Source organism: Megascapheus bottae, chromosome 2 (genome assembly GCF_031878675.1).
Source record: "Megascapheus bottae isolate mThoBot1 chromosome 2, mThoBot2.hap1, whole genome shotgun sequence".
In the NCBI taxonomy this organism is placed as follows: Eukaryota; Metazoa; Chordata; class Mammalia; order Rodentia; family Geomyidae; genus Megascapheus; species Megascapheus bottae.
The window spans coordinates 80,243,747-80,312,387 of record NC_143510.1 but is presented as its reverse complement, the minus strand read 5'-3'; the positions used below and the strand labels follow the sequence as shown (position 1 = coordinate 80,312,387).

The 68,641-nt window shown below is 41.2% G+C and overlaps 1 protein-coding gene and 2 non-coding genes across 8 annotated transcripts; 1 reads left to right on the top strand and 2 right to left on the bottom strand.

The window, feature by feature from the left end:
- Nucleotides 1-10,346: 10,346 nt before the first annotated feature.
- Nucleotides 10,347-40,700, bottom strand: Tmpo (thymopoietin). Of its 6 annotated transcripts, XM_090328451.1 has the most exons (10): nucleotides 40,582-40,652; nucleotides 40,079-40,484; nucleotides 32,524-32,650; nucleotides 29,808-29,966; nucleotides 23,196-23,293; nucleotides 15,882-16,001; nucleotides 15,687-15,782; nucleotides 15,152-15,262; nucleotides 14,153-14,241; nucleotides 10,347-12,531 (listed from the first exon to the last, which is right to left on the bottom strand). In XM_090328451.1, the coding sequence occupies exons 1-10, from the start codon at nucleotides 40,644-40,646 to the stop codon at nucleotides 12,246-12,248; spliced, it is 1,557 nt and encodes a 518-aa protein (XP_090184577.1). In that variant the 5' UTR covers nucleotides 40,647-40,652; the 3' UTR covers nucleotides 10,347-12,245. The 6 variants fall into 6 exon arrangements, with proteins under 6 accessions (XP_090184577.1, XP_090184578.1, XP_090184579.1 ...); XM_090328452.1 differs by lacking the exon at nucleotides 15,882-16,001; XM_090328453.1 differs by lacking the exons at nucleotides 15,687-15,782; nucleotides 15,882-16,001.
- Nucleotides 32,269-32,401, top strand: LOC150067395 (small nucleolar RNA SNORA42/SNORA80 family). The gene has a single exon (XR_016534653.1). It is a non-coding gene; the product is annotated as a small nucleolar RNA SNORA42/SNORA80 family (small nucleolar RNA).
- A 7,653-nt stretch (nucleotides 40,701-48,353) lies between the features above and the next one.
- Nucleotides 48,354-48,425, bottom strand: Trnaw-cca (transfer RNA tryptophan (anticodon CCA)). Its single transcript has one exon. It is a non-coding gene; the product is annotated as a tRNA-Trp (tRNA).
- Nucleotides 48,426-68,641: the final 20,216 nt, after the last annotated feature.

Sequence of the window (68,641 nt, the reverse complement as noted above, 5' to 3'; positions counted from 1 at the left end):
GCGCACGTACACACAGGTATTCATGCATACCTTTCTCTCTCTCTCTCTCTCTCTCTCTCTCTCTCTCTCTCTCTCTCTCTCTCTCTCTCTTTTGTGAGTCATGAGTCATGGGGCTTGAACTCAGCCTTGGGTGCTGTCCCTGAGCTCAGCATCTCAAGGCTACCACCCTAACCCTGGGCCTGGGTGTTGTCCCTGAGCTCTTTAGCTCAAGACTACCATCCTACCCCTGGGCCTGGGCATTGTTCCTGAGCTCTTTAGCTCAAGGCTACCACCCTACCCCTGGGCCTGGGCATTGTTCCTGAGCTCTTTAGCTCAAGGCTACCGCCCTACCCTTGAGCCAAGCCCCACTTCCCATTTTCTAGAGGTTAAATAGAGAGCCTCAGCACCTTTTGTGCCAGGGCTGGCTTTGGACCTTGATCCTCAGATCTCAGCCTCCAGAGTAGCTAGGATTACAGGAGCCACCATGCCTGGTTTCATTTCTGGCTTTTTCTATGTATGTAGCACTGAGGAGTTGAACCCGGATCTTCGTGCATGCTAGGCAAGCACTCTACCACTAGGCCAAACTTCTAGCTTTTTGCTGGGTAATTGGAAATAAATGTCTTAGACTTTTCTGCCTAAGCTGGCCTGGAACCATGATGCTCAAATCTCAGCTTCCTGAGGAGCTAGGATTACAGATGTCATTTTCTGATCTAAGCTATTCCTTTTTTTGTTGTTGTTTTAGTCAGTGGTGGGGCTTGAACTCAAAGCCTAGATAACAGTCCCTAAGCTATTTTGCTAAAGGCTACCACTCTACCACTTTGAGCCATAGCTCCACATTTGGTTTTTGAGTAGTTAATTAGAGATAGGAGTCTCATGGAGACTTTTCTTCAGGGGATGGCTTTGGATTGTGATCTCCAGATCTCAGCCTCCCTATTAGCTCGAATTATAGTCATGAGCCATCAGGACCTGGTGATTGTACTTTTCATGTTTTAGCCCTGGAAGTAGTAATCTTGGTAACCCTTTTCAAGGAAATAGTATTTAGGAACAAAAGCTTGAGCACCTATTAACCTTTTAAGGCAGAATCTAACATGCTTTTGGCATTCTGAACCACACATATGGATGAGGGCTCACTTGCTCAGGCTGAGCAGGCATTTAACTCTTCTATACTCTGTAAGATGGTAGTGATGGGACTCTATAAGGTCAAAATGTGAAAGCACACTCCCCAAAATCTCCCGGTGACAGGGGCCTGAGTTCCTTGCAGCAGGCCACAACTGATTGGGGTGCTCAAAACAGTAGGTGCCCAGATCCAGGCCTGTGTAATCAACTTCAGGCTCAGATAACAAACTTGCAAAGCCACCTTCAACCCTGTCCCCAACTGAGACTGCACCCTTGTCCCATTACATCTCCTGTGTCCTGACTCTCCTCAGGTCACCCTGGCATTCCTCCTCAGCTTCCATTAAAGTTGAACTGGTCTGTTGAGCTGGGTGTCTCTGTTCTTTCTTTTCTGTAACTGGCAGGTTCTATCAGGGCCAGTTTTGCTTATCAATGGATTTTGGCACCTGGAGTGCAGGCCACATATAGAAAGCATTCTATAAATACTTTCAGAATGATTTCATGCTATCAAACATAGCTTTGAGAAATCTACTTGTGACACAGCCTCAGCTCAAAGCTCAAAGGTCACCACAAGAAGGTCTAGACTCTGCCTTCACTTATGTGTATCATAGTACAAACCCAGAACATAAAGCAGATATATTTCTCTACCCTTTTACCTTTCTGCTTTACTGTGTGCCTGTTTTATTGTGTTAAAATAGAAACAGTAGAAGTCAACAACTTAGCCTATAAAATTTTTTAATGTCTCTTTTTTCAAGGTGCCCTGTTTTCTAGATTTTCTAAACGGCTATGAAATGAAGTGTGTGTGTGTGTGTGTGTTGAAACTGGGGTTTGAACTCAGAACTGTGAGGTTGATTCTTTGTTGTTTTTTGTTTTTTTGTCAGTACTGGGCATTGTCCTTGGATACTTTTTGCTCAAAGTTAGTGCTCTGCCACTTGAGCTATAGTGCCACTTCTGGCTTTTTCTGTGTATGTGGAACCAAGGAATCCAACCCAGAGCTTCATGAATCCTAGGTGAGCACTCTACCACTGGGCTATGCTCCCAGCCTTTGAGTTTCTTAAACAAGTTCTCTTACCAGTATAGCCAATTAGCCAACCCAGAAAATGATTGAAATAAACGCAGTTTTTATTGACTGTAATGATCTCTATAAAGTGAAAGTACTAAAAATACATAGTTTAGTGGAGCATTTTAGGTGTATTTTCTTTGAAAAAAACAAGCAAACTGGGATTAAATCTATTCCATCAGGGAGAAAAAAACAAAGAAAAAGAGCCACATTAGTTGTTCATTTATTTTGCCAGTCCTGGGGCTTGAATTCAGGGCCAGGGCACTGACCCTGAGCTGCTTTTTGCTCAAGGCTAGCACTTTACCACTTGAGCCATATCACCACTTCTGGCCTTTTCTATTTCTGTGGTACTGAGGAATTGAACCCAGGACTTCAAGCAAGCTAGACAAGTACTCTACCATTCACTCACCTTCCCAGCCCACATTAGTTATTTGAACAAAATGTTTCATATGCAAAGTGTTTGAACAGCCACTAGAGAACAGAAAAGGCTCAAGACAAGGTCACCCAGGCACCTGCAGACAGCAGAGGCACTGAGGAAAGTATATGCTGGGGAAAGGGGTCTTACAATTCAACAGCAGGCAGAAGAGCCTTGTAGATGTAGACCTGTGTCTGCCTGGCTGGTGCTGTTTCTCTAAGAACTCACTGAGAGACTGATTCTGGAAATAATAGAAAAAGTGGAAGACTGGAACCAACTGTTGGTATCAAAGGGAAGGGAATGGGGAGGGGAGGGACATGTAAAGAATTCTGGAAAAAGCAGCTAAGTTCCATCTTCCTCATCCACTTCTTCTCTGGACCCTCCAAAGAGTGGGACCTCCTGTAGGCTTTGCATCATCACTGCCCTATAATTAGAGTGTGGAGGGATGACTTTGGAGCTGGCAGAGGATGATTTGGGCTGGGAATGTGGCACAGATGCAAGTGGTAAAGTGCCTGCCTAGCAAGCATAAGATCCTGAGTTCAAATTCCAGTAACACCCATGTGTGTTCATGCACACCCACAAAGACAATAACTTAATGACTAGCACAACACTTAACAGAAGTCCTGGTTCAAAGTAATATGCTATAGTGACACATCTAAGCCTGATATACTACACTACATACAGAATACCTGAATGCCAGAGTCTACAGGAAGGATTTAATGAATAAAAACCACTACTGTTTGCTTTGTTAAAGTCACCTTATGGTAAAATTTGTTTATTTGTTTATTTCTTTTGCCAGTTCTGGGGCTTGAACTCAGAGCCTGAGCACTGTGTTGGGGTTTTATCATGGCTAGAGTTCTTTTTTTTTTTTTTTTTTTGCCAGTCCTGGGCTTGAGCTCAGGGCCTGAGCACTGTCCTTGGACTTTCTCAAGGCTAGAACTCTACCACTTGAGCCTCAGCACCACTTCCAGCTTTTTGTTTTTCTATATATGTGGTACCAAGGAATCGAACCTGGGTCTTCATGCATGCTAGGCAAGCACTTTAACCACTAGGCCAAACTCCCGGCCACTCATGGCTAGAGTTCTACCACTTGAGTCTCAGCACCACTTCCGGCTTTTTTCTATGTATGTGGTACCAAGGAATTGAACCTGGGTCTTCATGCACGTTAGGCAAGCACTCTACCACTAGGTCAAACTCCCGGCCCTTATGGCAAAATTTATATGGTAATTTCAGAGTAAATAACACCAAAAAGAATAATATATTGTTATCTATACATGCATAGAACTACCTCTTATTTTAGAGCAAATAAAGACTACTGAAAACCACAGATTTCAAATTTGATACATGTTTAACCACACTACTGGTCCTTTTCCTTTTAGCTTTTCCAACAGGGAGTTATGCTTTGACTCTGCCATTGTGAGACGACCATCATCCTACTCTAGCCTCCCTTCCAAGTGGCTGAGAGCAGTCAGGCAACCACTACGTCCTGCTTGAGATCTTGCTTTTCAAAGCACTTGCTAAATCAGCAAAAATTAAGGTTTCCTACTTTTTATTTATTATGTTTCTACCACTCTACATAGGAGGTCACTTTAGTGTAATTACATAAAAATAATGAAGTGGGGGCAGGGAGTTTGGCCTAATGGTAGAGTGCTTGCCTAGCATGCACGAAGACCCGGGTTCAATTCCTCAGTACCACATATATAGTAAAAGCCGGAAATGGTGCTGAGGCTCAAGTGGTAGAGCTCTAGCCTTAAGAAAGTCCAAGGACAGTGCTGAGGCCCTGAGCTCAAGTCCAGGACCGGCAAAAAAATAAATAAATAAAAATAAAGTCTAATTATATCAATGATATTCCTTCTTATTTTTGAGAATCTCACTTATGAACCGCCTGATTCCTAAGTTCTGGAATTACAAATATGAACAAGTTACTACACCTTGGTTCGAGCATGCAAAAAAAAAAACAAACCAAAAGTAATAGTAACTTGGCATGATTATTTATGAATGGCACACTTTTGGCAAGGCTCTTTTACAGCAAGCAGAAATAACAGCTAGAGTCTCACAGCGACACCTAGTGTACCTTTTTGTAAAACCCTTTCAGGTGATCTGGGACGATCAGGTGCCATTTTTTTTGTGCATTAGTTTTTTGTCGGTTGTGGGGCTGGGACTTGGCCTGGGTGCTGTCCCTGAGCTCTTCAGCTTAAGGCTATTGCCCTACTTCTTGAGCCACAGACCCATTTCTAGTTTTCTAGTGGTTAATTGGAGATAAGCGTCTCAAGGTCTTTAATATCCAGGCTGGCTTTGAACTGTAATCTTCAGATCTCAGCCTCTTGAGTAGCTCGGATGACAGGCATAAGCCACTGCGCCTGGCTCAGGTGCCACTTTTTAAATTCTCAAGTGGACAGACAGCCTAATTGAAATGTGTTGGTTTGTTTTGCAGAATTGAGATTTGAACTCAGAGCTTTACAATGGTTAGGCATGTTATCTACCACTTGAGCCACATCACCAACCACATTTGTTCTTTTGGCTAGTCCTGGGGCTTGAACTCAGGACCTGAGCACTGTTGTTGAGCTTTCTCAAGGCTGGCTAGCACTCTACCACTTGAGCCACAGCACCACTTCCAGCTTTTTCTATGTACGTGGTATTGAGGAATTAAACCCAGGTATTTGTGCATGCTAGACAAGCACTCTAACACCAGGCCACATTCCTGACCCTATTTTTAGTTTTTAAATAGTAGTTGATAGGCCAGGAGTAGAGCGCTAGCCAGCCTTGAGAAAGCTCAAGGACAGTGCTCAGATCCTGAGTTCAAGCTCCAGGACTGGCAAAAACCGACAAAACAACAAAAACTAAACAGGCATGGTTGGAAGAACAAAGCAGGAACCCTTTGGATTCTCAAGTGGTTTATGGAGCTTCTTGCTCAAGGCTAACTCCCAGACAAAAGGTGTAACTGAGCTTTCACTCTGGAAAGGCCTGGATCAGAGTACTAGAGCATACCACCTCTGAGGCCTGGGTGAACTTACATGTGTACCTACTGGAACTTGTCTTTTTGGTAGCAGTGCTGGGGCTTGAACTCAGGTCCTGGGCGCTCCCCTCACCTTTTGCTAAAAGCTAGTGTTCTACCACTTGAGCAACAGCTCCACTTCCAGCTTTTTGGTGATAAGGCTCAAGAACTTTCCTGTCTGGGTTGGCTTTGAACCACAATCTTCCGATCTCAGTTTCCTGAGCAACCAGGATTGCAGGTGTGAGTCACTGGCACCTCTTATATTTGGCATTTCATTTTCTCAAATGCTTATTGCCTTTTTTTTTTTTTGGTAGAAATTCAAATCTCTCCTAGGCTGAAGTCAACTTCCTGTTGCCTCAGTCTCCTGAGTATCTGGGACTGGAACTACTGGCACATACCATGGAGTCCCTGGATTCTCTCTAGCCCAGGTTGGCCTAGAACTTGCTGTATAGCCACACTGGCCAAAAAATCATCCCCCTGACCTTCACCTCCAAGTACTAGAGCTTCAGATGTGTCACCATTTCTGGTTTGTTTTAGTACTAAGGCTTTAAAGTTGCCCTAGCTAGGCCGGCATTCTACAATATGAGCCACATTAATCACTCGTAGGCTTATTTATTTTTCCCGTTTTGAATTCACTCCTTGTGTGGGACTGACTCAGACCATTATTTTTGAGATTATACTCACACCACCACATCCTATTTGAGATAGGGGTTCACTCACATTGTCTAGGTTGGGGTTGAGTTGAAATCTTTCTGATCTCTGCCCCCCAAAATAGCTGGGACTACAAGCATTATCTTATGAACCTGGCAGTTTTTTTTTTCTTTTGTTTGGTTTAACAGTTTGAACTTAGGGCCTGGGTGCAATATCTAAGCACTACCATTTAAACCATAGTGCCACTTCTGGTTCTCAAGTGATTAGAGATGAGTCTCGTGGGGACTTTTCTGCTGGGGCTGGCTTACAACCTCTGTTCTCAGATCTCCCATTTCTTTTTTTTCTTGGCCAGTCCTGGGGCTTGAATTCAGAGCCTAGGCACTGTCCTCAAGCTTCCTCAAGGCTAGCGATCTATCACTTGAGTCACAGCACCACTTCCAGCCTTTCCTGTGTATGTGGTACTCAAGACCTGAGTCCAGGGCTTTGAGCATGCTAGGTAAGCACTCTACCACTAGGCCATACTCCCAGCCCTAGATCTCCCCTTCTTGAGTAGCTAGGATTATAGGTGTGAGTAAATGGTGCCTGGCTACACCCCCAACCCCCAGGAACCTCAATTTTACAACAGTTGTTTTTATTGTAGGATTGTGAGCCCTTCTTTTAGGAGAGGGGTTGGTACTGGTACTAGGATTTGAGCTTAGGACTTTGCATTTGTTTAGGCGAGTAGTATAAAAGTTCTAAAGACTGGGCTCTGGTGGTTTATGCCTATAATCCTAGCTACTCAGGAGCCTGAGATCTGAGGATCCTGGTTCAAAGCCAGCCTGGGCCCAAAAGGAACTGAGACTTTTATCTCCAATTAACCACTGGAAAACTGGAAGTGGTGCTGTGGCTCAAGGGGTAATGAAATCCTTGAGCTGAAGACCTCAGGGACAGTGCCCAGGCCAAGTTCAAGTCCCACCAAAAAAAAAAAAAAAAGCTCTACAAATATTTTGGACATGATCTCCAATAACAGATGGATTTTTTTTTTGTTTCACAGATAAAACACTATCTTTCCTCCATGTTTTCCTGTGTCCCTATGACTGAATGTATGAAGGCTTATTTCCAGTCCTGGTTATTCAATTTTAATTTGGTTATATGGGTGGTTTTTCCATTTGAAAAACACTTATTCTGCATTTACTTTTTTCTGTGTCAGTACATTCTGACTACTACAACTTTAAGATAAAAGTAAGGCCATCACTTTGTTCTTTTGTTGGTGTGTGCATGCATACCAGGGTTTGTGCTCTACCACTCACTCAAGCCATGCCCCTCAACCATTTAACTATAAAAGTGCTTTGGCTATTTGGGTGAGGTACTTTTCCCTCTGTTCTTTTTTTTTTTTTTTTGCCAGTCCTGGGCTTGAGCTCAGGGCCTGAGCGCTGTCCTTGGACTTTCTCAAGGCTAGAGCTCTACCACTTGAGCCTCAGTACCACTTCCGGCTTTTTTGTATGTATGTGGTACCAAGGAATCAAACCCGGGTCTTTGTGCATGGGCATGCTAGGCAAGCACTTTAACCACTAGGCCAAACTCCTGGCCCTCCCTCTGTTCTTAAAAAGGTTTTCTGTTGCCAGGTTAGCCTGAAACTTCTTATCTTCCGGCCTCAAGATTACAGACATATACCATACCCAATTCCTTCCTGCTCATTTGCTGCAAATATACCTCAGGCAATTTTTCTACTATTCCTGTTAAAAAGGTGGGTGAGCATCTACTGAGTTAACTCAAACATACAGCCACTCACAAAATGTATGATTTTAATTACAAAGACCAGGACAAAATCAGGTTCTGCACTGGTTACCCTTGGTGTGGGAGTAGAAACTACATCAGTTTTGGAGTTAAAAGTTTTTTGTAGGTGGGTGTAGTGGCTCATGTCTGTAATCCTAGCTACACAGGAGGCTGAGATATGAGGATCACAGTTCAAAGCCAGCTTGGGCACTAAAGTCCATGAGATTCTTACCTCCAATTAACCACCTGAAAAAAAGCAAAACGAAAGTGGCACTGTGGCTCAAGTGGTAGAGTGCTAGCCTTGGCAGAAGAGCCCAGGCCGAGGTCAAGTCCCATGACCGACCAAAAAAAGTTTTTGTTTTTGTTTTTGAAGACAGGTTTACTTACGGAGCCCACGCTGACAATGAACTTAAGAATTGCACTACCCCAACCTGGGATTATAATTATATGCCACAACACTTAGGCCTGGTAGTTTGATCTGTGTGCTCTTACTACCTAATATAGACCCAAAGCTTCAGCCCTGGAGTTGTCTACACTTCAGCATTCTGCTGTGAACAGATTATTCTCACCAAAGTCATTAGTCAATGAACACTCTACTCACTGGTATCATCAAACAAAACTATTGATCACTCTGCTTCAAATACTCCTTTCAACTCCAACAAACCCAGTATCTAATATGACACTACAGTTTCCTGGCATCAATTCACAGCCCTTATTCACTCTTCCCAGTTGCTAGGGATAGTATTGAACTTTTTAAACCATTACTGACAATCATGCATCCCCAGCACTTTGAGGGTACTTGTTAAAGTCTTCCAAGTATCGGTTAGTGTTTCAAGCTTCAGTTTCCTAACTGCCAAGAGAGGATCTCAATGTGGACTTGCTGACAGGTTGAAAGGTTAGGCCCCAATAGGTCTCAGGGCTATTAAATACTGTTTCCAAAGTATCCTCTAATTCAGGTTTTCCTCTATTCTTCCTGTGACAGGCACCATATTCCAATAGGCCAGTCAAGTAAAACTCTAGTTCTACTTAACACTGGTTCCTTATCAAGCCTGCTGACACCTTAATCCCATATAATCCCATTGTATTTGCCAACATATGGCCCAAAGAAACTGCAATAATTACATTAGGCTGCTGGATTTTCAGATAATTTGCTACACACTAATAACTAAGAGGATAATTTCTACCATGTGAGTGATAAAATACACATTTCCCCCCATTTCAAAGTACTCAGTTACAAGATAAGAATATCAGAGTTTGAACAATGCACGATGGCTAATAGAATAGCATCTTGCTATAATTAAATGAATTTAATCAGTTTTGACCTATTCAAAATTAAAATTTGACAAACTTTTGGCTTTACTATTGCTGTTTTTACATTTTCTTACCCTCCCATATCAGCCTCCCATGTAGCTAGGATTACAGGTGTGAGCCACTGGTGTCTGCTTAAATACTCATTTTGTTACTAGGAATAAATAGAACTATTTAAACTGTTTAGCCTATATCTCTATTAGTCAATGCTTTTTTTTTTTTTTGTCTCGGGACTTGATCTCTGGGCCTGGGTGCTGTCCCTGAGCTCTTCCAGCTCAAGGCTAGTGCTCTTCCCCTAGAGCCCTAGCCCTACTTCCTGTTTTCTAGTGGTTAATTGGAAATAAGAGTCTCACATTTTTTGGTGCCTGGGCTGGCTTTAAATCGTGATCCTCAAATCTGAGCCTCCAGAGTACAGGATTACAGGTGTGAGCCACCATGCTTGGCTTATTATACATTTTAAATCTTTAAATCAATATATATATAATATAATATAATATATATATATATTACTTTGAGAAACGGCAGTTTAAATAAGATCTGTCCAGATCACACAAAAGAGAGAGAACTTAGTGTTTTCATCTTGGCATTCCATGATGAATGCCACAATGGGCCTTGGCTTAGTTTCAAAGCAAGGCTAACAATTCTGAGGGATATATATATGTATATATATATATATATTATAGATAATATATATGTCTATATCTAATCTCTCTCTCTCTGTGCGTGTGTGTGTGCGTGTGTATCTGACTATAATAGAGCAACTACTTTTCTTCAGTCCCCACTTCTTTCACAGCCCCAACCCCAGTTTTCCTGGCTGTGAAAGTGGCGACTTAAGAAAAGTAGTCACTCTATTACAGTCAGAGACAATGTGTCTTTCAGAGTGTTCTAATGCCTTTCTACAAGTACAATTGGCTATACCCTGCTTAAGGAGGAACAAGTGAGGAGGACCAGCCTATGATTAGAAGGGGAGCACAGAGACTGAAATGATCCATACATACCATGTGAGAAGTGTTAACTAGAAACAGTTGTGTTATCTGAAAATCATTTACTACAACAACAAAAACTAGGGGTTAATGACTCCTTTATTATTGAATTATACTGTAAAGTCTACATCTACGATTAGTCAGGAAAAAATGTTTTGCATTTACATCAAGAACACATTTACTCTAATGAAATAAAACAGACACCGACAAAAGACCAAGAACATGTTTTAAAAAAGTGACTACATGTTTACCTGGTCCTACTTTGCTATTTTGGACCATACTCTTCCTATTAGAGAACTGACTTTACATACATGTTAAGTCTGATGATTTATGTCCTCACATTTTAAAGATTAAATGGAGTATTTATTTTTTTTTACAATTTCTAATTATAAGCAAAGACTGAAAACAATATCAAAGAAAAAGTTTGAAAACAAAGTAAGAGCAGATAGCTTTGATCTAAGATTAGAGTAAAACATGGCCCCTCTGTGGCTCATCTCAAAGAGACACTGTTACTCAGAGAGGTAGCACTTCAGACCAGGACTGAGATTTCCGCTGTCTGAAGGACTAGACCCTACAAGTACTTCTGGTCTCAACTGCAAAAGATAAGTGCATCTGTCTACAAAATATCTAAAAAGCTAAGTATCAGATAATACTAATTCAAATAAAATTAATATGCTAATCTGAATATATATCTTCAAGCTCCCTTTTAAAAATTTTCCTTTTTTTTTGGGATGACATTAAAAAATAGCTTACATTTTTAGTGTGCTGTATGGTCAATAACTGTAAAGTTAAGTTTAAATTTGTATGTTTCCTTTGATTCTACTGAAATTATAATTACATAAGACTCTTATTTACCTAATCAACATACATGAGGTAAGTTTAAGCTAAAAAACAAACAAAAAAAAACAACCACAAAGATAACCACTTGAAGATTACATAAAATCAAAATGCCCACACCACATATTCAAAGTTTACAGCTTTAAGTATTAATGTAATTATATGTAATTTAAAAGCAAAATTTTTGTGACTTAAAATCAAATTATATTAAAAAAGAGGAAAAATAACATGGCAGAATTTGGTTTTGGTAATAGAAGACAATGAAACAATACATTCAAATGAACAGGAGAGCAATGTTTCAAATTATAACTTCTAAACAAACACACCCACACACTTATTTGTCTAAAAAAATATTTTGGTAATAAATTGACTGAATAAATGTTTTGCTGTAAATAAAAAGTAAAAAATTCCAATCAGGTTATAGCTAGCTTTCACCCTTCTAAATCATGTACAGCCAGCTAATAGTTCTCTGAGACACCTATATATTGTTGCCTTAAAGATTCTTGTTAAAATCAAACTGTGTTAATGGGTCTTACTGAAGTAGGACTTCCATGATACTAGAAATCATTTAGAAAGTAAAATAGGGCTACACCACCACCATTACTATTAATAAAAGTCACAGAAGAGGTTATTGCTGTGCTTTTCTTTATCAATACCATCAAATTTTGCCGCAGTTATAAAAAGTACAACCAAGTTACCTTTTCTCTTACTGAATTTTATGTTTTACATGTCTGTAATATTTTTTATTCAGTAGAGAATTTTAAAATCTTTTCTGTAGGAGTTACAAGAATTTAAATGTGTAGCTTCATACTGCACTCTCATATTTTGCGCCCTTGTTTTTCAAATACACAAAGAAATTTATTTTCCCAAAAATGAAATAGGATGTCCACATTAAAAAAATAAAGCCTACAAAAAAGTTTCAGAGCTAAAAAAAAAGAGTATTCATATGGCACAATGTGATCTCCTACTAGTCCAAAGGTTTAAGTTGAAGTCCATTTATATATCTTGTTTACTTTTCAATGGAAAACTAAACTTATTGAGGTGAAATCACATTATTTTTAGTTCTTCAGTCAACAAGTATACACAAATGTTTTTCTATATAGTTATTAAAAATAGGAGACCAAGTTGAATGTGCCAAAATGATACCATTCAATTAGATGTTTTAGACCCATCACGAAGAAAATTAGAGAAGGGATTTCCTTGGTTGGTTTCCATAGCTTGATAGACCAAAAACAAAAAAACTGCCACAGTAACAAACAGCAAAATTTTTATCCACATGGGAATGGAGCGTCCCTTTTTTGTCTTTTCTGATTTGACATCTGCCAAGGGAACATACTTAGGAACATATTTGGATGAGAAAGATTCTTCCATCCTGAAATCGCTGAGTTCTAATGGCCGGCCTGCAGCCCCTTTTATTGGTCTGCGACAACTAGCACTGTTGAAAGTGAAAAAAAAAAATGAGAAAAAAAAATTAGGTAAAGTCATGATTTAGATAAATAACAAAATGTCAATGCTACTTCTAAACACATTCCATGAGGTGATAGTTGAAAATTGGTACACAAAGCAGTGAAGTTAACTTAGTTAAAATTTCTCTATATTTTTCACCTTAAAAGAGAGGTGTAAGAGCTGGAAATGAAGTTCTGGGTTTGATTCCTGAGTACCACATTAACAGAAAAAGTTGGATGTGGCACTGTGGTAAGTGGTAAGTGGTGGAATGCTAGTAAAAGAAACTCTGAGACAGTGTCCAGCCCCTGAGATCAGGCCCCAGGACTGGCCAAAAAAAAAAAAAAAAAAGAAAAAAAAAGAAAGGAAAGGAGAAAAAAAAAATTACATGCAGTAGTTCTTGCCTATCTCAGTTATTTGGGAGGCTTGGACCCAGGGCCAAGGCATTATCCCTGAGCTTTTCTGCTCAAGGCTCTACCAAAGCACCACTTCTGGTTTTCTGGTTGTTAATTGGAAATAAGGGGCTACAAATCTGGCCTAGTGGTAGAGTGCTTGGCTAGCATGTATGAAGTCCCGGGTTTGATTCCTCAGTACAACATACACAGAAAAAGCTAGAAGTGGTGTTGTGGCTCAAGTGTAGAGCTCTAGCCTTGAGAAAGCCCAACGACAGTGCTTGGGCCCTGAGTTCAAGCCCTAGGACTGGCAAAAAAAAAAAAGTCTCAGGACTTTCTTGCTTGCCCAGCCTTCTGAGTATCAAGGATTACAGGCATCAGTCAGTGGTACTTGGCATTGTAAATATTCAAAACACTGAAATGCTCAGTAAACCTGCTTTTTAAAAATTTTTCAGGGGCTGGGAATGTGGGTTGGTGGTAGAATGCCTGCCTAGAATGCATGAAGTCTTGGATTCGATTCCCCAGCACCACATAAACAGAAAAAGCCAAAAGTGGCACTGTGGCCCAAGTGGCAGAGTGCTAGCCTTGAGTAAAAAGAAGCTCAGGGACAGAAAAGAAAAAACAGGGAAAACAATTCCTTCAGACCTGGGAATCTATCATACTAGTAGAGCACCTCTTTTTTTTTTTGTTATTGTTGCCATCCTAGCTTGAACTGAGGGCCTGGGCACTGTCCTTGAGCACTTTTTGTTCCAGGCTAGCACTCTGCTACCTGAGCTATAGCGCTACTTCTGGCTTTTTCTGTGTATGTGGTACTGAGGAATGGAATTCAAGGCTTTGTGCACACTAGGTGAGCACTCCACCACTAGGGGACAATCCTGGCCTAGAGCATCTGTTTTAACATGTATCTGGCTCCAGTTTTAATCACAGCACTAGAGGAAAGAAGAGAAAAGAAAAGGAAAGAAAGGAGGGAAAGAAAAAAAGGGAGAAAGAAAAAAATTAGTTTCAAGGAAGGAAGGAAGGATTGATTTTCTTACTAGGTTTTTTTGTTCAGATTTCAAAGTATAGGGTCTGGGTATATAGCTCAGCATACCACATTTGCCTACCATGAATGAATCCTTGGATCTGACTACCAATATTGTTTACCCATCCTTAAAAAAAAACCCCAAAACCAAAAAACAAAACCTCCAAATCCCTTGTACTTGATTCAGAATACTCAAGTACCTAATTCCTGTTGGTGTAGATGCTTCATAGGGGAACATTTCCTTAAGAATATCCCTTTCTATTCTTCTTTCCTCTGTTTTTTCTCCCACCTATTAGGAAACAAACAACCAGAAGTTAAAATTTAGTGAAAACATGCAGTAATTAAAACAATTCTACACATAAGTTTTAGAGAACAAAATGTCCTCTAAATCCATCCTAGCCTTTGACTGCCACGTTCACCTAAATGCCCACACACTACCAAGGCTCCTTTCAAATTTCTTCACTATACAGGTATCTTAATGGAATTATTAAAGAGGAAACTGACATACACTAAGAATCTAGTAATCTAATAAAATATGGCAGTGCAGATTCTCTCACTGACTTTCCTTGTTTTTCATTAATAAAACATTGAGAATGAAAAAATTCCGCTTACTAATTCTGCAACAAATGCTCAAACACACAAGGTGCTTAATCACCACAAACGTTTACTAGAATTTTAGTATGCTTTAAACTAGTGTCAGCGCACCTTCAAACTCAAAATTGTTTCCTCAAAGTTTGTTTTGTTTTGTAAGTTTACAAAATATTTAACCTGCTTTAGTAAAGATTCATTCGCGTTACAATGCACCATGCAGTTAATAGTTTAAAGCTGAGTTATGCAGTTAATTAATCAAGCACCATACAGACACCCTTGGAAATCCAATCATTTGACCCTTTTGACAAAAGAAAAGTAGAGCCTCCCTCACAGTCCTAGTAGTACTTTTAGGCGTGGATCCATGACAACAGAGAATACTATAAGCAGCATACACATGACCACTCCTTAGAAAACTGCAGGACAGCAAAAGGACAGTACTATTAGTACATCATAGTATCGTAGTAGTTAATTTTCATTTTCAATAGTACCTCTAAAATATTTGTGCATATATACACAGGTACACACCACCCAGCAAAGTTAAAATTCTGCTCCCCTCCCCACTCTTTGAAAGATCAATGATAGCATCGATCTAAGTTTTATTCATTTACTTCAGCTCTGGTCAATGGTTTCTTTGGTGTTCTTCTGGGTATGTCTGAGAATTCACTGATTGGCAGAATAGGAGTTGCATGCTTGAAATTTCCAGTCACCCTATTGACAACCTGCCAAGATTCAAATTATTCAGACTCAGAATTAACCAAACATAACAAAGATACTTAAAAAAAAAAATCTGCATCTGTAATGTTTGACATTATCTTAAATAAAAATTTAGACAGTCCCTTGAAACACATTCAGTGCTTCACAAATTGAAACCTTGAAATTCTTCAAATATTTAGTAAAAATTAGTTTCATAATGAGGACATTTGTGTAATGAACTAAACTTATTTTGTATACAGTAGCTATATTGAAAATTCTAAAATTCAGAATATAATTTCTAAGCTCAGAACAATATCATGGAAATCTTTCTAAAAAATAATGAATAGACCATGTAAAGTTGAGATTTGCCACAATTCACCACCTCCCCATTTCCACGTATGAGATAATTTAGGAAGAATACCACTTGTATAGTTTGTGAAACATATTTACTAAAGATTCGTTGCTTGAAGCCATTATAGTTTCAGCTATAGGAGTACTCTCTGAAATTACTGCACCATCTATACGAAAATGTTGTGAAGTTTCCACCTGTTAGTTTGAAAACAAAACAAAAACAATAAATACACAATAATCACTAAAACCCTACCAATCTGAAAACCCAATTCTAAGCAATAAGCCTTGCATCACCCTTTTCCTTGGAGTTCTTCTTGACCCTCTTGTAGATTCCCTAGTTAATGCCTGCAGAGGTCCGACTTTTGAAGATCCACTTGTCCATTCAGTCTCAGTTACTCCAGCTTGAGAATAGCTCTATTCAAGCATTGACACATTAAAAAAGTCATATTCTAACATCAAACACCTTAATAGCCACATTAGCAAAGAAGCCAGAAAAGTTGCTAAATGCCAGTAGTTACAAACAATGCTTTGCCCTCAAATAATTTCTAATGTATTGATGGCACTAACATGTAACCATCAGAAGACAAAGTATGGTAAAATACACTCAATCCACTGATAATAGCTCACAATAATAAAAGCAAGGGGAAAAGCACAACAATTATTACTGGCTTCTTTTGTGACTGTCGGCTATTATGTTTTAGAACTAAGCTGAATTTTTGTCTAATCATTTGCAGACTACCATGGTTTATATGCAAGTCAGTTGTTATTGCAAATCAGCTTTCTTTAAAAAAAAAAAAAAAAAAGGAAGCAAGTGCTGCTCTATATAATCCTAGCTACTTAGGAGGCCAAGATCAGAGGATCATAATTCAAAGCTACCCCACGAAGGAGATCTCTGTGTGATTATCTCCAACTAACCACTAAAAAGCCAGTAGAGGTATGGCTCAAGCTGTAGCATGCTAGTCTTCAGACAAAAAACTAAGGGATAGTGACCAGGCCATGAAACCAAGCACCACCCTGCTACAAACTTTTGGCTAGGGGTATACTAGTGGTAGATCACTTGCTATATAAGGAAACCTGTGGATTCAATCCCTAGCACTGCCTACTGAACTTATGACTCTCAGCATGCAGTAAACACTATTCTTTTCAAATGGTTAAGATTATTTTAACATGTTTTAATTTTAAATTATACACAGCTACCTGAACTCAAAATTTCCCAGATTATTAAACGTTGTGGAAAAAGAATCAAGGTTAGGCAATAAGAAAAACCTGGAAATAATTCTTTCATGAATATACAATCTTAATATGTCATAACTGCAATGTTACACTAGTCTCATTACAAAAAACGATAGGTACCAGCCATAAACAGTGGTTACCTTTTAAGGTAGCCACTAATTTCTTGGGACAGAGAAGGCAGCTTAGTGGTACAATGCTTGCCTAACATGCATAAAGCCCTGGGTTCAATTCCTCAATACCACATACACAGAAAAAGCTGAAAGTGGTGCTGTGGCTCAAATGGTAGAGCACTAGCTTTGAGAAAGCCCAAGGACAGTGCCTAGGCCCTGAGTTCAAGCCCTAGGACTGACAAAAAGAAAAGAAAAAAAAAAGTGGGGGATGGGAAATGGGGACAAAAACATGAGAAAGGGTAGCAATGTTTATGAAGTAATGCACCTTCTAACTGGTGAATATAATGTAATCCTTCTATTAATTACAATAATATATATATGCCAAGCACTACTGGCTCACGCCAAATCCTAGCTATTCAGGAGGCTGAGTGAGATCCGAGGATCCCCGGTCATGTCAGCCTGGACAGGAAACTCCCCAAGACTTTTATCTACAATAAACTACTCCAAAAGGCTGGAAGTGGAGCTGCTCTGGTGGATCACGCCTGTAATCCTAGCTACGCATGAGGCTGAGATCTGTGGATCATGGTTCAATGACAGCCCAGGAACTAAAGTCCATAAGACTCTTATCTCCAAATAACCATCAGAAAATCAGAAATGGTACTGTGGCTCAAGGGACAGGGAAGTAGCATGTTCTGCATTCTAGTTAAAATCCATTAGACCAATGTTTCTCAATACCAGAGTGAGATTAGGTTATCATTTTTACTTTTTTTTTTTGGTAGAAAGAGCTGAAAGTGGTGCTGTGGCTCAAGGGTAGAGCACTAGGTTTGAGAAAGCCCAAGGACAGTGCCCAGGCCCCAAATTCAAGCCCCAGGACTGGCAAAATAAAAAAAAAAAGACTTGAAAGTCTGAGACTCTTAACTACAATTAACCAATAAAACACCAGAAATAAAGTTATGGCTCAGCCAGGCACGGTGGCTCATGCCTGTAATCCTAGCTACTCAGTAGACCAATATATGAGGATCCTGCTTCAAAGCCAGTCAGGGCACTAAAGTCCGTGACACTCTTATCTCCAATTAACTATCAGAAAACCAGAAGTGGTGCTATGGCTCAAAGGGTAGGGTGGTAGCCTTGAGCTGAAGAGCTCAGGGACAATGCCCAGGCCAAGTTCCAGTCCCACAACCAACAGCAACAACAACAAAAAGTAATAGTGCTAGTACTGAGTGGAAAAGGCAAGATAATCCTAAGTGCAAATGCTATTACTGCTACAAATAAAATGAAATTAAATAAAGGTGGGAGCTAGTAGTTCACATCTATAATCCTTACTACTTAAAAAAAGATTGTGAGATCTGAGGATCATGGATTGAAGTTAGAGTAGAACAGTCCAAGAGACTTGTACTTTCTATTACCCAGCAAAACTCCAGAACTAGAGGTGTGGCTCAAGTGCAGCAGTGTCAGCCTTAAGAAAGAAAAAAAGCGAAGTGACAGTGCCCTGACCTTGAGTTGAAAGCAGTACTGCGCATATGCACACGCACGCGCACGCGCGCGCGCACACACACACACACACACACACACAATATAACACTGTAATCCAACACTATGTTATTTAGTTAATCTTACTGGGATTAACTAACTGCTATATAAAATTAGTAATATGATTGCTGTTTTGAGGCCAAAATAAGAATTGTAGTATCATCTGTTTAGCAATCATGTCTCACAGATCTAGGCATGACACATGTTTGTAACCACAGCACTTAGGAGGCTAAGGCAGATGGATCATAGGTTTGAGGCCAGCTTGGGCTAGACTAAAAACTAAACCTATCTTAAAAAAAAAAAAAAATCCCTTAAAATGTTATACAGATACCAAGGAGAAACAAAATATTTTCACAATTCCCTCTGATTAAGCTCTCAGGTAAAATCAGAAGACATCTGGATAGCTAGACTTCAGAATGTAGATAGAAAATGAGTTATTAAGGACTATATATTCCAACTAATAAAAACACTAAGTATAAATTGGGTGCTGGTGGCTCATGCCTGTAATTCTAGCTACTCAGGAAACTGAGATCTGAGGATTGTGGTTCAAACAAAAGTCTGAGATTTTTATCTCCAATTAGCCACTAGTAAACCAAAAGTGGTCAGGCCGGAAGTTTGGTCTAGTGGTAGAGTGCTGCTTAGCATGCACGAAGACCTGGGTTTGATTCCTCGGTACCACATATATAGAAAAAGCCAGAAACGGTGCTGTGGCTCAAGTGGTAGAACTCTAGCCTTGAACTGAAGAACTCGATTGGGGACAGTGTCCAGCCCCAGAATTCAAGCCCCACAACCAAAAGTTTGAGATAAATCAATTATTTTACTTTTTCATACTAACTTAAAAAACAGTTTAAAAATTCTCTTAACACAGAACGGTATTTTCATACAGTGCTCCTGGGACACAAAAACATCCAACTCACAAAGAATATTTGGTAATGTCTGGCAAAAACTACCTAGCTGAAGTTGGGTGTGGTGGCTCACATCTGTAATCGTAGCTACTCAGGAGGCTGAGGATCTTGGTTCAAAGTCAGCACAAAAGGACCTGAGACTTTTTTTTTTTTTTTTTTTTGCCAGTCATGGGGCTTGAGCTCAGGGCCTGAGCACTGTCCCTGGACTTTTCTCAAGGCCAGAGCTCTACCACTTGAGCCACAGCACCACTTCTAGCTTTTTCCTATGTATGTGGTACTGAGGAATAGAACCTGGGTCTTTGTGCATGTTAGGCAAGCACTCTACCACTAAGCCAAACTCCCAGCCCCGACCTAAGACTTTTATCTCTAATTAATCTCTAGAAAATGGGAAGTTGGGCTTGGATCAAGGGTCGGTCATTAGCCTTGAGCTGAAGAGCTCAGGGACAACACCCAGGCTGAGTTCAAGCCATATGACCTACAAAAAAGAAAAACAAACAACAACAACAACACAACACTTCCTAGCTGAGCTGGGACTGTAGCTTAATGGTAGAGTTGTGTATGCCTAGCATGCATGAAACAAAAACTCAGCAACAATGAAGATGTCTATATTCTTCTTAGGAACAATTTGTAGGCTATAACAGAGAAGAATGTACAAAGTAAGGTCCCTTTTATAAAAGCATAAAACTTAAAAAGAGTTTTTTTCCTCTGCCAGTCTGGAGGCTTAAATTCTGGGCCTGGGTGATGTCCCTGAGGTTCTTTCTTGTTGAAGGATGGCAGCTTACCACTGAAGTCAACTTCCACTTTTGGTTTTTTTCTGAGTAGTTGATTGAAGATTAGTTTCACAGACATCCTTGCCATGGCTGATTTTAAAGCATGAGCCTCAGATCACATCCTCCTTAGTAGCTATGATTACAGGCATGAGCTACCAGTGCCAGGCTTAAAAAAAGGTTTTCATGGCCTGTGGCTCAGGCCTGTAATCCTAGCTACTCAGGAGGCTGAAATCTGAAGATCATGATTCAAAGCCAGCAAGGGCACTAAAGAACCCAGACTCTTATCTCCAATTAATCTCTAGAAAGCAGGAAGTGTGGGCTGTGGCTCAAAGGATAGGGTGGTAGCCTTGACAGTGCCCATGCCCAGAGTTCAAGCCCCACAACCAACTTTTTTTTTTCTTTTTTTTTGGGGGGGGGGGTCAGTCATGGAGCTTGAACTCTGGGCATGGGTGGTGTCTCTGTGCTTTTCAGCTCAGGGCTACTGCCCTACCCCTTGGGCCACAGCCTCACTTCCCGTTTTCTAGTGGTTAACCGGAGATACAAGTCTCAACGGTTTTAAGTGCCTGGACTGGTTTTGAAATGCTATCCTCAGGTCTCAGCTTCCTGAGTAGCTAAGATTACAGGGGTGAACCACCACACCCAGCTAAAAATTTAACTTTTTAAAAGGAAAAACCAGCCCTATAGGAAATAAAAGCCCTTAAATCCATTAAACCATAACACAAAGAAGAAATTACACCCAATATTTTACACTTATATCCTAGTATATCTTAAATGGAGGAGGGATTCCAAGCTGCATGTAGCAACATTATCAATAGTAATGCAGCATTTCAAAACAAACATGATGTAATAGTTATATAACAGTATCAGTGGAAGAACCAAGATAACAGCATTAGAAAAAAATACCAAGTTTAATATCCAAAGTTATATTCAGATTCATAAATTTGAAATATCATGTTTTTATAATAGTCTTTTCTCTTTCCAGAGGGATAGAAAGAGGTAGAAATAAAAAGAAGAAGGGAAGGAACAGGAGAGAAAGGGGGTCAAGGGAGGGAAGACATGAAGGAAAGGAAGAAATTGAAAACTGAGGTAACCTCTGGCTGGGTATATACCTCAGTGATAAGAGTGCTTATCTAGCATGTATATAAAATACAGTGAAAACCCTTGCAACTGATCATAAATCATACACATACACACACACACACACACCAAGCATTGGGCTGGGAATGTGGGTTGTCGGTAGAGTGTCTAGCATGTATGAAGCTGTGGGTTCAATTCCTCAGTATCACATAAACAGAAAAGGCCGGAAGTGGTGTGGTGACTCAAGTGGTAGAATGCTAATCTTGAGCAAAAAGAAGTTCAGGGATAGTATCTAAGCCCTGGATTCAAGCCCTAGGACTGACAAAATAAAAATAAAAAGAAAAGAAAAAAAATAAGATTCAATTATTAAAAATAATTACTGCCAGGCCAGGAGTTTGGCCTAGTGGTAGAGTGCTTGCCTTGCATATGCGAAGACCCAGGTTCAATTCCTTGGTACTACATACATAGAAAAAAGCTGGAAGTGGGGCTGGGAGTTTGGCCTAGTGGTTAAAGTGCTTGCCTAGCATGCATGAAGACCCGGGTTCGATTCCTGTGGTACCACATACATAGAAAAAAGCCGGAAGTTGTGCTAAGGCTCAAGTGGTAGCGCTCTAGCCTTGAGAAAGTCCAAGGACAGTGCTCAGCCCTGAGCTCAAGCCCAGGACTGGCCAAAAAAAAAAAAAAAAATTACTGCCAGATGCTTGTGGTTCACATCTATAGAACAAGTCTGAGCAGGCAAATCTCCCTAATTATCTAGCAAAATGCAGACGGAAGTGTGGCTCAAGTGAGAGTACAATTAGTGAGCAGAAAAAAGTGAGTACAAGGAGGCCAGCTAATCACAAAGATAACGAACATGATTTTACAGTTCACTGTCTGTCTATATTACTAGCCAAACTAATGCTACCTTAAGTCTGTTCTTGGTAAACTAGTTCATTCATACCTGTTTATTTTCCTCCTAATTTCCTACACTTTTGGGGGGGGTGGACTGGAGGGGGAAACTACACATTGCTTCTTCCACAATTTAAAATAAAGGCAAATTTCTATTCATAATAAAGAAACAATGCATGTAGTTTTAGGATCAAACTAGGTTCAGAGTTTAGGGAAAAAACTACAAATGTTAAGATAGTCAAAAGTAAACAAAGTAAACACCAGTAGCTCATGCTTATAATCTTAGCTATTCAGGAGGCTGAGATCTAACAATTACAGTTCAAAGTTAGTCTCAGGAGAATAATCCCTGAGATTCTCATTTCCAATTAACCATATGAAAATAGGAGTGGAGCTGAGGCTTAAAAGTATTAAGAGTGCTAGTCTTGAGCAAATGCCCATGCCCCTGATGGCCAAGGGGGGTAGGGGAGGCGGCAAGAATTACTCCTACTTTCAAGTAGATACACTAAAAGTGCCTTGGGCGCGGGGAGTTTGGCCTAGTGGTAGAGTGCTTACCTAGCATACACAAAGACCCAGGTTCAATACACAGAAAAAAGCTGGAAGTGGTGTTGTGGCTCAAGTGGTAGAGCTCTAGCCTTAAGAAAGCCCAAGGACAGTGCTCAGGCCGAGTTCAAACCCCAGGACTGGGAAAGGGAAGAAAGGGAAGAGAGGGAAGAGAGGGAAGAGAGGGAAGAGAGGGAAGAGAGGGAAGGAAGAATTTCTCTCAGAAAGCAGCATGATCATACAGCACTTACCTAACCTGGGCGAGATGCTGGGATCCCTAGCCTATGTTGGTATGTCAAAGGTAGAAATGTAATGACTAGTTTTGAATCATGATTAGCATAGAGACACAAACGAGATATTCATCCAACATCTAATTTTGCAGGATATACTCTGGACAAACTCCATAAAATTTACATTCTCATATTTAACAATGAAACTAAGTTTACTGGGTAAGTTGGGTATGTAGGTGTCAACTATTAATCAAAGGCCAAAACACAAGACAGACATAATTGTTGGTCAGATCAGATCTGTACCCAGTTGTGAAAGTAAAGATACCTGATTGTGCTCAATTCTTCGTTGCTTGAGTGTTACTGGTGTCTTCGCTCTGCCCTTTAGTGGTTCTCTCTTCTCAAGCTTGAGTTCTATTTTAGAGTCTGGAAATAATATTGGAGAAATCATTACTCTCTGAAACACACAATTATGTTTTCCTAATATTAATGTGGAACCCTGCTTTTAGGCACTTTAATACACAAAAGTGTGTCTACTGGTAACATAAAAATTGTTTCTTACATTGCCTTACCAAAAAAAAGCCTTTTGCTATTTTACTCATTTTTAGTGTAATACTGCTTTTTTCCCTGTTCTTTCCTTTTACTAAACCTAATAGCTTTAAACATAAAAGTGAATTCAAACTGCTCACAAGAAGGTTTTTCATTAAATCCAATTTCTAAAGCTACTATATTGGAGGATCGTGGGGGAAGCGGTCCATATGATACATTTTATCTTACTAAAATCTGGGCCAGGTGCTAGTTGCTCACACCTGTAATCCTAGCTGTGCAAGAGGCTAAAATCTGAGGATAGAGAAAGATAAAAAATCCCAGACTTTTAATTCTCTAATAAACTAGCAAAAGCTGGACGTGGTGGCTCACGCCTGTAATCCTAACCACTCCGGAGGCTGAGATTTGAGGATCAAGGTTCAAAGCCAGCCTGGGTACAAAAGGACTTGAGACTCTTATCTCTAATTAACCTCTAGGAAGTAGGGCTTGGCTCAAGGGTATGGGGTAGCCTTGAGCTGAAGAGCTCGGGGACAGCACCCAGAGTTCAAGCTTTATGACCAAAAAAAAAAAAGCAAAACAAAACACCTAGGAAAAAGCTGGAAGTGTATGGCAAAGTAAAGCTAAACTAGAGAATAAAGTCCTGAGTTCAAAACACACAAATTAAAATCTGCTGTATGGGCTGGATGGCAATCTGGGTCAAGTCTGCAATTCTAGCTACTTAGGAAGAAAGGTATAAAATTCATGGCTCAAAGCCAGCCCAGGCAGGAAAATCCTTGAGACCCTTATCTCTAATTAACTAAGTGGTAGTGCATTATTAGCCTTGAGCAAAAAAGTTCAGGATCAACACCTATGCCCTGAGTTCAAGCCCCAGGACTAGCTAGCTAGCTAAATAAATAAATAAATAAATAATAAGGTATGTGAAAAGGAGAGAGAGAAGTTTTAAGAGTGAAAAAGGCATGTATGGAGCCGGGTGCAGTGGCTCACTGCCTGCAATCCAAACTGCTCAGGAGGCTGAGATCTGAGGATTGTGGGTCAAAGACAGCCCAGAAGTGGTGCTGTGGCTCCAGGGGTAGGGTGATAGCCTTGAGCTGAAGAGCTCAAGGACAATGCCCAAGCCCAGTGTTCAAGTCCAATGACCACCCCCCCCCCGCCGAAAAAAAGGCCTGTATGGTATCAACCTTCAAGTAACAATGAATGTTAACCGCCAATAAGGTTAATATTTAAGTGAACCTATTATCTCTCTCCTACCAGAGTATATATATAGCTTATACATAAAATGTAAGGCCTTGAATTTAATCCCAAGCACCAAAAAAAAAAAAAAAAAAAACAACCCAACAACAAAAAAACCCCAGAAATAAGACCTTTTGCTATATCTACAGAACACAGAAATACAATAGAGGTAAAAAGAATTTTGTTTTCAGGTATAACCAATCAAAGGTTGTTTCACTTCCCTTTTTCATGATAAAACACTTATCTGAAAACAAGTACTACCACCACCTAAACAGCCATTAACCCAACAACACAAAGACAGATTTCAATGTCTTCATTCTTTACCACTTAAAAATGTACAAAGAGTAAGATAACAGCTTCCAGCTAAGTGGAGTGATACTTCTCCAATCCAGCACCTAGGTGGCTGAGGCAGGAGGATCCTGAGTTCAAGACCAGCCTGGGATACATATATAGTGAGGTTCTGTGGTAATAATGGTAACAATTTTCCTTTTCTTGTGGCCACTTATCATAGTGTAGGGCCGAGTGTGGCTCCAATGGTAGAGAGCTAGCGTAACAAGTGAGGAGTTCAAACTCCAGCATATCAAAAAGAAAAGGGTCAAATTTGTAAACAAAGCACAATTTTGCATGAACTTAATAATATGCTAAAAGGAAGCTGTGGTGTTTTGACCAGTTTTCCAGTCTGACACTAGTCAGAATCTACTTGCAAGTTTCCCCTCAGAAGCTGAATCTTGCTGGCTGCAGTAGCTCAAGCCTGTAATCCTAGCTACTCAGGAGGCTGAGATATGATGATCATAGTTCAAAGCCAGCCAGGGCACTAAAGACCAAGAGACCTATCTCCAATTAACTAGAAAACTGGAAGTGGCGCTGTGACTCAAGGAGTAGGGCAATAGCTTTGAGCTAAAGAGCTCAGTGCCCAGCCTAGAATCCAAGCCCCATGACTGACCCCCCCCAAAAAAAGTGAATCTTGCCAGATTAATTCAGATAGTTCAATTTAAAACTGAGCTATCAAATCCATTCCCATATCCCATCTATTAACAGATCGATGTGATACACTTAGCACTATGAAATCTACTTCATGCTTTAACTTAGAATTTACGAATTACATAACAAAATAAAAAATATATTAGCCAAGCAGAACTCATTAGACAAAGAATCTGGTTACAAATTCCTCTTGTAAATTTATGTCCAAACTACCAATAAAAATATGGTACAAACCACACAACAATAATTAGATCCGGGTGCTGGTGGCTTACAGCTATAATCCTAACTACTCAGGAGGCAGAGATCTGAAGATTATGATTCAAAGTTGGCCTAGGCAGAAAGGTCGGCAAGACTCATCACTACACAGAAGCTCAGGGACAACACTCAGGCTCTGAGTTCAGGGTTCTGGAACCACCCCACCAAAAACAAACCCCAACACTTTAAGTCAAGTTAGTTTTAATGATGATATAAGAAAAAAGGATGCTCATATACAAATGTTAAACTTGTTTTAACTTCATAATAAAATAGACATACAACATGTTTCTGGAGACCACACACACTGTTTGAATTTAACCAACTTTATTGAATTTGCAAAAGCATTCTATAGGATACATTTTTTTAAAGTCACACAGAACTTAGGCACATGTACACATGTACATTTCAGAAAACAGATAACAAAATTACTTTAGAGAACTGCAACGATGGAGTGTGTAGTCTAAGAACAAGGCAATGGCTAGATGAGTATCTATGGCACCACATTTTGTTATGCTACTTTCCACAATGCCTCCAGTTAAACACCCCTACCTTATAATCAGAGAAATGAAAACAAGATACACACATTGCTTTATACAGACACTGGAATAGAGTATGACTGCCCAGGCCTTCGTAAAAATGGAATGTGCTTTTTAAGCATCTAGATTGTAAAGCCATAACCATCCATGAAATACAAAACACATGAAAGAAATTATATATATTGGAAAAAAAAACACTAGCTTTCTAGTATTTCATTTATCTGACAAAATAGTGGTGGTGAATGAGCATGCACAATGGCAGAAACAGAGTTCCTCTAAGTGTGGTCCCGACTGGTATGACCCATGACCCATGACCCATGCATGAACCTGCACCTTTATTAGAAGGAACACTGAATACTGCTTTCATAGCAATAAAAGTTTCCTGCAAAAATAAATCCAGTGTTTGGCATAAAGCATTCCTACATTCAAATTCTCTCAGTTTACTAAAAGAATTTCTTTTGGTGCTGGGAACTGGACCCATAGCTCCCACATACTATGCATATGGCTCTTACTACTGAGCTATAGTCATGCTTATCTTGTCTGTTTATCAGCAAGGGTTATGGACTTACATTTTTGAGCTGCACTGATCTAGAATATTACAAACTGCTGCAGGCACAAGTAAACAAGCAAAAGAAAATAAGAACAAAGTGTGAAAAATGTTAGAAAGTGAAGATACTCAGAAATATCAATAATAAAATTGTTCTAAGTGTACAACCGTGTTTAATTCTATCCTAGGTATCAAGGGTCATTACTGCCAAAAACAGTGAAGACTTCACTTGTATTTGTTGCTGGAATTTTCTTACTTTTGAAGAGATACAAGAGTAAGTAAAATGGGAAACTGAATGATTTGAGGAAAATGTGTGATCTATAAAGCTTAAGAGTTTTTATCCAGCTCTCTGCAAATATTAAAAATAAAACGCAATTCCATATAGGGAATTATTTTTATATATTAAAATTTGATGATGCAAAAAACATTTTGATCCTACTAGCTCAATCTCGAATCCAGAAAGCCTTAAAAGAAAAATTTAGCATAAGAGTCTAGAAAAGCTCTAAGCTCTCTAAATCAAAGGTAAGACAGATGTTTTTATCCTTAATTTTATTAGTGTTTTTTGCCACGCTTTTTGATTACTTTGTGTACTTCTCCTCCAAATAATGTTCCACCTTTAAAGGGGGCAACTGTCAGCTTATTCTTAGAAGCTGAATTAATTTTACAATCCTTCAACCAAAGATAACGGCGACCAGCTGTAGAACAACCCATGGTACAGGCAGCCACCTTTACTTCATCAAATGAAGCTTCACAAAGAAAAGAGGCTGCATCGTATGTTTTGCTTAGAATGTTGAGTGCCTGGTGCGCACAACTAGGATCTGAACTAAGAATTTGTGCAACTTGACTAATGTCTGCCTGCATAGCCTTAGCTACAAAAGCAGTGTGGGTTGCAATCCGTAATGCCGATGCTGCAGCTTCATAAGTTTTACAGAGTACTAGGTCCAACTGTTTATTAGGAGACTCGGGGGAGGCTGCCTGATTACCTGATGGTGGGGTGGCTTCAGAAATCAGCCCTAGGATTTCATCATCTACTTTTGGAACTGACAGTATCTGTGTTGCCTCTCTGGAAGAAACTGGATACTTGCATGCCAGTGAAGGCAGCTGCTTGTCAATTTGCTGCCACTCCTCTTCAATTACTTTTAAAATAGATTCATGGAAGGGAAAGGATAGTTCTGAGGATAGTTCTATTTTATCACTCTGTGATTGCTTAGACATATCTATACCTAAGGTAGTAAGTGAATGAGACACAACAGTTTTAGCCAAAGAAGACATCTGTTCTGATTCAGGTATGTTCTGAAATGCCACAGAGGAACCCGAATCCTCTTTCTCTACTGACTTCTCATGGAGTCTAGCAAACTTCTGTGGAGGAGACAGAGTTTCAGTTTCTTCAAAATCAGGCTGGCCAATTCGTTTGCATATGCTTTCTAAATCCAGTGTGGGTACAGAGTTAGAGGTTCCAGGCAAATTACCTATCCCACTCTGGACTAGCAGAGAATTGACGTAATCTCTGATTGCTTGAGCAAGTGGTGGAGAAATCGCCTGTGACCTCTTTGACTCCTGTAGTACTTCCCTTTCACTGGAGAGAACTGAATGACTTGAAATATTTGACCTCTCAGTACATAATGGCTGAATTCTACCTTTCCCTCCATGGCAAATATTTTCTACTATGTCTTTAGAGTAAGTAGTAGTGGTTTCTCGAATCACTGAAGGAGAAGCTGTAGCTGAAACCAACATGGCAGCAAGATCGGGATGAGAAGATGATGGAGAACTTATTTCTAAGCATCTATCAGACTTGGAAGAAATCCCTCCAGAGGCTAATTTCTGCACCTGTGCCTTGTCAGGCAAGGTTGTAGCAACAAGAGACTCTCTAGGTGTACCTCCCTTTGTAGTATGTGCTCTCTTAGCTGCCTGTGGTTCAGTCCTACCCAAAGGAGGACGGGTGGTGATTTCAGGAAAAGATATATCCTGGAAAAAACCACCAGAGGGAGTAGTTGGAAGTTCAGAAAAAGGAACAAAACCCCTAGTGGACTTCACTTTCTTGTGTTCTTTCTTCTTTCCTGTAGAGGCAAAAGAGGCAGGAAGTATTACTTGTGTTTGAGCTGATTTTATTCTGTGTCGCCTTGCTAAAATAGTGCTGTTGAAGAAAGACTATATTTCAAATTCTTAGTAACCAATGTGGTAGACTATGCCTTGAAAGGCAGTGCTTATGGAGATATAAGCAATTTAGGTAAAATCAAATAATCACTAGAGTAATAAGTAAGTTATGAATTAAAAGCTCACAAATAAACTTATTCTTAAAAGGATATTTATCTTATGTACTATTCTCAAAAATATCTAAAATCTTGTTGAAATTTCCTTAAATTATAAAAAATGTGGTCAAAATACTATTTTAAAGTTGTTGTAAATCAGACTTACCAAAAACATCAATTTATCTATCAACAGAACTGAAATGTCATATTCAAGTGCTACTATCATAAATTAGAGATTATATATATATAAGGTAACATCTAAAAAAATGAAACTTAAATACTAAATGTGACTTATCATACCTCTTACAGAATTTTTAAAAGCACAAAACAGTAACATGTAATAATAGATGAGGAAGTACCAAAAACTAAATTGGAAAGAAAAACGCCAAAAATAATTATGGTATAGTAGTAATAGCAAAAAGGCAAGAGAAGGAACTGTCTTTACAAAAGTGAAATATTAAGTTTTTAATCTAATGATATAAATAGAAATTACATTATATTTTGCTAATATTTTAAATTTTATCTTCTTTGTGGCCACTGTATATTAGGAGTCTGAAAAAAATTACATACAGTTGAGTAACAAGTTTACATTTTACCTTCTTCGTTGTCACTGTATCTGTCAGAGTCATTACTTCCATTCTGTCTTGTGTTTTCTGCTGAAGAAGAGATTGTTGGAAGAGGAGTAGAAGATCTTGATTCTGGTCCTTGTTCCCTCAGTTTCAACAGCTTTTTTTCATATAGCTTTCTAGTTGTTCCTATATTAAGGCAAAACTTATTTTACTATTTACATAGAATTAGTGAGGAAACATTACATGCTTACTTTCATTCTAACTTTACTATACTTAATTGCTTCAAATAATATAATGTACTCTTTTCTAAAACATATTTCTGGGATGGTGATATTAATATGTTCCTTTCAATATCATGTAATTAAGTATAGACTGATAAAGATCTTGTTGGAAATAACCATGTGCCTTTTCTTGTTTGTTCCCTTTTCTTTTTGAGATGGGGTCTTGCTAACTCTGCCTAGGCTGGCCTTGAACTTGTAATCCTACTGAGTAGCAGTATGTGCCACCATGCCAAGCCTGTATGACTATTTCTTACTCCAAGCTTTGGATTTTATGCATTTTCTTTCAAGATACAGAGAATTACTTACCAACATGTGTGCATATTCGTGTAGAAACACAGACACAATACTCAGGACTGAGATCTGAGGACTGAGGTTCAAAGCCAGCCTAGGCACTAAAGTCCATGAGATTCTTACCTTCAATTAACCACTTGAAGACCGGAAGTGGTGCTGTGGCTCAAAGAGGTAGGGCAGTAGCCTTGAGCTGAAGAGCTTAGGGACAGAGCCTAGGCCTAGAGTTCAAGCCCCACTACCAACAACAAAAAACAAAACAACAACAAAAACCCAGACACAAATACAGAAGGTATACCTGAAGAATAACTCTGATTAAATCTCATGACACTATATGCCAGTCCTGAGGCTTGAACTCAGGGCTGCCCTTGAGCTTTCTCAAGGTAAGAGCTCTACCACTTGAGCCACAAAACCAATTCCGGCTTTTTCTGTGAGTGTGGTACTGAGGAATTGAACCCAGGGCTTTATGCTAGGCAAGCACTCTACCACTAGGCCATACTCCTGGCCCCAAGAGATTAATACTTTTGAGTAGCCATTTAATTATAAATAGCTTATCTCGTGTAGGTACCACATACATAGAAAAAAGCCAGAAGTGGTGCTGTGGCTCAAGTGGTAGAGCCCTAGCCTTGAGAAAATCGAGGGACAGTGCTCAGGCCCTGAGCCCAAGCCCAGGACTGGCATAAATAAATAAATAAATAAATAAATAGCTAGCTAGCTTATCTCTGCTTTACAACAACTACACAACATTTCTTAATGTCCATAAGGAAAATAAACAGTGGGTACGTTTCACAAAAACATATATTAAGTAACATTACCTAAGCAGCCTTTAACATGAACAGTATGTGACTTACTGCCTGATGACATCATGCACTGAACTGAAATTTAAACTTAGAATCTCATAGTGCTAGGCATATGCCTTAGCCATACCTCTTTTAGAGTTTTTAAAAAAATTAAAGCAGGTATCAAATGTCTACTGGCAATGTTAAACTTAATTATCTGGATGCTTTATGTCCGTGTTTGTACTGTAACCTAATGATAGAAACCTAGTGTATTTAGTCTAGTTCACTCTTTTTTTTTTTGGTCGGGCATAGGGCTTGAACTCTGGGCCTGGGCTCTGTCTCTGAGCTCTTCAGCTCAAGACTACCACCCTACCCCTTGAGTCACAGTGCCATTTCTGGTTTTCTGGGGGTTAAATGGAAATAAGAGTCTCAAGGACTTTTGTGCTGGGGATACCTTTGAAACTCAATCCTCAGACCTCAGTCTCCTGAGTAGCTAGGATTACAGGCATGAGCCACCATACTCAGCTAAGACAAGACTTCTTACAGGTATTAATTTACTTATTAATTTGTATGAGCTGGCCAATTATTTTAGTTTACATTTTCTTAAATTTGTTACACAAGACCCATATGGTCTTACCAGATAGTGGGACAATAATCATATAAAACAGTCAACACAGGTAATTTTTTATAGATTATCTAGTTCAATTCTCTCATTTTTATCTCCTATCTTACTAAGAAACCTAAAATCTTGACTGGACCTATAAATAATTCATAAAACTAGCTCTTAGGACCCAAATTCTCCCTGCCCCACTCACCCTTGTTGGTCATGGGGCTAACTCAGGGCCTGGCGCTGTCCAAGCCTCAATTCTACTTCCATTTTTTTTCTCCCGCCCTTGGGCTTTCTTAAGGTTAGAGCTCTGCCATTTGAGTCACAACATTACTTCCAACTTTTTCTATGTATGTGGTACTGGGTCTTCATGAATGCTAGGCAATTTTACTCTACCATTAGGTCTAACTCCCGGCCCATCCTTTTTTCTGCCCAGGTTGGCTTTGAACCATGATCCTCAGGTCTCTTAGTCTCCTGAGTAGCTACAATGACGGGTGTGAGCCATCTGCCCAGCTTTAGTACCCAAATTCTATACATGGATTGATTTATGGCAGGCCTGCCCCCCTGGGCCTCTCATAGTGTCCCATGCCAGAGCAAACTACAGCTCTGAACCATTGCCTGCCCTCTTACCTATGGGCTACTGGCACTGAAAGGGGTTTCATGTGATTGGGTGGTGGTGATGGTGGCAGTGTGTGCATGGAAAACCCAGATTCTAACTACTAGGCAAAAGGGAAAAAAAATTTAAGGCCAGGTTACACTAAGAAGAGTTTTCTATTTTATCAACTTACCCACAATAGGACCAGGATTTACTCCATATTTCACAAGTTGATCCAGAAGATCTTCATTAGAGAGCTCAGTTACATCAATATCATCTTTATCTTCTAGTCTGGATTTATCAGTTTTCTTCGTGGCTTTCTGTAAATAAAGTGGGGTTATTATCTCCATAGAATTGAAATGTTCATTTACTAAATACATTGTATACTCTGTAAACATAATATAATGAAAATATACCTACAACCACATAAGTAACTTAATAGCAAGTACTGATGGCTTGAATTCAAGGCCTGTTAAAATTTTGAACCCATCTAAAGAGGTAGTAAAATTAAAAAATCCAGGGGCCTGGAGTTTGGCCTAGTGGTAGAGTGCTTGCCTAACATGCATGATGACTGGGATTTGATTCCTCGATACCACATACACAGAAAAAGCCAGAAGTGGTGCTGTGGCTCAAGAGGTAGAGCTCTAGCCTTGAGAAAGCTCAGTGCTCAGGCCCTGAGTTCAAGCCAGGACTGGCAAAAAAAAAAAAAAAAAAAAAAAAGCAAAAGCCAAGTTAGGTACCAGTGGATCATGCCTGTATTCGCAGTCACTTGGAATCTGGGGACTGAAACCTGCCCATCCAAGAATGTTTCTCCAGTTAACCAGCAGTAAGCTAGAAATGAAAGTAAAGCACCAGCCATGTACAAAAACCCTAGTATTGACATAACAAATAAAATTCAAGATCATATGAAATGAAGTATAACTAATTGATTTGGGGTGCCATTTCTTATAATAATGAACATTTTCCCTTAATAAAAAATTCTGTGTGTGTACTGGAGCTTGAACTCCAGGCCTGTCCCTGAGCTCTTTTGTTCAAGGTTAGCCTTCTGCCACTTTGAACCATAGCTCCACTTCCAGTTTTTGAGTGGTTAACTGAGGATAAGAGTCTCATAAGGGCTTTTCTGCCTGGACTAGCTTCAAATGTGATCCTCAGCTCTCAGCCTTTCTGAGTATCCAGGCACGAGTCACTGCTATTGGGCTGGGACTCTTCACTCTTGCTTGGCTTTTTCACTCAGAGCTGGTATTCTAGCACCTGAGGCACACCTCCATTCTGGTATTTTTCTGGTTAACTGGCAATAAAAATCTTGTAGACTTTTTGTTGTTGTTGTTGTTGGTCATGGGATTTAAACTCTGGACTTGAGCTGTATCCCTAAGTTTTTCAACTCAAGGTTAGTGCCACTAGCTTTTGTTCTTTTCTACAAGTTATCCTTAAAAATCCTTATATTAAGCCGGCCCGGTGGCTCACACCTGTAACCCTAACTACTCAGAAGGCTGAGATCTGAGGATTGTAGTTCAAAGCCAGCCTGAGCACAAAACTCTGTGAGAATCATCTCCAATTAACCATCAGAAAAATGGAAGTTGTGCCGTGGTTCAAGTGGTAGAATTGTAGCCTTGAGCTGAAGAGCTCAGGGACAGCACTCAGACCCATACTTCGAGCCCCACAACACTAAAAAAAAAAAAAAAAAATTCTTACTCTTGCTGTGTATCAGTGGATCAAGGTTTGAAGCTACCAGCTTGGGTAGGAAAGTTAGTGAGCCACTAACTTTCTTTAGCCAGCAAAAAGTCACTAGCCAGCAAAAAGGCAGAAGTGAAGCTAACCTTGAGCAATAAAGTTCAGGAACAGTGCCCAGGAACTGAATTTTTAGTGTGCTGTCCAACTAATTTGAATGCAGTAATTAAGAAGGCATCAGAGCCAGGTGCCAGTGGCTCATATCTAAAACCCTAGGTACTCAGGAGGCTGAGATCTGAGGATCACAGTTCAAATCCAACAAGGAAACAAAAAGTCCACGAGACTCTTATCTCCAATAAACCACCAGAAAACCAGAAATAGCACTGTGGCTCAAAGTGGTAGAGTGGTAGCTTTGAGTTGAAGAGCTCAGGTACAGCACCCAGGCCCAGAGTTCAAGCCCCATGACCGACCCCCCCCCCCCAAAGGCATCAGAAAGCAAAATGTACCTTCATGTTTTTATCCCAACATAAAACAGAACCAATCATGAGACTAGGCTTTTGATGTTTTGTTAAATAAATAAATGAATACACAATCTGGAATGGGAAAAATTAATCATCTAAAACAGTCTTTCTTATTATATATGATATGGTCTGTAGAATAACAAAAAGTGTTTTTCCAAGTGTGTGAAGCCCTGCTTCAGTTCACTCCTCCTTCATAATTAAGAGCTCAGTTCTGGTGGTTCATTCATACCCTTAATCCTAGCTACTTAGGAGGCTGAGATCTGACAAGGCTCTAGCCTTGAGGAAAGTCCAAGGACAGTGCTCAGGCCCTTAGTTCAAGCTCCACAACTGGCCAAAAAAAACAAACAAACAAAAAGATACTAATATCTGCATATTATACAATGAGGAAACTGAAATCTAAGGTGAACTCAGTAAATGTGCACACTCTGCTATAAACATAGGAACAGACATATCACTTTCATGTATCTGTCCTTTCTGAAAACTGTATCATAGTAACTCTGCATGTAATTAAGATAAAAATTTCAGAAATCATACGTAGATCAAATGTAACTGAGCAATGGCACTTTCCCTTATATAACCTCATATATTCAATCTCAGAGCCTGGCCACTGTCCCTGAGCACTTTTGCTCAAGATTTGCTCTCTGAGCCATAGCTCCACTTCTGGTTTTTGGATGTTTAATTGGAGATAAGAGTCACACAGGGACTTTCCTGCCTTGGCTAGCTTCTAATGGCAATCCTCAGATCTCAGCCTCTTGAGTAGCTAAGATTCCTGGCATGATCCACCACTGCCAGGTTTAATTCTCTATTTTATCATTGGCTATCACCGATAAAAATGGAGAACCTCAAAGACATGTCTAAGAGACTTGGAATTTTAATCAATAAGTGATTTAGAAGGTGAACAGTTAACATCTTCTTTGGAGTATGGTGGCCTCATTATGACTTCACATTAAATGCCATGTTCCTTCCATATATACTATAAATAATATTGCTAACATTTCCTATCACTTTTTTGTTTCAAGTCTAAACACTTCCAATAGTTGGGAGGAAAAAAAAAAAGGATTGGGGATGTAACTCAGTGGTAAAACACTCACATAGCATGCACAGACCTTTAGGTTCAATCCATATACAACAATTTACAATCCACCTGACTGGGAGGGATCTTTCAAGAATAAGCCACAAGAAGCCCAATAGCTACACTTTCATGCTTTGTCACTTACAACAAACAAAAAAGCACATTGCCTAATTTGGTAAATGCTTAACCTTGTGTCCACAATCTAGATAATTTCAACACCTAAACACATGGATATCAAGAAGCATGAAATAAAAAAACATAAAAATAAGAAAAGAAACCATAAGATCTTAAGATTCTAGCATACAGTCCAACACGGTGGCTCATGCCCATAATTCTAGCTACTCAGAAGGCTGAGATCTGAAAAAAGGTTCAAAGCCAGCCCAGGCACAAAAGGAGAGGGACTCTTTATCTCCAATTAACCTCTAGAAAACAGGAAGTAGGGCTTGGCTTAAGGGTAGAGCGGGCAGTAGCCTTGAGCTGAAGCTCTCAGTCACAGCGCTCAGGCCCAGTTCAAGCCCTATGACCCACCAAAAAAAAAAAAAAAAAAAAAAAGCTGAAGTCAAGCCCAGGTAATAGTGGACACACATGCACTTGCACATGTGCGAGTAGCATACACACATTCTCAAGGCTGGGGATGGCAGCTCATTACTGTACTCCCAGAGACAGGAAAGACTGAGTTGGAGGCCAGGCTGGGCTACATAGGCAACATAGTTACAATGAAGGCCCCAGCAGTACAGCAAGACTGTCTCCAACAAATAACAAAAATTCCTCATGATTTAAACAGAATGTACATGCTATATAAAACACTGATTCTTGGCCAAATCCACATCAACATTTCTATTTTTCTTTCTTTCTTTCTTTTTGCCAGTCTTGGGGCTTGAACTCAGGGCCTGGGCACAGTCTTTGGGCTTTCTCAAGGCATGTGCTCTAGCACTAGGCCACACTCTCGGCCTCACAAACATTTCATTTGTTAAAAATTAGCCTCTTAAAAATCTGCCATAGGGGCCGGAAGCTTGGCCTGAGTTCAAGCCCCCTAACTGGCAAAAAAAAAAAAAAAATTGCCACAAGTGGGGTGATGGTGGTTCAAACTTCTAATCCTAGCTGTTCAGGAGGCTAAGATCTGAAGATGGAGGGACAAGAAGTCCATGTGCCTCTTTTAACGCCAATAAACTACTCAAAAAAAGCCAAAAGTGGAGCTGTGGCTCAAGTGGTAGAGTTACCCCAGAGCACAAAGAGGCTCAGGGATTGTGCCCTATGCTCAAGCCCTAGGACAAAACAAAAAACAAACAAAAATATTCTGCCATATCCCAGCACTGTTTAAAAAAAAAAAAGTGTGTGTGTGTGTGTGTGTGTGTGTGTGTGTGTGTGTGTGTGTGTGAGGTTACTATCTGGCATCTGTTATCTCAAACAATTTGCTTTTTCCTAGGTTGTATATTGTTTAAGAATTGTGACCATGTATTACTGTTCCATATGGGAATAGATGAATAACACGGAATGCAGACTTTTAAATACCAATTATGATAAATTACAGTACTTTTTTTTTCTTTTCCTTTTTTTGCCAGTTAGGGGGCTTGAACTCAGGGCCTGGGCACTGTCCTTGAGCACTTCTGCTTAAGGCTCGTGCTCTGCCACTTGAGCCACAGCACTACTTCTGGCCTTTTCTGTGTATATGGAACAGAGGAATTAAATTCAGGGCTTTGTGCATGCTAGGCAAGCACTCTACCATGAGGCCACACTTCCATCCTGTAGTACTTTTCTTATAAATCAAAAGACATGTTTGAAATAATGAAGTTTACTCAAAGATTGGTACCAGTGGCTCAGGGCTGTAATCCTACCTCCTCAGGAGGCAGAGCTCAGTGAGAATCTTACCTCCAATTAACTTAAGGGGAAAACAAAACTAAACAAATAAACAAAAATAACTCACTTGTAAGTGGAACTTTGGCTCAAGAAGTAGAGCATTAGCCTTGAGCAAATAAGCTCAGGGACAGTGTCTAGGCCTTAAGTTCAAGTCCCATAACAAGAACAAAAAAAGAGCTGGGCTGGTGGCTCATGACCAGGTACTCAGCTAATTCTGAATAGCTCTACTCAGGAGGCTGAGATCCAAGGATTGTGGTTCAACGCCAGTCCAGGGAGGAAAGTCTTAGAGACCTTTTTTTTTTTTTGCCAGTCCTAGGGCATGAACTCAGGGACTGAGTGCTGTCCTTGGGCTTTCTCAAGGCTAGAGCTCTACCATCTGAGTCACAGCCCCATTTCCGGCTTTTTCTATGTATGTAGTACCAAGGAATGAAACCCGGGTCTTTGTGCTTGTTAGGTAAGCACTCTACCACTAGGCCAAACTCCTGGCCCAAGTCTTTGAGACTGTTATCTCCAATTAACCCCCAGAAAATTGAAAGTGGCCCTGTGACTCAAAGTGGTAGAGTACTAGCTTTGAGCAAAAGAGGGACAGTGTCCAGACCCTAATGGGGCTTGGTGCCCTGCTTCATGCCCCACCACAAAAAACAAAAAAACCCCACCTCAGACTCCTAAGTTATACCTCTTACCTTATGGACTTCAACACAGAAAATGTTTACCAATCGGTGAACATTCAAATCATTGTATTCAGACTATTTATACACTATTTAATGTTCTAAATACTCCAGGTGACGACGACAAAGTGAAAACCAAGTAACAAGAGAAAAATGGAAGCCAGATGCCTGCAGTTCCAGCTAAAGAAGAGATGGAGGAGTGAGCAAGAAATTGAAGGCTGGGTTCCCATACTGGACATTGGTGGATACTAGTTGCTGCTGACCAATCAGGACCTAAAGCACACAAAGTAGCACGCGACTACTGAATTACACTCTGAAGCCCAAAGTTCAAAAATGTTAACTTATTTCAACCTCAAACTAATCTATGAGTAGCAACAGGATTTTTTTTTTAAATCTAAGAAATGATGAATCTTCAGTCCAGAGCCTACATTAGGAAATAAAAAACGAGGAATAACAACCCTGAGACTTAATTTTCATATACAACCAAAATCTTTATGGTTTGGTATATTTAGATTGAAGACCAATGGAGAGTTCTCCAAAACTGTTATTTTTGAAAATGTATGAGGGAGAGGAGTTTGGCCTAGTGGTAGAATGCTTGCCTAGCATACACGAAGAGCCAGGTTTGATTCCTTGGTATCACATACATAGAAAAGCCGGAACTGGCTCAAGTGGTGGAGTGCTATAGCCTTAAGGAAAAAGTCCAAGGATAGTGCTCAGACACAAAAGAAGGCATTAGGAACAGTAAGATGTTTCTGGTCTTTTACTGAACAAATACCTATTAGCCACTCCACACAGTTAAGACATTTAAGGTTTCAATTTCTCCAGTGGCTGGGGCTGTAGTAGTTTGGTGGCTGAGGACACTGAGCATAAATAAGATCGTTAGGTTCAAATCCTCAGAACCCAAAAGGGAAGCAGCAATAATTAAGTGATGCTGGTAATCATCAGCACCAACTCCAATGGCCATATCCTCTCCCCCACACACAAAAGCAACACTGTAGGGTCACACACTCATCAAGCTTTAAATTGTGCTAACTCAACAAACCAACAAGATCGCATTTAAAATTTACGGGGGGGGGCGGGAGGGGAAAGGAGGGAAAAGAACTCCTTGTTGGAGCCATCTGACCTTCAAATTATATACACCAGAATCTCAGATACATTTTCGACTCAGAATCTTTCAAGGAGGATTCAGCAAAAAAAAAAAAAAAAAGGGGGGGGGGAACACAACAAAAACAAAACAGACAAAAAAAAAAAACCCCTCATCACCAACCCTAACGAATTTGGATTTCCCAGCTCTGTCTATAGACACGATCATTTTAAATGTTGAGAACAAAGCTACCCTTCTTCAAAGATAGCCTGTTGCTCGAATGGCTAGAAAAACAAACCACCACCGCACCAAACGACACAGGAAAGATCAACGGTTCAAAAATGCCCTCGGTATGCAAAAAGAAAAAAAAAACAACCACCATATAGAAAGGCGGGAATTTCTTTATTTCAAATTCGGATCGCGGAGCTGTGGGTCGGCCCGCGGGCCTCCAGGGAGCGCTCGAGACCCGGCGGCGGAGCCGTTTCAGTTACTAAAGCGGGAAAACGCTGGAACTTCACCTATGGCGCTGGAGGGCTGACGGTGGCCCTGGGGGTGGGGGTCCCGGGCACTAAACATCGCACCCCCGGGGGGGCGGGGAGGGTGGGATCGGGACTGAGAAAAGGAGGGGAGGGGGTTCCCCATCGCGCGCAAAGTAACACTACCTTTACCACCACCACCACCACCACCTCCCGCCAGCGCACGCACCGACCCGGGACGCGCGCCTACGGCTCCAACTCCCGGCCTTCCATTCCCTCCGCGGCCCGCATCCGGACCTCGGCCGCGGCGCTCCGGGACCCGCGGGAGCGAGCGAGCGCGCGCGGTGGCCGCCAAACGCCCGCCTTTTCGTAGCTCGGGCCCCGGGCGTCCCATCCTCTTACCCTGCCGACGGTGGCGCGGCCGCGGCCCGCGGCGGCCCCGGCGCCGAGCACCGGGGTGGGCTCGCGCTCCTCGTCGCTGGAGAAGTCGGGCGGTCCCTTGTTGTTGGCGCCGCCGGCGGGCAGCGACGGCGGCCGGTTGCGGGTGGTGAGGTGCTGCAGGTAGAGCTGCACGTACACGTCTTTGCGCTGCTCCCCGGCCGGCAGCGTCACGTTGTTGGCCACCAACTCACTCTTCAACTTGTCCTTCGTCAGGACCGACGGGTCTTCCAAGAACTCGGGCATCTCCGCGTCTGCGCGACTCTCCGGCCCGCGCCGCCGCCTCCGCCGCGCTCGCTCGTCCGCCCGCTCGCTCGGTTCCTCCGTTCGCTCCCGGCCCGGGGCCGCACCGTCGCGTCCGGGCGTCCGCCTGGGAGGAGTTGACGAGGGAAGCCGAGCGGAAAAGTCGTTAGACACAAAAGCCGACGCCGGGGCTCCGGCACAAAAGCCCGCCGTCGCACAACTACCGAGTAAGTGCGGCCGCAGCCCCGGGAACCCGCGGCGAGCCTGGGCCACACGCGCGCACACACATACACACACATACACACTCACACGGGCTCGGGCAGCGCCGCGGCGCCCACGCCCCAAGAACGCGGGCCGTCATTGGCTGACGCCCGCAGCAAGCGCGGCGCTGATTGGCCGGACGCCTCGCGCGGGGTCCATTAGCCGCGGCGCCCAAGCCAAAGGTGATAGAACACGCAGTTTCAAAGCCGCTCGGGCGGGATCCCCGGCGTCCGGCTGGCTCCGAGGCTGCGTTCCCTCTTCTCCACCCTTCCCCGACGACGCTGAGAAGAGGCAGGTCCGGCTGCTCTCCCCTCCCCTGTCTAGGGATGCGTTCCACCCGGGGTGAGGGGTGTGGTGGTGGGGGGCCCTCATCTGCGGACCACAGGCTGGGCGCTGGGCCCTGCGCCCCTCCCTAGACACCGGGCTCGGGTAACGCGCTCGCCGGGCAGCTAGGCACGCTGCAGGCGCTCACTTTCTTTGGTTTGATTGACTTAGGGCAGTGCAGGAAGTCAAGATTACCACCCCCCCTCCTCCCTGTCAACCCCCCAGTCGCTCCTCACCAGTGCTCCTTTTGTTCTTAAGCTTCGGGAAAAGCCAGGCTTCTATTACTTGGACCCTTGAAAACACTCTTGAATGTGACCAAATTGCATCCTTATGTTCCCCCCATGCCCCCCATTCACGTTGAGGGGCACTTTGGACAGTTTTTACTTGGGCTTCAGTTAAATCCGTGCCTTGCTTTTTTTGTAGAATGCTGTTTTACCGGTTTAGATCCACTCCTAAGTACCTTACCAAACTTGATGGAACCCAATCCTTGGTCATTAACGAAGTGAGAAGCGACTATTTAAGAACACCTCCAAATGGATCGCTTCACTTCTGTGAAGTGGTGCACCCAGGGTTTTGGTTTTAGAGTAAAGTTAGTGACATGCAATTAGATGGGGAATTCTAATCAAGCTTAGGTTATGGACTCAAAACTTGGTGGGATCTTAGAAATGTACTACCAGTACCATGTATTCTGTGTTATAAGGCAAGAATGTACAGAAGCCACATTTTGCTAGTTCGAATCTTGGAGTCTTTATTAAAAGGTCAGTGACTTGCATGGCAGACTCTTGTCTCAAAGTCCAGTAGCCAGAAAACAAGCTTAATACTGTTATGAAACAGGCCAGAGATGACAGAAACAACAAATAGAATACCAACAAGCCAGTTTAATTCTGATGGAAAGCTGGATTGGAAGGCCTTGGTGACTGGAGAACAGCCAGGAGACAGAACACAAGACATGGACATGGAGACAACAGGCAATGGGCTCCCCACCCTAACCTGACTCAGGCCTAAATATGTTCAGGGCAGCGGGCAGGATCACAAGAAACTCCCAGTCCTAGGTTCTGGACTGACAGGCCTAGTAACCTATCAGTCAAGTGCTCACCCCTGACTCCTGGGGGATTTCACCTATCCCCAGACCTTCATTCTCCATATGCAAAGCTATCCTAAGGCTAGCAGAGCCCTCAATCTGCATTCAATGAATCCACTCCCTTACTTCTAGGCTGTTCAGGCACTGGGTGGAGAATTTACGCCCCTACCTGGAGGGGCCAGGATGTTTGAGAAGCCAACTGTCCCCAGCACCTGGCCAGGCACTAGCATGGCTGTGTCTCAATTTCCTTACTTAGGCTCAGTCACCTTACTTCACCTGAAGAAGCTGCTGATGACAAACGTCATAGGTGCAAACACACGCTTCAAGAGTCTAATAAAAAAGTTGCTTGTGTGTATGAAAATGTCAAATTGTCACAGTGGAAAACACTGTTTTGTACAGGTAAGTTATGTTAAAAATATATGTATATACATACACATACATCTCAAATATACTCTTTCTAGAAAAGGAAGAAACAATTGCATTTAGGATGTGAATCACTTCCCCAGATTTTGAGTTCCAAATTGTTTTTCTGGACATCTTTATATTAAAATGTAGTTTCTACATTACTAAGTTGAAATGTTTAGTAAAAGAAACACTTGTACTAAAATTTTCCTGTGAACCTGGAGAAACATTCTAGAGGCAATTAATTTTTTTAATCTGTGTATTCACATGTATTTGACAGTATTATCCTCAGCAATGAGGATTTGCACATTTAAAACCGTGTTTTAGTTAGCAAGTCGTTTTTTAAATTTTTATGATGGCTGGTAAACTTTTCCCCCCTTCTACAGGCTTTCCAGGCAAGTTTTTATCTTCAGAAAGGGGTCAAGAATTAAAAGGCCAAAGAATTGTGTTTTTTTTTTTCAGTGATTGGGAATCTGAATAATCTGAGTAATTCACCTGTGACTGTTCAATCTGCAATGTATCTCAATTCTTTTCCAGTTATTTTTTTTCAATGTAGTCTCAAATTACAGTGGGCTGAGCAACAAAGCCTTGAGATTTACCTCTGCAAAGCCAAAATCAGTCTATTTGCTCTCTTTGGATTAACACATTATCCCATTAAACTGTTACCTTTCTGGTTGAAGAATCTGGCTATAGCTTGACTCTTCTTACAGTTTATAAATGTTACCCGTTGCTGTTATGACTGAAGTGGTTCACAGCTATGAGGGCTATATTTTAGGAGTGGTAGGGTGGCCAGGCACTGACAGCTTCCCTATTGTGTGACATATAGGCAGCTAGATTCCTGGAGAGCAACTACAGAAGAGGACCTAACGTTTTGAGAGTACCATTTGGGCTAGGTTTAGTGTGAGAACAATATAACACTGGAGTCTCTGTCATCTTTGAGAGCTGCCTGAAGATTCTGATTTGGAATTGTGTTTTCCCCCCATACGGTTTTTGTTTTGTTTTGTTTTTACCAGAAAATGTCCAAGAAATTTAATCTTTAGACTTAACTGTCTTACATAGGATGAACTTAAGGGTATAAATTGTAAATTATATTATGATGACAAAACATGCAGACACTATGATATGACCACAATCAAGGAAATAGACATGTCCTTTTGTCCCCAAAAAAGGATGTCAAAAAACTGAGAAGCAGGGCTGAGAATGTGGCTTAGTGGTAGAGTGCTTGCCTAGCATGTATGAAGTCCTGGGTTTAATTCCTCAGTACCACATAAACAGAAAAGGCAGGAGATGGTGCTATGGCTCAAGTGGTAGAGTGCTAGCCTTGAGCAAAAGAAGCTCAGGGACAGTGCCCAGGCCTTGAGTTCAAGCCCCAGGACTGGCAAGAAAACAAAAGTTATGTTTCTCTTAAACTAGTTTTGGGACTTTATTCTAAAAAAGTCATCAAATGTGGCATTTAAAGATATTTATTGTTTCATCACTTATAATGGATAAGAATTGGAGATCTAAATCTCCAACAATAAGAAATTGGTTAAGTAACTTGGGATATATCCGTACAATGCAATACTGTATAGTCACTAAAATCATGTTCCTGATATTTGTTGGAGAAAATGAGAAGAATATAGTAGTCCATGCATGTAATTCCAGCAGTTGGAAGTTAAGAATTCAAGGCTAACATGGTCCAAGGTAGCAAGACTGCCCTCCTCACCAAGAAAAAAAGTAAAACAAAAGGATAGGAAGGAGGGGTGCATAACTGAAGTCTTGCATTGCCAGATCAAGGTGCTGGTTCAGTCTCCTGCTGAGGAATGCATTTTAGTTCACAGTTTTAGTCGATGATCGGCTAGCTCAATTGCCTGTGACAAAAAACAACGTGGCACAGGTGGCTAGGAAGTAGAGTGAGAGGAAGGGTTTTGGAATAAGGTATTCCCCTCAGAGACATGGCAGTTCTTTCAGCCAGGCCCTATTTCCCCAAACCTCATCTAGTATGAACTTAGGAATATATTAACTCATTGATAAAGTTTGTACCCTCATGATCCAATCACCCCTCAGAAGCTCTACTAGTGTTGAACATATGAACCTTTTTAGGGCACTTCCTGAGGAAATAATACCAAATGAATACAGAGCAAAATGTTTCTAGTAGTCCCCAACTGAGTAGTGGGGCACAGGTGATTCTTATTTTTTGTTTTTGTGTATTTTCTTCAAAAAAAAATAATTTAGGGGCTGGGAGTGTGGCCTACTGTTAGAGTGCTTGCCTAGCTTGCATGAAACCCTGGGTTCAATTCCTTGGTGCCATATACTCAGAAAAAGCTGGAAGTGGTGCTGTGGCTCAAGTGGTAGCTACAGCACTAGCCTTGAGAAAGCCCAAGGACAGTTCCCAGACCCTGAGTTCTAGCCACAGGACGGGCCAAAAAAAAAAATTATTGTTATAGAGGTGATGTACAAAGGGATTACAACTACATGAGTCAGGTAATGAGCACGTTTCCTTTCCCAGTGTCTTCTGTCCCCTCATCTCCCAGTTCTTCCGACCCATCTCCACTCATGAGTTGTATAGTTCACTTTCCTTTTTTTTTTCTTTTTTCTTTTTTGTGAGGTTGAATCTTGGAGTCTTTAGTAAAAGGCTGGCGACTGAATGGTGGACTGTCTCCAAGACCAACCGCCAGAAAATACCCTTAACACTGTTAGGAAACTGAGCCATGAAGGCTGGAGAGGAAAGAAGGAACAAAAACAATACCGACAAACCATTTCAGCTGGATCGGGATGCCATGGTGACTGGAAAAGAGCCAGGAGACAGACAAGAACACGGAGACACATGGCATGGTATATATAATTCACTTTCACCAACGTATTTTATTTCTGTATTTTCTGACTTTTGCAGTGAATATAAATGAATTTATAATCAAATAGTTTTCTTTCAAAATTAAGATAAGAGCTGGCTATGGTGGTACATGCCTATAATCTTGCTACTCTGAAGTCTGAGGCAGAAGGACTGTATTTCAACCTGAACTGTATAGTAAGATTGTCTGGAGGAAAACAAAAGTGAGAAATTAAGGACTCAATCTGTTTGTTATTTTGCATATTGAAAAGTTCGATTTTAGACTTTCTTTAATTTGCTTTTTTTTCCTCTGATGATTCTTTATTCCATATATATAGTGTATTCATGTGTACGTCTGCAAGAGGGCTGGCAGGGAAGGCTCAGAATTTGAGGAAAAAGGGAAGAAAAAGTGTAGCAGTGGAACACACTGGACATTGGTGAAAGTGAACTACACAACTGGCAGGTGGAGACGTGAGGGAGGGAATGGTAGAGAATAAGGGAACAAAAGACATTGTATGAAAGAAAGGAAGTGCAGTCCTTACCTGACTCCTCTGTACATCAATAACTCCTCTATAATAACAATAATTAAATCCATTTTTATCTGCTCATCAAGGTACATATGTTTTAGGTAATTTATTTTTGAAATAACCTGAGATTGCAGTTGCAGCTAGTCCAGGCAGGAAAGTCTGTGAGATTCTAAGTAATCAACAAAAAGCCAGAAATGGAGCCATAGAGAACTAGCCTTGAGCATAAAAACTCATGGACTGTGTCCAACACCCTGGGTTCAAGCTCCAGGTGACTGACTCTCTCTCTCTCTCTCTCTCTCTCTCTCTCTCTCTCTCTCTCTCTCTCTCTCGCACACACATACACATTCATTCACACAATAAGTAGGATCTTTGCTTATGGTTAGCCTGGGCTATGTAGGGAAAATTCTCAAAACAGTACTAACATAGAAAAGGACATTAGATTTTCTTCTTTCTTTTCTTTTCTCTTTTCAATTGAAATAGAGCAAAGCAACAGAACTATTTAGTGTAGGGGTGTGAAACTCAAAGATGAATCTCTCTAGCATCTCTTTCCATATTATGGGATGATGTAAATTAGATTAAAGTGGAGTGTTGGATTTGGGCTCACTTCAAAGTTCTGTATTGGCCTAAAAATGTGTCCCAAGTGGTGGAGTACTTACCTATCAAATGTGAGGCCCTAAACTCAACTTTAGTACTGAAAAAAAAAAAAAGTTCTCCCAAGTCAGCAAATCAGTGAGCTAGTCTGAGGAACTACAAAGGTCCCAGCCTTGAGAGAGAACTAGGAGCCTGTGAAATAAAAGTTTATGGCAATAATAATATGTTAAATAAGAACATATATATGTATGTATAAACACACACACACACACACACACACACACACACACACACACACACACTGCTCTGCAGCATAGACAATGTTTTGATACAGTTATCTTAGTTGATTATCTTAACCTGTGAGACAAGTGGTTATAAATGATCTTGTATCAAAACTAACTAACTAGTTTGTAGCTGTACACCACCCTAGAGGTTGTTAACAGTGCAGATCTGAGGTGGTGCCTGAAAATTTGAATTTCTAACTTGTGCTCAGGATGCAATCCAGGAAAAGTTCTAGGCCAATTTAGAAAAAAAAATGTTCTGTAGCCAGATCAGATCTTGTCACAGTCACAGCTCTGCATCATCATCCCCTCAACCAGTTAGAATGGCACAAAGTCCTGTGTGGTTTGGCTGTTTATATCCCTTTCTTCTTCATCCACACTGAATAACTAAGCCGTGTCGCTGACTTATTCTTCTGACCTCACATGGCTTTTCTGTGTACATCATCCTTGCTGAATTTCTGTGTCCAAATTTCCTCTCCTAAGTGTCATAACACTCTAATGGCCTCATTTTTACTTAAATAACCTCTTTAAACATCCTGTCTCCAAATTACAATCACATTCTTCATTATTTCACCTAACAGTTTGGGAGACAACTTAATCTGCAATAGAAGCTATGTTTCTTCATCTACAGCCTCTATCTGTAATAAATTTTTTTAAAAAGAAGTCTTAGCTTGGAACAAGCATGTCACCCCAGTATCCAAAATCGTTATTTTTGTGGTGTAGACAGAGCATATTGTGGCAACTTAGAATGAGTTCATGACCCAGGGCAGAGTTAATGGCCCTTCTTTTGTAACTCCACCTCAACTGATCATGCTATTTTCATAACATTTATTCCAATATGTGTTATCCAGGGGCTTAAAATATACTCATTTTCACTCATGTGCCCTCATCATTGTTTAGCACAGTTAACAAGAGCATCATAGTTGGAGGAACCATGCATATCCTTCAACGCTCTAATTTCACTCTGCGCAGACAGAAGGGGAAGAACAAATGAAACCAAGTGTAAATAGCGTCTAGCTATATTGCTGTATTCGGGTAAATTATTAGAAATTGGTGCATAATGTTTTCAAAATACCAGTTAAATTACTATTTTGTGAAACTCAAGAGCCTTAACAGACCATGTTCAATAAAAATCTAAAAATATCTCATCAAACCTTTTTTTTCTTTTCCTTTTTCAACCAATATTTGACACCTATTGCGCGTTTTTCAGTACTAGGAGTCCTGGAGCTTCCAAAGGTGAATGAATAAGAGATCAACAGAAGTTATGCTTGACTTGTCACTGGTTTTTAGTTGCCTGTTGCAAGGTAATTTTACAGTGATTAGAACGTGGTAAGGACAGACGTAAACTAGTACTGTGATGTATTGAAAATTGTACCCTGCACTTGCTTTGAAGAGGCACATTTTGGGAAAATCATCCTGTACAGTATAGGGACTATTTGCATGCAGGACTACAGTGGGCTAATGGGCCTACGAATGCACAAGAGTATTTATGTACGTTAATAACACACACACAAAATGACTTTGTAAGGCAAACAGCACACACAGCATCCCGTGGGCTCCTTGATACAGGACAAGCGTCACTTTGTGAAGCATCATCTTCACGACGGGTAAGAATCGCCACGACAACTTTTGAACGAAAAGGGTTCGTTTCTTTTTGAAAAACGGCGGGAACACGTCGCGGTTTCAATTCGGTGTTCGTTTTGAGAAAGAAAAGCAGGCGTGACCCCGACGTGATTCGAACACGCAGCCTTCTGATCTGGAGTCAGACGCGCTACCGTTGCGCCACGAGGTCCTGCTGAGCGGTGGCTCGCGCGGTCTCTTAGAACTCCGTTACCACGGCGCATCTTCCCCGGCCAGCCCCGCCTTTCCCTCCGCTCTCTCCACCCCAGGGCTGCCGGAGCCGGGGACCGACTCCTTCAGGGACCAACTTCTCCTTCTCCACTGGGACGGGCACGTCACGTCACCAGGGAAGGCTGGAGAACAGCGTTTCCCGACTACACGGGTCCCCAGGGTCAAAGGAAACGGGTCCTTCCTCTTCTTGACCAGCCCACTTCCGCTCTCGTCCGCCCCGCCCCCGCGAGGGTGGGGTGAGGAGACGCCGGCTCCCCTCCCCCACGGGGCCCGCGAGCGCGCGCCGAGTTCGCGACCTCGCCGGGTGAGCGGCCGTGCGCCACTGCGCACGCGCAGACTGGAGCCAGCAGGCGGGCTGGGAGCGAGCTTGCAGCCCCCCGGGCCTCCCGCGGCGCCGGCTGTTAGCCTTCCTGTCCCCGGCTGCCAACAGCGTGGAAGCGTTTTCTCGCAGGAGGCTTTTCGTATGCGCCTTAGGCTTCTAGGCCACGGTTTGGAAGTGCACTTACACGGCATAAAACGAAGCCGCGCGGAGCGCTGGGGTAGAGGAAAAACAGCAACCTCCCCGTCGGGGAATTGAACCCCGGTCTCCCGCGTGACAGGCGGGGATACTAACCACTATACTAACGAGGAACTGGGAGCCTGTCCTCTCCTAGGTATCAGTTAAAGGAAAGTAAGTCTTTCCCAATTCCAGTCTTCAAATGTGAATTTATTTTTGTTTTATTTTATTTTTGTTTAAACCTTTTTCTTTTTTTTTGGTGGCAAGAACCAACGGTTCAGAATGAAGGAAACAAAAGGGCCCTAACAGTTTTATCTGCGGTGAATTGTGTAACAATAATAAAAAAAAAAGTCTTTATGCTTTCCGAATGGCTTCTGTGTGTTTTTAAGATCATCGTGATCCAGGGTATCTGAAGTAGAGCTTTGCCATCGCGAATTTCTATTTTCCTCTGGAAGTTGAAGTTTAAGGGTATCAGATGGTGGCCGCATGTCTTGCGGAGTCAGGGTTGTTTCACAGCCTGAAGTCTCTTCAAACATTGCCTAGGGTTTCATGACATAAAAAGGCTGGTGTTTCTTTGCAAATACCATTGCCAAATGAAAATGTATCTCTGGATTTCTCCTATATCATTGTTTTTCTTGAAGTGGGTACGGCTTACTTTAAAATAATAGAAATATGCAACTAGTTAACAGTACATTGAAATAATTCAGAGCGAAGATGGGCCACACACAGGGTTCCAAGAGCATGCTATAGGATTATTTGTGTCATCCTGGAGCTGGTTACCCAACAGGAGAAGGAGTAACTGATTCACGAGCAAACTCTTAGCTTTGTCTCTCAGTACTTGTGGTTATAGAGCCACAGATAAACCCATGTGCTGATGTGATTGAAAAGGATTCACTGTAGAACTTAAACCCAGGAACGCACAGGATCCCTTCCTTGCAGCGTGCTGAGAACTCTTGTATTTAAAATATAAAAAATAGATCTGAGATTACATAATATTGTTCATCAGAATAAAGGGCTCATTGAATGCAGACATAAATGATATATTTTTTTCCCACTCCTGGGGCTTGAATTCTGGGCCTGAACACCGTCCTTGGACTTTCTCAAGGCTGGAGCTCTACCACTTGAGCCACGATGCAACTTTTGCCTTTTTCTTTGTATGTGGTACTAAGGAATGGAACCCCAGTCTTTGTGTGTGGTAGGCAAGCACTCCAGCACTAGGCCAAACCCCAGCCCATAAATGATGCTTTCTGAGCTGTGCTTTGACAGGTTCTCTACACCCTTAAATTGACCAAAACTCTTCCTAAACAAAACCTTCCAGTGTCCTGAAACCATTTTCCCTTCTCACCCTCCGATCATTTTGTGATGTATAAACTGGATGATATCCTTTTTTCAGAGACGATGTAAAGGACTTGCTCTGGGTCTCTTAGGGGGAAGGGAAACCAGATATCCTAAATCACCATTTGCCCCCTCTTCTGCATAGGACATGAGAGGCTTAACCTTTCCTCCTCCAGAAGAGAAGAGATTCTTTTCACGGAAGCTCTGGCAAGGCTGTGCCAGTGTTCAGACTTGGTTGGGTACTGATCTCTACTTCCCTGGGAGAAACTAAGAAGCAGTCTGAGTCAGCATAGATGAAGAAGCAGGGCAATGAGCACCTGCTATCCATCTTCCTAAAATGGAAAGGAAAGGGAGAGCAAGGAACCTGGACGGGATAAGGGGGCTCAGAGATTCCCTACTGTCAGCATTGGGACAAAGTAAAGGTTGCAAATGTGACTGGCAGTTCAGAGTCACTGTACGCGGAAGTAGAATGAGGGCAATAGATATTTCATTTGAAAGCTTTAAATCTTGTTCTGCTGAAGTAATTGTTTGGCTAGCGCATCACACCTTGCAAAAATCATTCACATGCATTTCCCATTTCGTCCTCTCATTAACAGGGCAAGTGATTTGATTTTGAAGGCTCCTAATGGCCTAGAGAGAATCTTGAAATTATGAGAATTATGAGGAAATTATGAGAGGATGGGAATCCTCCAAGCTTGGCAATTAATCCTAATTATTTTTTTGCCTGGGTTGGTTTTGAACTATGATTCTCAGATCTCAGCTTCTTGAGTAGCTAGGATTATAGATGTGAGCCACTAGAGTGTGTGTGTGTGTGTGTGTGTGTGTGTGTGTGTGTGTGTGTGTGTGTGTGTGTATGAGTGTATGAACGGGCGCCAGTATTGGGGCTTGAACTCAGAGCCTGGGCACTGCCCCTTGGTTGCCTATTTTATTCACAGCTCCACTTCTGTCATTTTGCTAGTTAACTTGCTAGATCAGAGTCTCCAGGACTTTTCTGCTCCAGCTGGTTTTAAACCTTGACCATCAGATTTCAGCTTGCTTAGTAGCTACGACTATATACAGCAGGCATGAGCCATTAGGGTCCTATCCTATGTATATATATATTAAAAATAATAGGCTATGGAGAGAAAAAAATATGTATCATGTTTGTCTCTAATGTTACAATGCAATTTGTGGAGTTAGTTCATGGTTATAGAGAGTAGATAGAGTATGCAACACTTTCAAGTGTAATACACAATATTGGCCATTTGATCTTTCTTATAATCTTATGGGTTTGGTACACTAATTCTCTCACTTTCACAAGGAGGCATAAGAAGGTTAAGGCCACAAAAGTAGAAAGAAATGGAAGTATGTGGAAAATAGTATGAAATTACAGAGAAGGAAGGACCAACTTTTCAGGTGAGCCTGTGACAGCTGCTGAAGAACATTTTGTTTAAATTATTGTTATTATAAAGGTGATGTACAGAGGAGTTTCAATTACACAAGCCAGATAAAGAGTACATTTCTTTTTGGACAATGTCGGCCTTTGATGAAGAACTTTGAAGGAAAAAAAGGGGAGGAAAGTTCTCTAGTATTCAGGGAAAAGGGAATCACTCATGCAACGGCTCTTGTGAATGGGAATGTGTAGACTTGGGAAATAAAACATAAAGGGGTCATTGCTTAGGGGACTAAGGTGGAGGAAATCTCATTTTTCCTTACAATGCCTGGCTGAGTACAGCTAAAACTAATACTGGCTGGGAACAGGTGGCTCATGCTTGTAATCCTAGCTACGCAGGAGGCTGAAATATGAGGATCACAGTTCAAAGGCAGTCTGGGCAGAGAAGTCAGCAAGACTCTTATCTTCAATAGACTACCAGAAGAAAACCAGAAGTGCAGTTGTAGTTCAAAGTAGTAGAGAAGTAGCCTTAAGCAAAAATGCTTAGGGACACCACCCAGGCCCTGATTTCAAGCCCCATGAACAACAAAAAAAGCCCTCCAAACAAAAATCCCAAGCACTGAGAAGCTGTCAGAAACCTGACAGATTTTTATTTTTTGATTCTTTTATTGGACATTGGGGAACTAAGGCATAGGCAAATTCATTCATTTAACTAAGTCTTTCCTGCAGAGAACGTGACCATTTTCCCCTATCCATGCTATAATGTGGGCTCAGTGATTGTCTGTGGAGACTCCAGCAATTGAATCTTAGCATTACTGTCAAGTCAATGTACTGAATCAGCCTCAGTCCTTGTGTCCTGCAACTGAAAAATGAAGACGAGATGTGAATGTAGTGAGCCATAAGAAGGTTTATTAGCAAAAATATTTGTCAGAGAGAAGAGCACATGGCATGATGCCACGGGAAGACTCCTCATCGTCAGTCATATTCACCATACAGACTGAACATGACAGGAAGAATTAGGGGAGGGGAACAAAGGTGCCCCATGATTAGCCTTCTTTTCAGTTCTGGTTCTCCTGGATTCCAGAGAAGTGGTTATCCTTAAGAGAATCTGCTTCCCATGAGATGACTTCTCTAGCTTCAGGGTACACAGTCTACTCATTATAGGTATTTATCCTTATCTGGGGCAATCTGTTGGGTAGGCGTCTGCTGTTTCTTAGAAGTAGTATTAGTGTGTTGTCATGAATATTTCTTAATCAGTCTTGCCTTTTCTGGCATCCATTTTGATGGCAAAATGACTATGGAGAGAACAACTTCAACCAATGGAAATCCAAAATGGCAGCAATGGTGCCAGGCAAATCAAATAACCTGTTACAAATACACTTTCGGTAGGCTGAAATCAAGGTTGGGGCAAACACAGCACTTCCTAGCTGTTGAGATTGGAGCATACTTATTGAGATCAACTGTGTGAAGTTCTTATCCCTAGGTCCTGGTTACAGAATTGAGGTCACGTGTGAAGAAGTCTTCATTATACCCTCCTAGAGATCTTGGGATGTCATTCTCCGTTGTAGATTCCCTTTGCATCTCCCTGCATTCATCCATCAGCATCTATGAGCATCACTTTGCTCTGGAAGACCTACCTGCTAGTCATTGTCTCAAGGTTGGTAACCTGTTTTCCTGGTGTCCCCCACCACCTGATGACCTATCTGTATTCGTAGCTGTGCTGGTCTGTGAGCACTGACAATCCCTACCTCCACCCCAACTCACTCCATCCCAGAGAACCAGAGGGCCCTAGGAACCCGTACTTCCCCCCTAGTGTTTTGGTGGTCAATCTCCATGGAAGAACAATTCTTTTTTGAATTGAAATGGAATATATATATATATATATATATATATATATATATATATATATATACTTGGTCTTGGGACTTGAACTCCAGGCCTGGGCATTTTCCCTGAGCTCTTCAGCTTAAGGCTTCCACCCTTCCCCTTGAGACACAGCATCATTTCCAGTTTTCCAGTGGTTAATTGGAGATGAGAGTCTCACGGACTTCATTGCTTGGGCTGGATTTGAACCATGATCCTCAGATCTCAGCCTCCTGAGTAGCTAAGATTACAGGTGTGAGCCACCAGTGCCCAGCAGGATGGAATAACTTCTGTGTCTTAATTTTATTTTTATTCCTGCTTCAAATGCCTGACTCATTAGGATATTCAGTTTGCTTCTGTGGTAGGGGAAGGAAACTGCCTGTAGCACTTTAAAAAATTTTTAAATTTAATTAATTAATTTTTTTTGCCAGTCCTGGGCTTGAGCTCAGGGCCTGAGCACTGCCCTTGGACTTTCTCAAGGCTAGAGCTCTACCACTTGAGCCTCAGCACCACTTCCGGCTTTTTTTCTGTGTATGTGATATAGAAGGTCTTCATGCACGGTAGGCAAGCACTTTACCACTAGGACAAACTCCCGGCCCCTGCCTGTAGCACTTTTGAAAAATATTGTTTTGTGTTCTGTCAATGAACTTAGGTGACTGGCAAGGTTTTGCAATTAGAATTTATTGACAAATGAAACTGATATCTAATAAGTGGGGGAAAATATCCCAGCATGAAAGAATGCATTTATAAATACTGAAAAAAGTCTAGGAAGAAAGGTGAAAATAAAAATAACGTCATCTGTGTTAGAATGTGTTGCTCTCTGTTCTTTTTTTACTTTCCTATACTTTCTAGATTTTCTACGAGCATATTTTATTTTTCAACTCAGAAAAGCAAACAATAAAAGGGTAATTTTAAGCACTACTAATACTAGGCAAAGCACACGTGCACCTGCTATGCTCTTTTCTGTGTTGAGTAATCTGTTCTGCTCGGGTTTTCTTGTTAGCCCAAGATTACCTTATTTTACAGTGTTAGTTGTTTATGTCTAGTTCCCAAAGCAGGGAGGAGTAGCGAGGAATTAAATTCAGCTCCCAGAACACAGCGTGTGCAGCACGGTTCCCGTGGTCCTTTGTCTCAAAGCTGTTGTGTTCCCAGTCTTTTGTTCTGTGCAGGGACTTGGAATTGAGAGTTTAAAGAAAAACAAAAGCTGGTCATCCTTGCGCCCTCTGGTGTCATAATGAGAAATAACAAAAACCAAAAAAGAAAGAAAGAAAAAAGACAAAACCAACAAAGATTACAGCCATTTTCCCACAATGCTTCCCGTGTAAGATGATGCCTGAAAGAAAAATGTCTGGAATTTTGGGAAGAGGAATGGAGCACCAACAGGCTAGGCAGGCAGGCTTTTGAAACTTAACTACATACAATAAATACTAACTAAAAGCATTTGCACTGTACGTTTTTTGTTTTTGTTTTTTTTTTGTTTTTTTAACTAGGCTCAGTCATAGTAGACGCCTACTATATTTAAGGCCCTGAGTTTGATGTCTACCATCTAGGAAAAAAAAATCTAGTAATTAAATAAATTCTCAGTTGATTACTAGATTCTAAAAGTATTAAAGTCAAATTTTGCTTAGAAGTATAGCATAAATGAATTGTTGAGATTATCTGCAAATAAATTAGGTGAAAGGGATCAAGCTAGATGTAGCTTGATTTGCTGACTTGAAGTTTTGCCAGTTATGAATTAATACTCCTCACGTTTCCTATTTTACATGTAATTACCCCCCCTTTTAAAAAATCATACCATCCCCCCAAAAAAACTCTCAGGGACCACCCCCCCCCAAAAAAACCTGCCCTGGTCCTGAGTTCAAGCCTCAGGATAGACCAAAATAGAACAAAAGTTCTATTTCCATTGAAAATTCTATTAGAGAAAATGATTTTGGCTTAAATATTTGATAGGATTTTAGCTCTTACAGTTGTATTTGAATAAACCATTCCTGGACACAGAATGAACTTCAGCTTTAGAAGGTATATAGGGCCCAACTCTCTCCCATTCCTATCAGTCACAGTCCTCTAAGGGATGTCAGGATTGGCCTGGAAGCTCCATTGGTCAAGGAAAGCGTTGAGTTCTTTTTCATCTGGGTCTTTCCCTCCTTTGCACCCTTTATCCTCATCATTTTCACAGTTGTCACTTCCTGGTCTCAAGGCAGATGTTGCTGACATAATGACCGTGAGGAGGAAGAGGAAAGCAAACTTTCCCTTTGGATTTATTCCTTTAACAGCACTGAAGCCTTCCAGAATAATTCTGGCAGGTGTTTTCCTGTCTCATCAGCTAATATTAGGGTCACAAGAAGGCTGAGAAATGGATAATCCAAAGTGGTAATCTAGCATTCTAGGCTGTTTTAAGAACTGAAATCATTTCATATCATACTATGTCAGAAGACATGCTCCCTTCACAATTGCAAATTGGAGTTGCACATGTTTAAGCGTTTCTGACCACATCCTTCCTCTCTTTCAAATCCTTCAAAGGCATTTAAAAAAAATTGACTTACCTCCAATTTTCCTCATGACTCAAAAAGGTAGAACATCTTTTTGTGTTTATCTGGCATATATATTTTCTCCAGAGCTAGTTAGGGTCTTGATTTTCTTCTATAGTTTCCTGGTGGAGTAGTTTAAGAATTGGATAAGAAATTATATGGTTATTTCCTGCTTTAAGCATACATAAAAAATACTACCTTTTGCTCTGCTGTCTTATCCAGTAGGCACCAGACTGTCATGGAAGCATGGATTTGGCTTCTTTCACTCGTGTATTCACAGAGCCCAACTCCTAGCATACGACATGTACTTAATTGTTATAAATAAATCAACACATACATGTATTGACTGGACTTGGCACATTGCCACTTGAGCAACTGAAGGAATATGGAGAAATGATTTTGGGGGTATACAAGTCTTGGTGCCTGCCAAAACATGCATTTTAGAGCCTGAGAGATACTGTCAAGTTGTTCTCTCTAGGGGGTGAGCCAGTTTCTCTTCCTACCAGCAATATGTGCGAGCATCTGTTTCTCTAACCTTCATCCACATGGTGTTATCAAAAGTTTTGTCTGTGCCAATCTGGTAGTTTAATTTGTGTTTCCTTTACTGTGGAGAAGATGGAACATATTTTCATGTTTAAAAAGCCGTTAGAAGTTTTTTCTTCAGAACTGTCTTCTTATGTGTTTTGCCCATTTTTTTTTTTGGAAAGCATTATTGGTCTTTTTCTTACCAATTTGTAGGAATGCAAGTAGTTGTCTTCAGTTTTATAATGACTTTTGAATTTGTTTATGGTGATGAATTTATGGTGCAGAATTACACACACATAGACACACACACGTATTTAGCTTGTTTTCCTTTTCTATGTTATACAATATGCTTTCTCTAATCCCAGATTTCAAAATAATTCTTCCATATTTTCCTCTTTTACTTTAAATTTTTGTTTCCTCATCTAAATCTTGATTCCTCTGAGTGCTGTCCCTGAGCTCTTTTGTTCAAGGCTACCATTGTATGGCCGTAGGGCTGCTTCTGGTTTTCTGATGGCTAAGTGGAGATCTGGACTTTAGTCCTCAGATCTCAGCCTCCTGAGGCTAGGACTACAGGCATGAGCCACCAATTCCTGGTCCAGTGGAGACTCTTAACTAGCAAATGGTCTTTTATGCTTGCTTTGGGGAGATGTATCCGGAGCTATCTTCTAATTTTTCTTTTGAATTCTGAGAGCATAGTTTAAACCTTCACATGCCCATTCAGACATTCAGATGGTACTTTAGAAATCATATTTGTTTCTGGTTTTATGGAAACTGTCTCTTTTTATGCTGAGAATATTAGAGAATTTTTTTTTCAAGTTTTCCTCTCCCTTCAGTTTCTGTCTGATTGTTTCACTATTCTTCCTTCTTTTTATTTGGATTCCAGTGCCCCTGAGAGGGTCTTCTCTCAGTTGACTGGAAATCCTTGCTTGTCTGCTCCTGATTTAGACAGGAAACCCAGAACATAGTTTGCGCTTCTGAGTGTGGGTAAAGGAAAGCTTGTTTACTATGGGAGCCTTGCTATAAGTACCTCTGCCCTTTCCCTTATATCTATATCTTTAGTTCTTCCCTCTTGAGCTAGTTAGACCCCTTGGAAGTTGCTTATAATTCTTGCTTGCAGTGCCAGGTCTAGTAGCCAATGTTTTACACCAAATGAGGAAAGAAGGCTTGAGGATCTCTGCCTTCCATGAATACACAATTACCGTGCTGAAATCCAAAGTATTAAGTATCTGTGACCTCAAGTATTCTCCACTGAAGTCCAATCCAGAGCTACAGTCAAGATCAGGAAAGTCTAGTTTACCTGATCTTTAGCCATTCAGTATGCCTGTGGTCTGTGTTGAGAGAGGAACACTGATCTAGATGAATGGAACTGAGGAAGGTAATATTGGGAATTAACTGCTTCATATATATATATACACACATATATATGTATATATGTATATATACATATATATGTGTGTGTGTACATATATATATATATATATATATATATATATATATAGTCTATTTCTACCTTAGGTTTTTGTTGTTTTTTTTTTTCCCTAGTCCTAGGGCTTGAACTCTGGGCCTGGGCACTGTCCCTGTGCTTTTGTATTCAAGGGTAGTGCTTGTGCCACAGCTTTTTGGGGTTAATTGGAGGTAAGATCCTCCCATACTTTTCTGCCCTGCTGGCTTTGAACCACGATCTTCAGCTCTCAGCCTCCTGAGTAGTTAGGGTGACAGGTGTGAGCTACTCACACCCACTGCCATCTCAAGTCCTAGAGGTTCATAGAACTCCCAGTTTTGAACTTTGAGGATTTCCAGGTATTAACCTGATTGGCTCCAGCTTTCCTCATTGCCAGTTTAGAACTGAGCTTTCTTGGATCTGCCACCAGTTATTCCTATGTTTCCCAGATAGAAACAGAAGAGAGATTGTTACTGAGTAGACATCCAGCACTGCTTACCATGTTCCTTGTATAAGCTGACTTCTTATGTCATTACAGATTGTTGACTAGTTGACAACAAGTAGACCAAAATCAGAGCGTGTACCCAATGTCTCATGATCGTGTAATGTCATTTAAGGGGAAACAGTCAATTGGTCAGAAGAATAGAGGTACAGAAAGAGGATGGTATTTTGTTTTTTGCCAGTCCTGGGCTTGAGCTCAGGGCCTGAACACTGTCCTTGGACTTTCTCAAGGCTAGAGCTCTACCACTTGAGCCTGAGCACCACTTCTGGCTTTTTTCTATGTATGTGGTACTGAAGAATTGAACCCTGGTCTTCGTGCATGCTAGGCAAGCACTCTACCACTAGGCAAAACTCCCAGCCCCGAGGATGGTATTTTGTAAGAGCAAAGTATCCGATTTGTCTAAACTTCTGAATTTGCATAAGTTTCCATTTGTCTTTAGGAATAAAGACAATAAATAAGAATTTAATTAACTTTACATTAAAGCCAGATGTAATACATTAATATTAATATTACAAAGAGCAAGGAAATAAAGTATTTCCAAAGGAAAGATTATATATTTGAAGGTTGATAGGATTTCTACTCACAAAAGAACTGGTTCTTAGCTGGTAAAAAAAAAAAAGTTAGTAAACCTCTCTGTTGAGGATAGCTCATCCTAATGCTTTTGATAAATTATTAGGAGACTTAGAAAAAGCTGCGTTCATTTAAAATAAATCATTAATAATAACATCAACTGCAGCTAGGGCGCAAGAACAAACAGGTATTTGTAGTTTTGTTTGAAATGTTAGCTTCTCAGATCTGCAGGGAGTGTGGCATTCAAGTTTCTAGTCCTACATGACAAAATTTTAGCTGGGTTAAGCAGAAACAGAATTTTTTAAGGTTTGACTGATAGCTCAGAGAAACTCTTGGAAAGACAGAATGAAGCGTGGTGACTTGGCAACTGGAAATGTTGAACAAGACTTTACGGTGAAGATGCCACCACAGCATCAGCTGATGATAACGCCCTTGAAGTCCTCCTCTACCTTCTTCCACTGTTAGGCTCCCAGTTAGACAGTACCGTCTGTAATCACCGACCCAGAAAACAACACGGACACAAGTCACGTAGAAAAGAGCAAGATTTAATGTCCGTGGACTGGTTGATCTCTCATGGGAAAGAAAAGAACAAAGTGTTCTCAAGCAGGGGAGCAGTTACAGAGTATAAGGGGTTGGGGACCAGAGAAGGGGCTGGGAACGGGAAATCTTTGTGATTGCAACTGGACAATGGAGATACCAGCTGGGCAGGAACAAACATTCTATAGCTGGCTTATGGCCAGGAAAACATCCTATACCTGGCACTTAGCCCAGACAGTACATTCTATAGCTAGCCCATCACCAGGGGAAACATTCTATATTGGGGCACATAGTCAAGTCCTGGCACCTTGCATCTGGGCACTAGAAATAGCTTGTGACCGGGAATGGGCACCAGGACTAAGGCATGTTGCTGAGGTAGTTGGGGCTGGAGGTAGGTACAGTTTGATGGGAATGGGCCACTGTGGCCTGGCCTAGCCTGCAGATGTCCCAAAATGAAGGCTGTCAACTTGAAATGTGGCAATAGGCCTGCACTGCCTACTTCCTGTGTCTTCTAAGCATTTAGCCTAGAGCTTAGTGCAGGATGGTACATAGGCATCAGGAAGAGAGTGATGCACAATCTGGATGATGCGAAAATCATGGAATGTCTCCTGCATTTTATTATTAATATATAGTTTCTACCTCTTACACTATAAAGATATACATGTTCTGTTTATATGTTCTTGTATACTATATTATATGCTACAGATGTACTACTTTGTTCAGGGATTAATTTTGGTTTTGTTTTGTTTTTTTTTTTTGCCAGTCCTGGGCTTAAGCTCAGCGCCTGAGGACTGTCCTTGGGTTTTTCTCAAGGCTAGAGCTCTACCACTTGAGCGTCAGCACCACTTCTGGCCTTTTCGAAGTATGTGGTACCAAGGAATCGAACTCAGGTCTTCGTGCATGCAAGGCAAGCCCTCTACCACTAGGTCAAACTCCTGGCCCGTCAGGGATTAATTTTGCACCATTATAATCTAGATGTAGAAACATCAAGATTTTGGGGCCAGGAGTGTAGCCTAGTGGTAGAGTGCTCACCTGGCATGCATGAAGCCCTGGGTTCGATTCCTCAGTACTACATACACAGACAAAGCCAGAAGTGGTGCTATGGTTCAAGTGGCAAGCGCTAGCCTTGAGCAAAAAATGTTCAGGCACAGTGCCCAGGCCCTGAGTTCAAGCCCCAGGCATGGCAAAAAATAATCAAGATTTTTAAAGTAACAATCTGGGCACTGGTAGCTCATATCCATAATCCTAAGTACTCAGGAGGCTGAGATCTGAGGATGGTGGTTTCAAGATAGCCTGGGAAGGAAAGTCTGTGAGATTTTTTTTGGGGGTGTGGGGGGTTGTGGAGCTTTTCCCCTCAAGGCTAGTATTCCACCACTTGGAGCCACTCTTGAGATTCTTGTCTCCAGTGACTCACAGAAAAAGCAGGCTGTGGCTCAATTGGTAGAGTGCTAGCTTTGAGCAAAAGGAGCCCAGGGATAGCACCCAAACCTAGAGTTCAAGCCCCAGGAGCAGCAAACAAACAAACAACAGTAACAACAGAACCCCTAAGACAAATAATATCAAGGTACAATTCATTTATTTGTATATGTAATTATACTGGGAATTAAACCCAGGCTTTCATGTACATCAGGCAAGCGATCAGCCACTGAACTACTTGTAATTACTATAGTATAATAGTACTTAATGAAGCACTGATATATATATATATATAGTAATAAGGTATTTCAAAATATATTTAAGAGTAGGCTTATATGTCAGATAAATCCCTTTACTTAATTTGGCCAGCAGCTAATGAATTCATCAGAAGAGGAAATGTTAGTTTTGTTAGAGGATAGTCAAGGCTAGTGAGTTTTCACTCACCTAGTGGGTCATTCCTAGGTCAGAATTCTAGGTGGCTGGTATGGAGCCATTGGTTTGCTCTGTACTAGAAATCTGGATGGGAGTCAGGGCTACAGAACTGGTTCTGCATTCACAGTCCCTGAGGGAAGGGCAGGGCCCTGTTTTTCTTGGCAGCCTCTCGGAGATTCGCCTCAGTCTTAGCTTGCTCTGCTGCCAGAAGGGTGGCCCTGTCTCGTGTGATCTACAAAGCACAGCTTGGCCTTTCTGAACAATCACGTCCAGGGAGAAAAGAAAGTTCTCTAGCAGGTTCCATTCTTCTTGAAATAAATCAGACTTTTGAGAGAGTCCTGAGAAAGGGTGAGAGAGACAAGGGGATGGGGGCTGGAGGGAAGAAGAAAAGAGGAAGAGAGATTGAGAGAAAAAGAAAGAGGGAGAGGAGACAGAAAATACTATCTGTGATCTACTCTTTCCTGAGTGGCTGGGATTGTAATTGTGGGTCACCTTCTCCAGCCTTTTATTGTTTTAATAATAATATATTCTGGATACATTTATTGAATTTATATGTTTATAATCTCAATAGTGAAAATTGAAATGGTTTAAGATAGAAATACCTGAATTGTTTAAAATATTCTTGTACCTTTTCCCCCTCAGTACCACATGATCTCATTCATGCTAGGCAGGTATTCTACTACTGAGTGACAGTACCAGACTCCAGGATTCAGACTTGAGAAGAAACTAAATAACTTGTTAGGCATGGCATAGAGATCTGAGGATCAAGGTTCAAAAGACCCGAGACTCTTATCTCCAGTTAACCTCTAGAAAACGGGGAGTGGGGCTTAGCTCAAGGGTAGGGTGGTAGCCTTGAGCTGAAGAGCTCAGGGACAACACCCAGGCCAAGTTCAAGCCCTATGACCACCCCCCACCCACCACACACAAAAAAGTTCATCAATCAAACGTATCCTTCCTTCCTTCCTTCCTTCCTTCCTTCCTTCCTTCCTTCCTTCCTTCCTTCCTTCCTTCCTTCCTTCCTTCCAAAAGATGGATACCTGAACAAGATGAATGAGGACTATGGTGCTAGACCATCAAAAGACAAAACACAAAGCACAACACACAAATACTGTTTCACAGGAAAAGAATTCTATAGCAATTATTTGCATATCACTGATATGAAGACAGAGGGAACACATGGATTGGTAACTGTGTCTGTTGGGCTCTTCTTTATCTCCTAACTGAAGTTCAAGCTGTCCCAGACAAGTTGCTAAAGTAGTTTGGCACTCAGTTTTGTTGTCAGGTCTGTCAGCCTTTAGGAGAAGTCCAACCGGGAGAAAGAAAATGTGTCAAGGTTTTGGGCATTTGGGTTACTTACTAACTTTTCTCAACAACTTGGTTTTCTCACTGGTAAAACAGAGATGAGAAAGTGACTGTAGGAAGATTAAGTGAGAGAATCCTGGGAAAATCACTTTGAAAGACACTAGTCCGTGCTACCGGAATAATCTCTTTTCTGGGCGGTCCATGGATCCAATCTCTTGTAGTTTGGCAGGGTCACATGATGAATTCTTCCTAGCTGAGTGGAAGTAATGAATTTTATTTTCAGGGTCAACCTGTAAAAACTTGCCCTGACAGCTAGGAGCTGGCAGCTCATTCCTGCAATCATTACTGCATAGGAAGCTGAGATATGAGGATCATGGTTTGAAGCCAGCCAGGCAGGTAGCTAGCATTTAGTTTAACCAAGCTTAGTGCCTAGGTAACTTGCCTATGAGTAAATAAGCAATAAAGATCAGAGGGAAAAAACTGTCGAAGAGCCTTACTCTTTGGGTTGTACATTATACTACATGCTTAACCTTCTGTGTAACTGAAGACATATTTTAAAACATACTTTATTAGCATGCATCAGTTGTATACATGGGTTTTAGTGTCATTCCACCATCCATCCATCCACCCATCCATCCATCTACGCATAACATAGATCTTGATCAAACTCATCCCCTTCATTTCTTCCTTATCCTCTCATCCTCTTCCCACCACTTTGCTATTCATGTGGCTTGAACTCAGGACCCGGGTGCTTTCTCTGAGCTCTTTTGCTCAAGGATAGCACTCTACCACTTTGAGCCACTGTGCCACTTCCAGATTTCTGGTGGCAATTAGAGATAAGAGTCTTACAGACTTTCTTGTCCAGGCTGGCTTTGAAGCTTGGTTCTCAGATTTCAGCCTCCTGAGTAGCTTGGATTACAGGCATGAGCTATCATTATCTGGCTGACTTAAAATAGTTTCAACAAGTTTTATCATATTATTTATTTTTTTTCTGCCAGTCCTGGGGCTTGAACTCAGGGCCTGAGCACTGTCCTTGGGCTTTCTCAAGGCTAAAGCTCTACTACTTGAGCCACAGCACCACTTCCGGCTTTTTCTATGTATGTGGTGTGGAGGAATCAAGCCTGATCTTTGTGAATGCTAGGCAAGCATTCTACTAATAGGCCAAACTCTGGGCCCTATCATCTTATTTTTATACATGCTTAAATAGAGTATTTTCACCAAATTTACTTTTATTCACCCTCTCCATTTTTCTTTCCCTTTCCTTTTTCTCTCTATCTTCCTTTTCCCTCCCTTCCTCTTTTCTCTTCTCCTCTCTTCCCCTGGCTCCTTTCTTGTTTAGGATCTTATTCTGTTGGCCTAGCTGGTCTTCAATTTATGGATTCACATCTCAAATAGTGTGTCATCAATGTCTGATCAGGCCACAGCATTTCTGATGGTGAAGCTCGGCCTTTCTATCAGTTCGTGAATGTGTGTTACTGTCAGGTAAATGTTAGATTTATGGACCAGGGTTATACCCATTAATTCACAGGTCAGCTTTATCAAAGACTGTGTTATAAAGGAAATGGCGCATGCCTGAAGGAGTGTCAGTGCAAGGCAGGGGAGAGGGGTCACTGGAAGGGCACCTGCATCTTGCCCTTCACCCAGTCTCTGGGTTCTCAGGAAAACATAATGACTGTCTTTGTTTTCCTATGACGCTGATCATCTTCTCCCCCATCCTCAAGTTTTGTCTTTATCTCATAAACTGGAAAATCCTATGAAACTCTTAAATTCCTTATTGCTCAGAGAAGTCTCTGTCAAGTTTCCAATATTTAAACTTGAGACTAAATTTAGCTAGTATACTTTCGTTTGAGAATAAACCACCCTGTAAATAAAGTAGATCCAAGGTGACTGTTATTTTAATTTTCATATTTTAGTTTAATATGTGTGTGTATAAACTATGCAAAGGATTTTCACTGGTATGTGTTTCATTGTGATGCATCTATCATGGATATAATGTAGTTTGATCTAACCCATCCTATCACTTGTTCTTTTCTTTCACCCTTTCATTCCCAGCTCCTATATGCTTCTTTAGTAAAGGAAATATAGACTTTCTCTCCTAATTATTAAAAGTAAGTGCTGGGCTTCACTTTGTTAACTCATGTGCTTACCTATTGTGGAATGACCTGTGTTGTTAGATCACCAAAGCAGGTGGGATAGCTCAGGTATTTAGAACCTGGAGCTAAAGTAGTATCGATTCTACCTATGGCTAATCCTAAAGGAGAAACAGTTCCTTCAAAGCAACAGTGCTTTTAGAAAAGAGAGAGAGCAAGGATGAACTTTAAATAGATAACCCAATAACTGCCCACGACCCCCCTTTTTTTCTGTCCATGGCTAATCATGATTTCTCAGCTCTTCTTCCAGTTGGCAGTTCCAGAACTCAGTTTGCAATCCCCATGCTCTGTCCCAGTTCCCACCCATTCTTCCATGATTCTGTCCATTCGTAGAATCTGACTCTAGGGGATGTTGGAACTTTTCATGAAGCCCATTCTTCTCTGTTGAAAGCAGCTATGGCAAAAGGACTGGTGGGACAATAGGAGGGCCAAAGTCATTAGGAAACATGACTGAAGAAAACGTAAGTCTGATGATCTTGAGCATGGAGTCCAGGGCAAAATTGTGTAGATGATGGGACCCCATGTTTCTGTTATGTGTTCAGAGGTGTGATACAAATGATGCATAGTCCCCGTGGCTAGCAGAACAGGCAAAATGGAGGCCAGGACAGATGAGGGGGGGAGGGGGGAAAGAGGGGAGAGGGGGGAGAGAGAGGGAGAGAGAATGTATATATATATATATTTCAAGATTTTTCTATTTCAGTTGGAAGAGAAGAATCTCCTGTTCAGTACAGAGAGTTGTAGTCATGCATCAGGTATTTAATGAATGCTAGTTCAGAGCTGTGCTGGCCTTGGAGACACAGTGATGAACACACTGTCCCTGCTCACACAGACAGGACAATAGATGGGCACATGTATTATTAACTCCTTCTAGCTTTCTCTTCCTTTCCCCCTCCCCTCCCTCCTTCCCTCCCTTCTTCTTTCCCTCCCCTCCCTCCTTCCCTCCCTTCTTCTTTCCCTCCCTCCCTCCTTTCTTTCTTCCTTCTTTCCCTCTCCCTCTTCCCCTCTCTCCATCTCCCCCTCCTTCCCTCCTTCCCCTCTCCTCCTCCTCCCCCTCCTTCCCCCCTCCCCTCCCTTTCCTCCCTCTCCCCCCTCTCTCCTTCTCCCTCTCTCCCCCTCTCCCCCTCTCCCCCTCTCCCCCTCTCTCCCTCTCTCTCTCTCCCTCATTCTTTCCTTTTTCGTATTGGTACTGAGACTAGAACTCACTGCCTGGGTGCTGTCCCTGTTTTCTTGTTCAAGGCTAGTGTTTTATCCCTTGGACCATGCTTGTACTTCTGATCTTCTGGTGGTAATTGGAGATAAGAGTCTCGTGGACTTTCCTGCCTAGGCTGACTTTGAACCACTGTCCTTAATCTCAAGCCTCTTGAGTAACTAGGATTACAAGTGAGGGGCACAGATACCTGGCTACAATACAGCTCCCATCTTTTTCTTTCTCAAAGCTTATCTGGATGTTGCCTTTCTCCAGTTCAAATGCAGGTTTCGGCAAAGCAATACATTTGCATTTGCAGTTGGTCAGTCTTGGCCGTCTACTGACTGGGGAAATGCATGTCGTGAAAATGTAGCGGTAGTTTAAAAGGAAGGGTCACGTTTTCCTCCTGAGGTGTGTATCCAGATCTGCAAGAGCAGTTTTACCCAGCAATCGTGTTGCGTGATGAGTCACACAGTGAGACATTCTGATTGAAGCCAGATTGTATTTATATGAATGTTAGGGCTACTACTTTATGATATATTTGTGGGTGGGTACACAGGCACAGGTGCAGTTAATAACATCTAGTACTTTGAAATTTTGCCAATAAATACTGAGTTTTCCAGTTTGGGGACATTTTCAACTCTATTTTAATGTTTTTTTCTTTTTCTTTTCTTTTTTTTTTTTTGCCAGTCCTGGGCTTGAGCTCAGGGCCTGAGCACTGTCCTTGGACTTTCTCAAGGCTAGAGCTCTACCACTTGAGCCTCAGCACCACTTCTGGCTTTTTTTTCTATGTATGTGGTACCGAGGAATCGAACCCGGGTCTTCATGCATGCTAGGCAAGCACTTTAACCACTAGGCCAAACTCCCGGCCCCTTTAATGTTTTTTTCTTGTTATTACTATTTTTCATGGCAATGATTCCATTAATTTGAGGAATTTTATTACATTTCTGTGAGCTGCTTGCACCATCTCAAATTATGTAATTCCATGTAAACACTGAGACGGTATTTCTGTGTAAGATCTGCACCATATGTGTTTATGGAAATGTGCTTATTGACAAGTCCTTTCCAAGAACAGCGTCTGTTCCTTTTTTATTTGTCAGTTGTGGGGCCTGAATTGAGGGCCTGGGCACAGCACCTCTTCTAGTTTTCTGGTGGTTAATTGGAGATAAGACTTTCCTGTCAGGACTGGCTTTGAGCCATGATCCTCAAATCTCAGCCTCTTGAGTAGCTAGGATTACAGACCTGAGTCACTGATGTCTGACTAGCACCTGCTCTTTCATAATAGTTTTATAACAAAAATTGGGACTGGGAGCATAGCCTAGTGGTAGAGTACTCACCTCATATGCACAAAGTCCTGGGTTCAATTCTTTGGTACCATATATATAGAAAAAGCTGGAAGTAGTGCTGTGGCTCAAGTGGCAGAGTGTTAGCCTTGAGCAAAAAGTGTCCAAGGACAGTGCCCAGGCCCTGAATTCAAGCCTGACTAGCAAAAAAGAAAAAGAAAAGAAATGATACTCTTATAACAAGCCTGTCCAATAATTTATCTCCAGCATTTGATAATTCAGTTTTTTTCTGTTTTAAGATAATTCTCTCTCTCTCTCTCTCTCTCTCTCTCTCTCTCTCTCTCTCTCTCTCTCTCTCTCCCCCCCCCCACCCAGTCCTGGAAAAAAGAGCAGCATTTCTACTTTTTTATCATTAACTGGAGATAAGAGTCTCACTGACTTTCTTGTCTGGGCTAGCTTAGACCCATAAGCCTCAGATCTCAGCCTCCTGAGTAGCTGGGATTACAGGTATAAGTCACCAGCACCTAACAAAATGATTTTTAATAATGAGGAACAAAAATAAGAAAGAGTACCAAAATCAATGAATGAATGAAAATCAGAGAAAACATCTTTCGTGGGTTCTTTAATTTCTGTTTTCAGTGCAAACTTTTTAGAAAGCTGGGTTAAGTGTAGAAAACTTATTTAGCAAGTTAAGGAAAGCCTTGAGTTCGAACCCTAGCCCTGCCCTGGGGAAAAAAAAAAGAAGCATTCATGGGTACTTTTAGAATAGACATGCCTGCTGAATATTATTTCAAATGGAAGAATTACATTTATTCAACCTGTGATTTACACAGGTTCATAAAAGATGTTGAGAATAAAAATCTGTCTCTCTGTACTTTCTTGAACTGAAAATGTGGGCTTCCTGCAAATGTACTCCAAGTTCTTTGTTTGACTCTGATCTCACCATCTTGCCTTCCTGTACAAAATGGAGTTTCACAATTTCCAATGTTACCTTATGGCTCCTTCTGAACTGCAAATTCACCTTACCATCTCTATTGGTTGTCTCTATGGAGAGAAAACCTAATAACTCCCTGAATACAACCCCACAGAGACCTGTATGATCATAGCTCCTGATTTCAGAAAACAATGACTCATACCATAAGCTAGTGTCCTTCTTCTTTCTTAAAATAGCATTTGAAACAAGCTATTATTAATGACATCCTTGAGTTCTCAAAAACAG

Bases quoted from the DNA above. Each gene is read 5' to 3' on its own strand.
- Tmpo (XM_090328449.1), bottom strand. From the start codon at position 40,646: ATGTGTGTGCGCGCGTGTGGCCCAGGCTCGCCGCGGGTTCCCGGGGCT. The intron at 32,651-40,078 runs GTAAGAGGATGG...CTTTATTTACAG, and splicing joins GCCGCGCCACCGTCGGCAGG to AAAGCCACGAAGAAAACTGA. The intron at 29,020-29,807 runs GTAAAATGTAAA...TTGCCTCTACAG, and splicing joins ATACAGTGACAACGAAGAAG to GAAAGAAGAAAGAACACAAG.